Consider the following 72,089-nt stretch of genomic DNA (forward strand, 5'->3'; position numbering starts at 1 on the left):
TGCCCTCATCCTTCCAGCATACTGCGGGATCTCGTTTTCCACCTCCCACAAAGATGCCTCCACCCGTTAAGCAGACTGGAGGATCTAGTTTTCCATTTCCCACACAAATGCCTTCATCCTTCCAGCATACTGGAGGATCTAATTTTTTACGGCCCACATAGATGCCTCCATCATCCTTCTAGCAGACTAGAGCATCTAGTTCTTCACGGCCCAGACAGGCTGATCGCACCCCACATCCCACCATACATGTACATGCATGCGAGGATCATACAAAGTTGGATGATGATGACGATCTTGGTGGGGATGATGATGTGTTATATGAGAGCGATCTTCAAGGGGATGATGATCCGAGTCAGATTCATACCATTGATGGGAGATTTTTGATTTGGCGCGAAGGAAGCTCGTAAATTTCTTATTTATAAAGTTTTATTTTAGTATACATTTTCATTTTTAATATCACTTTATAATTAATGTTAATTCAATTATTGTTGTTTAGTTTCGGGCCGAGTAGGATTGCTGCCAATGTTATAAGTTATATAATTCAGCAGAATTATACACAATTTTGGAATACTTATGGAGAAGTTCCAGATAAAGACCAATGGTTTAAGAAATTTCAGGTATAGTTAATTTCTGTTGTAAGTATATGTTATTTAAAAGACTTTTCATTATAATTATCTAACTATTTATTTTAATTTCATACAACGTTGCAGGAAAAATGTTGTTGGGATCCACTGAACGCGAGGAAGATTAGAAAAAATTATATGGGCAGGACTTCCAGACGACTTTCTGACATGCTACGACGTGTTAGAGAGCGTTGGGAATTTTTGGGCGTCCGTGCCAAATGGATAGGCAAAGAAATGTTTGCAGATCTTCTTAAATATTGGGAAACTAATGAATTTAAGGCTAAATCTGAAAACGCAAAGAAGATGAGGGCATCAGAAAAAGGGGGTTGCCTTAATGCTGTTAGGAGTATTAGTATTGTTGAGCATGCTCGACGCATGGTAATTATTCCTACTTTTTAAATTTATATTTTAATTTATAATATATTTTATTAATTAAAGTTAATTTTATTATTTAGGCTAAGATTTTGGGGAGACAACCGTTAATGACTGAGCTGGTTACAAAAACTCGGTCAAAGAAATCGAGGGGTTTTATTGACGAGCGTACAACAAAAGCTATGGTAAGTTATTTAATTTATGTTGTTTATATTTTTTTATTTATTGGCAACTTTATGATGTGATTTTCACTTGGCAAGTGAGATTTATATATTTTTAATTTATTGGAAACTTTGTGACGTGATTTTCACTTGGCATCTGAGAACTTGTGACATAAAAATCACGTGGCAACTGACAACTTGTGGTGTGAGAATCACGTAGCTATTATTTTTTTTATATTTATTTGATTTAGTTTAACTTGATTTTTTTTATTGTATGTGTAGGGGGATTATTAGGTTTTGCTTGCAGAATTTCTGACACATAATCCTCAATATACTCCGCCTCCAGGAAAGTCGGTTCATCCATATGTGGATTTTTATATTTGAAGTCTAGTCAATGGGGGAAAGGGACCTAACGGGTGTTTTTTTGGTGGTGGAAATTTGGCGGGCTCCTTGAGAAGTGGGGATAGAAATCTATATCAAAGAGCTGTGGACGGGGAAGGAGGATCACGTCAAACAAATTTGACACCGATGTCATACCCCTAATTTTACCCTAAGTTTTTTTATCTAATTCATTTTTGCATTAGCATCGATCAATTCATCTGCATCCAGAATAAATTTCGACTTCACATATCACATTTCAAGCTAGTATGAAATTCACAATTAATTTCTCACTATTTCAATTAATAATCATTTTAATCACATTCGTTGCACATTTTTCATCTTGAATTCATTTTATCATTTTTTGCATATTTTATTTACTTATTCATAAATTAAACTGCATTTTTTCTTTAAAATTCTATTGTTAGATTGACTTAATGATTAAATTATGATTTAATTATTATCTTCAATTTAAGTTTAGAGTTAAAAGAAAATCACATAAAATAAGTTCAATACATTTTTTTTGCATCAATAGAACATTAGTAAGATCCAAGTTTTTTATTACAACATCTTTTTATGAGGCCCATCCATTAAATAAGACAACATGGCCTGTAACACCCTTCTAAACCCCCGCGGAAAATATAATAAAAATTCAGAGTAAACATGAAATACAAGGGTATCACAATTTCTTTAATATAAAATATCTTAGTCAATTGTCATGCCACACAGGAAACCATTTAATATAAAACACAATTCATGTTCAACACAGCGGATCACAACTCATGACATTGCATATTCATCATCTATGCAAGTCGCTACAATACAATTATAAAACAACAAAACCAACAAGATAATTCGTCTCTAAACTAGCGTTTCCCAGTGTTACAATCAGAGCATGACACGACACGACTACGGACTAGCCTATGAGCTATCCTCACCCATTCTGATGCCGCTACTCCTTAATCTGTAATCATCAAAGTAAGGGTGAGTTTCATTCGAATTAATAAGCATTATGCAGTCATAAGCAATAAAATCTCATAGTAATTATCATCCACTCAATCATACATATAATCGGAATTATTACAACAAACAAGCATCAATTCAACAACATTGGCCATCGGCCCACAACTCATCAATTTCATCAATGATCAAGTTATATTAACAACATCACCTTAATACATCAATCATGTAAACACACCAAGGCATAACACTGGATCTCATCCAATCATGTTATAACCAATGCATATGATTCAACTGACACTATGCATGTGGTACCAAAATTCGTGAATCATATCACAGGACTTCTCTCTTTGATACTGCCCTCTAGTCGCTCACACCCCACATGGGCACACGACTACTGCCTCATCGCTCACACCCCACATGGGCACACGATGACTTCCCGCTAATCTCCGCACAATGGGAATTAGCCTTCCAATGCAAATGATTTATGAATAATGCACACATGACACATACTTACATCTTCATACATCATCATCATTCCGATGCTTAACATCGCTTATCACCTCTTACCAATAAGGTCACAACAAGTATGTACATGTATAAGCATCATTCAATCATTCACATACATACACCACATCATCACAATAACATACACCTCATAGTAATGTTAATTGCCACCATAACCAACATATTAATATTAACAACATATTAATATTCACAATCATCAATCATCACCATCATCATACATCGTTACATCTATCATCATTACACACCATGTAATAAATTGATAAAACAACTCAACAACATAATCACAAAACATGTATTCATTTACGACATGTTATAAACCAACATCACCCAATGAATATCATAATCCCATCACCAATACAAAACATGTATCAATAATCATATATAAATAAGCACATATACACATACTATATTCCAATTCATCAACAATCAAATCGAATTAAAATAAAGTCGGCCACTGTCCATTTTATCACTTTATCAAATAAAGCATCTCATTAGCTTCGCAACGCCCAAAACGGCACATAAATCGGATACTCGGATCAAAAGTTATGGGTTTTCAAAGATAAAACATTTTCAGGAAGAATGCTGCAGAACCCGGGTTGTCCCTACGTGGGAACCGGTTCCTGGCTGCATCCAAAATCACGTCTCTGATTTTTACTATGGGGAACCGGGTTGTCCCTACATGGGAACCGGTTCCCAGCTGCCCAGAATCCATATTTCTCTGTTTTTACAAGGGGGAACCGGTTCGTCCCATATGGGAACCGGTTCCTACGTACCTGTACAGCCAAATTCACCATTTTGACAGCATTTACCATATCCCATTCCCCCAATTTCAGGTACATACGAACATAGCACACAAATACCATCAATTTGCACATCATCACATAATTCAGACAAGTTTTATACAAGTATTAACAGCATATAACATGAGTATTAATAAAACCATGTAATTCACACAATTTCATCAAAACCTAACAAAATTCCCAAACCCGACACGTACGATTGAACTAGACCACAATCCTAATCAATCATACTACCTACAATCACATAAGGAATACTAACCCAAAGAATCCCCCCTTACCTCAGAGTCGAATCTTCGAAGTTCTTCTCCCCCTTTGGCTCTTCTCACTTTCACGTGTTCTTCTTTTCCTCAGACTCTGTCACTAGTGCTTCCACTTCCTCTTTTCCCAATTCCTTTATTTTATGAAAAATAAAATAAAATATTATAATGGGCTTGCTTAGTTAACACCCCCTTACTGCTAACCACCACTCTAGGCCCAATGCCAATATTTCATCATTTTCCAAATAATTCCAAATAAAAATACTAAAATTCCAATTATTTAATTTAAATCCAAATTAAATTAATAAACTGAAATTATGGGGTGTTACAACTCTCCCCCACTAACAGAGTTTTCGTCCTCGAAAACATACTTCAAGTAAAAGTCCCAGATAAGAGTACTTCATTTGACTCTCCCATTCTCCGTTAACACCTTCTTGGTCGAGTCTCAAAATTCATCTGACGCACCAACACAAGCATACCTCATGCCTTCAATCTCAGTTCTTACGTTGCATTTGACCATCCCCAGGTGTACCACTCGCTATAACTCAAACGGTTAACAACAATGAAACTTCGAGGTGCGATCCATACGATACGCTCAATAACTGAATAATACAATTACACAATCCATGGTATGATCACAACTGATCAACACTGTAGTAATAGATTCCATTTACCCACGTACCAACCTTAGGTACACTCTTCCAATTGAGCGATAAAGTAATACTTACACTTACTCAGAGCAAATTCCTGGGTTACTACATATATTAAAACATTCCCACTATCGGAACAAGCACATATCAGTAGTTATAATTACATTGCTCATCATCCTCAATATACCATTTCTTACAAGATAGCTCAACTGAGTCCCACTCTCCACTGAGAATCAAATTAACTTCGTCCTTCGCAGAGTATAATTCCTCATTATATTCATAAATTTACATAACACCTTCCAACAGCACAAGATTATTATCGCATCATGTAGTATCAACTCTTCGTCTTAACTTCTCCGAATATATACTCGTTAACTACGTACAACCATAATAACATACTCATCATCTCGGCAATTATTCAAAAGGGGTTCTAATCCTTTGGCACGACATCCTTACGTCCACGAGATTCTAAACCCAACATATAGATAAACACATATTCTCCATGTAGAATTCTGACATATTAATTCCTCACTTCTCACGAGTAGCACTCATAACACCACTCTACATCATACTTTCGCTGTACGACTACGACTATTCGTCTTAAGTCACCGTCCAATACTTTGCACCCTTCATATTCACTTTCTCATAAGTTCCCACAATATGGTGAGTGGTTATTCTCGCATCTCAGCATTCATCACATCTTATACCATTAAGGTAACAAGCAATCTTATACCATCTATATGATTCCACCTATTATCAACAAGAGATTAAGGGTGATCAAGTCCTCAATTTGTCAATAGATAGCCGACAATCATATTTAAGCATAAACTGTCGTTACTACATAATAGTGTCTTTTCCGAGTTCGCACCCAAACTCATTAACATTGTCTTAGTCTAATAATTCTCTATGGTGTCCTTCTTCTAGAATATTCCTTTTCAGCTCGGTAACATCTGGAACACAACTGCAACTTCTAGACCTCATTACACCATCCTCGTCAATTCAGAATTCATTGCCTTTACCTTTGTAATTCAAGGTCGACTTATCGATCAACTCAACATCAGCTTTCTGACTTTCTCTAATCTCGTCTAGAATACCATTAGTCAGTCTCAGCATACCCAATCCAACATTAGTAGGAACACCTTCACATACCAAACTTAATTCTCTGAATTGTTCAATTAAATCCAACTCTTTCACCATCAGCATCGACATTTTTAGAGGCAACCTCGAACCATACAAATAATGTCACTGCAACATCAAAACAAAACCATGGCTGCCAATTCTAAATCATGAGTCAGATAATTCCTTTCATGCGCTTTCAATCGTCCCGACGCATAAGTTACTACTTACTGGTTTTTTCATCAATACACCATCCAAACCCATCAACGACGCATCACAATATACTACAAACAATTTCAAGTCCTTTTTCACCTTCTCTACTACTCCACTCATCACTCAAATCCATTGGTACTTAAATCATCTTTATCAGCTTATTCATCCACATCACATTCTATTCAACCTTATTTCAAACAATCGCGGTAGTAAGCATTCCTATTCAACACTTGTTCATGCTTCTTTAACCGACATCATCATATCTCCTCATAGGACCAGTCTATGGTATTTATAACTCTTCCTCAATGTAGAACATAATCTCTCCTCTTCGTGGGTTCAAACGGTACATTAATCCGACACTCAGAGCTCAAGACATGAATTTTCTAATTGTTATCCAAAAATGCAACACCGACGCCATGCTGCGACACTCTATAGGATATCTCCAGAACTCCTCAATTGGAACACCTATTCCTAAAATTGCTTCACAACAAGCCTTCTCATTATTCTTTCAATTCGTTCAACTCTGACGCTGTAGTCTCGTGCGGTACCAACGAACAAGTCTAGTCCTAAGGACAAGTGTAACCGTAACTTCACCTCTTTCTAACATCATCCTGACACAATTAAATATGCTACAGCTGCTGAAACCATTTTTATAGCAAAGTTCATCTCTTTAGCTTTCCGACGCTTCAAACGGAACTCAAATCGGATGTCCAGAACTCCAGTTATGAATTTTTGAAATTTCATAACGATTCAGCAATCTTCCTGCGATTTGCTTACGGAAATTCTGCTCCAAAACTCATTCTTTTCAAATCAATCTCATTATTAACATCATCTTATCACATCTCTTCCCTTCCAAACTTCTTATAACTTAAACAACACTTTTCCTCGCTGAAGTTCGATTTCTGCAACATCCTGAAACCAAATTTATGTACGCCATCATCAACCTTCTTATCATATTCATCTCTTTGCATTACTCGCACTTCGAAACTTTCTCAACAACATCGATAACCTCTACTATCATCTCAATTACTTACTAGTAATTCTACGACAAGGTCTACGACAATACTTCCTTTAATCACTGCTTCAACGGCGACCTTTCACATAGGGCTACTCACATCACAACATCACAAATCATCAGTAGCACTTGAAGCATCACAACTTCGAAATTCCATTTATCAGAATTAACCATTATCTACTCCGAGACACTCCGACTGAATAACAACCACAGTCTTCAGCCCATGTCACCTTCACTTCAGAAAACAATAACTCCACACTCTTGTACTGTTGCCCTACGCATCACTCTAACATCTTGCATCTGAGACATATCCGAGAAGCATGACTTCTCCCCCACTAGTTTCAATCCCACTTCTGCAGGCAAACAGTCAAAACGCACTGAGTACCGACAGTGTTTCACACACATGTCGCATACCGAAAGGAAAAATTAACAACAAGACTCTGGTCACAACGACCGACTATGCTCTGATACCACTATTGTAACACCCTTCTAAACCCCCGCGGAAAATATAATAAAAATTCAGAGTAAACATGAAATACAAGGGTATCACAATTTCTTTAATATAAAATATCTTAGTCAATTGTCATGCCACACAGGAAACCATTTAATATAAAACACAATTCATGTTCAACACAGCGGATCACAACTCATGACATTGCATATTCATCGTCTATGCAAGTCGCTACAATACAATTATAAAACAACAAAACCAACAAGATAATTCGTCTCTAAACTAGCGTTTCCCAGTGTTACAATCAGAGCATGACACGACACGACTACGGACTAGCCTATGAGCTATCCTCACCCATTCTGATGCCGCTACTCCTTAATCTGTAATCATCAAAGTAAGGGTGAGTTTCATTCGAATTAATAAGCATTATGCAGTCATAAGCAATAAAATCTCATAGTAATTATCATCCACTCAATCATACATATAATCGGAATTATTACAACAAACAAGCATCAATTCAACAACATTGGCCATCGGCCCACAACTCATCAATTTCATCAATGATCAAGTTATATTAACAACATCACCTTAATACATCAATCATGTAAACACACCAAGGCATAACACTGGATCTCATCCAATCATGTTATAACCAATGCATATGATTCAACTGACACTATGCATGTGGTACCAAAATTCGTGAATCATATCACAGGACTTCTCTCTTTGATACTGCCCTCTAGTCGCTCACACCCCACATGGGCACACGACTACTGCCTCATCGCTCACACCCCACATGGGCACACGATGACTTCCCGCTAATCTCCGCACAATGGGAATTAGCCTTCCAATGCAAATGATTTATGAATAATGCACACATGACACATACTTACATCTTCATACATCATCATCATTCCGATGCTTAACATCGCTTATCACCTCTTACCAATAAGGTCACAACAAGTATGTACATGTATAAGCATCATTCAATCATTCACATACATACACCACATCATCACAATAACATACACCTCATAGTAATGTTAATTGCCACCATAACCAACATATTAATATTAACAACATATTAATATTCACAATCATCAATCATCACCATCATCATACATCGTTACATCTATCATCATTACACACCATGTAATAAATTGATAAAACAACTCAACAACATAATCACAAAACATGTATTCATTTACGACATGTTATAAACCAACATCACCCAATGAATATCATAATCCCATCACCAATACAAAACATGTATCAATAATCATATATAAATAAGCACATATACACATACTATATTCCAATTCATCAACAATCAAATCGAATTAAAATAAAGTCGGCCACTGCCCATTTTATCACTTTATCAAATAAAGCATCTCATTAGCTTCGCAACGCCCAAAACGGCACATAAATCGGATACTCGGATCGAAAGTTATGGGTTTTCAAAGATAAAACATTTTCAGGAAGAATGCTGCAGAACCCGGGTTGTCCCTACGTGGGAACCGGTTCCTGGCTGCATCCAAAATCACGTCTCTGATTTTTACTATGGGGAACCGGGTTGTCCCTACATGGGAACCGGTTCCCAGCTGCCCAGAATCCATATTTCTCTGTTTTTACAAGGGGGAACCGGTTCGTCCCATATGGGAACCGGTTCCTACGTACCTGTACAGCCAAATTCACCATTTTGACAGCATTTACCTTATCCCATTCCCCCAATTTCAGGTACATACGAACATAGCACACAAATACCATCAATTTGCACATCATCACATAATTCAGACAAGTTTTATACAAGTATTAACAGCATATAACATGAGTATTAACAGAACCATGTAATTCACACAATTTCATCAAAACCTAACAAAATTCCCAAACCCGACACGTACGATTGAACTAGACCACAATCCTAATCAATCATACTACCTACAATCACATAAGGAATACTAACCCAAAGAATTCCCCCTTACCTCAGAGTCGAATCTTCGAAGTTCTTCTCCCCCTTTGGCTCTTCTCACTTTCACGTGTTCTTCTTTTCCTCAGACTCTGTCACTAGTGCTTCCACTTCCTCTTTTCCCAATTCCTTTATTTTATGAAAAATAAAATAAAATATTATAATGGGTTTGCTTAGTTAACACCCCCTTACTGCTAACCACCACTCTAGGCCCAATGCCAATATTTCATCATTTTCCAAATAATTCCAAATAAAAATACTAAAATTCCAATTATTTAATTTAAATCCAAATTAAATTAATAAACTGAAATTATGGGGTGTTACATGGCCCATTTCAAAAAAAGACTAACTAAATGGGTCCCATCGAGTACGATGGAGGTAAGGGGTGTTAATACCTTCCCCTTGCCTAACCGACTCCCGAACCCAAATTTGGTTGCGATGACCATCTTTGTCCATTTCATTTCCTTTGTGGGTTTTATCAATATTTTCCTATTCCCATTGGAATAAATAAAATTCGGTGGCGACTCTGTTTGTTACCATTTCGTGGCGATCATTTTTTTGACCCGCGACAGCTGGCGACTCTGCTAGGGATTTCTAAGAGAGTCCACCCTAGTTTATTTTTCCTTGTATTATTGTTAAGCTTTTATTTACTTGCTTCTTTATTGCTTTTATTATATTATTGTTTGATTTCTTATCATCGTGGTTGGAATCATTCTGTTATTGGCACTTTATGGACAAAGCTCTACACCCGAGCTCAAGAAACACATAAGATAAGATGGTGGTTTAGTATTAAACTTGATTGACGTAGTGTCAAGTGTGAGGTACTAATACCCCGCCTAGAGTAGGTCCTTTGAGATGATGTCTTTAGTTAAGTAAGTTATTTACTTGAGCGATGATGTTTTCAACTTGGATCGCTGACTCTAGGGACCTTTAGAAAAACCTTAAACCATGACTTTTTAGGAAATGGTGGTTTCACACTCAACTTGGGTAACGTAACTATTATTGTGGGTATGTGCGAAAACCACACTCAGAATAGGCCTCATTTGAAAACGCGGTTGAATGGGAAGTTATTTGCTAGATGATCAAGTTTTCAAAAGGAGCTCGTAACTCTGAGAACCGTGTCTAGAACCTCGTAAAAAAAACCTTAAAAGTATCCCGTGGTGAGCCACTGTGTGCCAAAGCAATTTGAATCTTTCCGTATCCAGTTGATTGGAAATCCATTACTTGTGAATCATACATGATATGATATGGCATTCATTTTTGCATTAAAAACAAACAAAAAAATCATCATGCATTTGCATTCATTAAACATGCATTCTCATTTCCATAATTCAGTACTCATACTTTTCTTCCTCAAATGGTTGGCAAAGCAAGTTAATTACCCGACACTCTATCGGACTCGAAGCATGTCTTAGAAGACATTGAGTGAGCATTTTTTCTTGTCATAACAAAAAATACAATTGATACATAAAAGCCAAAAATGTATATGCTCATAATTAAGTGTGAAAACATAAGTGGTCACATCCATCTAGACAACAACAAATATAATACTCCTAGGTCACGAGATGATAGTATATTTAAATTAACTAGATATATGGCCCGTGCGTTGCACGGATTTGATTAGAATTTTTACCTTAATATTTTTCAAATCAAAAAATATATTTAATTAATTATAGTTAATTATAATCTTATATTTGAATATGTTTTAAAATTGTATTAAAAATAAATAAAATTTTAACATTATGAAAATACTTAATGACTTATATATATATATATATATATATATATATATATGTATATATATATATATATATATATATATATATATGTATATATATATATATATGTATATATATATATATATATGTATATATATATATATATATATACATATATATATATATATATACATATATATATATATATATACATATATATATATATATATACATATATATATATATATACATACATATATATATATATATATATACATATATATATATATATATATATACATATATATATATATATATATATATATATATATATATATATATATATATATATATATATATATATATAAATTCAATTATGTTTTCTAAATTTGAAAGATAAGTCACAGTTACGTGAATAATTATATAACTTAAAAGGATATATATAGAGATAGTTAATAATTATTATCATATTAGTAATAATAATAATAATAATAATAATAATATAAAATAAAATAAAATAGAAATTATACCTATTATTCATATAAAAAGACGTTATTATTAAAATGATGCATAACAAAAATAAACTGTTTTTTATTATAATACTTAAAAGAAGAGAGAGAAAACTATAAACATAAAAATAAATTTCTTCCTGATGAATAGGAGTTGTGAATCAGAAGATTGGTATTGGTGGAGGCGAGCTTTGACATAAAATCTACAATTTAATTTAACTTCACGAAGGATGTGGATAACATCAGTGTTTTTAAATAAGATATCTTTGATATTCTGGATGACTCATAGTTCTGCTCAAAGGAAAGTGTTAATGATACCGCTAAAACCATTAATAATAATACATGAAGAAACAATTGAGGGAGTTCGAATGAAAAGTGAAAAGGACTGAGTTCCAATGAAAAGTGAATACGATTGAAAAATAAATCTTTGAATCGTGGTTATAAAGACTTAGTGGTTATGAAAAAATAGAAAATTGAAGGGATACCATAAAAAATAATAATGTACGAAATTTAAGAATATTTTAATGAAATTTAAGAGTGTTTTGTAACAATTTTTTTTAAGAGTGTTTTAATGAAATTTAGTGTAAGAACCGTTACTTTTTACATAATAAAAATTATATATATATATATATATATATATATATATATATATATATATATATATATATATATATATATATAGGGGACGACTCAAGTGAGAACACTTGGTTATTATGAGAAATGAGAACAATGAATCACGACCATTAAATTTTGATTTTGTTGATTTTAATGGATTGGATTGGTTTCTCTTTCTATAATCCTTAGTATTTATTTTAAATCAATATAGAAAGAGAAATCAATCCTGTCCATTAAAATCAGCAAAATCAAAATTTAATGGTCGTGATTCATTGTTCTCATTTCTCATAATAACCAAGTGTTCTCACTTGAGTCGTCCCCTATATATATATATATATATATATATATATATATATATATATATATATATATATATATATATATATATATATATATATATATATATATATGAGGGCATATCATATGAGAATGACATATTTATATGAGAATGTGAGAATGAATCTGAACCATTGGATTTTAAAATAAATGGTGGAGATTATGGGTGAATCTTTTTTTTCTCTCTCCTACTTCATTTATTTCAAGATACAGGAGAGAGAAAAAAAAGATTCACTCATAATCTCCACCATTTATTTTAAAATCCAATGGTTCATATTCATTCTCACATTCTCATATAAGAAAGACATTCTCATATGATATGCCCTCTATATGTATATATATATATATATATATATATATATATATATATATATATATATATATATATATATAGGATTAAACTAAAAGAATTTTTTCTTATATTTTCAATGTTATTACAATATTTTATTCTTTATATGCTATTAAATGTATTTTTTTAGTATATAATATAAAAATATTAATAGACTATTAAGTTGTAAAGTGTGAAAATTAAAGAGTTTATAATGAATATTTAATGTAATAATTGTTTCTTTTTAATGATTTTTTAATAGTGTTAGGAAATGAAGATTCATTTAATTAATTTTTAGTACACTAAAATAGAAATTAAAAAGTGTTTTACGGAATTTTTAATCTTAAATTTTCTATTATTTTTATTGTGTAACACTCAAAATCAATTTATTATAAATTTATAAATAATAAATAATTATATTCTAAAATTATATATTAAATTTAGATATTTAAAAACTTTATTTTTATTTTATTAGATATCCTTAATAATATGAATAGGAATGTAAACATTTTTATAAATTTATTTTTTTAATTTATTAGTTATAAATTTTTATTAATTTAAAAGTTACAAATTTAACTTAACTGTTACAAATATTTTCAAATAATTAATTTATCCCAAATTTATTATATCAATATTTATTTAAAGAATAATCTTAAATTAAATTTTTAAAATCAATTTATAAATTAAAATTTAACATTAATATAATGGGTAAATACATTATCATAGTTAGAAAGTAGATGAAATAGTAGTTAAAAGGATGTTTATATAAAAAAGAAAATACTAAAAACATCTAATATTAAAGTAATAGACAAAGTTACCAAAATTAATAGTTTTAATAAATAAATAAATAAATAAAAAAAATACTTTAATAAATGAAATATATTTAGGTTTCTTATACGTGTAAAATTATAGGCAAATACAATTTATCTTATAAATTTATTAGATATTTTATATCTGACAAAAAAAGTATTAGTAATCTCACGCTTTAAATATTTTTTTACTTTTTATTTTCATTGAAATTAATATTAAATTTAACTGGATTGCAATAATAAATAAATAATTATAATTTACATAAATCATACTATTTTTTATAGTGAGTGCTAGATATTATATTATTATTATTATTTTATTTTATTATTATGATTAGCTAAATATTAAATTATTATTATTATTATTATTATTATTATTATTATTGTTGTTATATTATATTATTAATACAATATTATTAAGTTGTGGTAGTATTATTATTAATAATAGTAGTGGTTGAAGATTATATTCATATTATTATTATTATTATTATTATTATTATTATTATTATTATGATATTAGTTAGATATTATATTATTATTAATAGTGATCGTTTAGTTTTATTATTATAATTATAATTATTTTATTATTTATTTTAAGGCTAAATTACAATTTTAGTCCTCCTGTTTTGGTATTTTCACGATTTTGGTAGTAATGGTTAAATATTATATTATTATTATTATTCTTAAAATTATTAATATTACTATGAAATTAGTTAGATATTATATTATTATTATTATTAGTGATGGTTTAGTTTTATTATTATAAATATAATTATTTCATTATTTATTTTAATTATTTTAATATGGAGTTTGTATAATTAGGATTTCTATTTAGAATTATTAACAAAATAATGACATGTGACAAATATTGTTATTAAGATGACATATGGCTAGGGTTGTCATCATGACTTCTTTACATTTATATTAAGTAGATTACTATGAAATTAGTTAGATATTATATTATTATTATTATTAGTGATGGTTTAGTTTTATTATTATAAATATAATTATTTCATTATTTATTTTAATTATTTTAATATGGAGTTTGTATAATTAGGATTTCTATTTAAAATTATTAACAAAATAATGACATGTGGCAAATATTGTTATTAAGATGACATGTGGCTAGGGTTGCCATCATGACTTCTTTACATTTATATTAAGTAGATATAAAAATTGTTATTATCATTAGAGAATTTTTTTTAGACCTTATAGAAACAATCTTCAGCGAAAAACCAAAAACACTCTTATTTAAGAAATGCATAATTTTTTGAGAATTTCTTTCTTCATCTTTCTATTGGACTGACCCTCAGCAAAAACCCTTAATAACCCCTACTTCGAAAATCCATTTCTAAAATATTTATTTTCAAATTTTTCTAGAATTTGGAAATGCATTTCCGAAATCCCATTTTTTAGGATTTCGAAAGTACACTTCCTAAAAAACGCAGAAGTTTTGAAGTATATAACTATTTTGAAATGGTGGTTTAAAATTAAGATCTTCAAAAATTTATACTATTTATTAGTTAATAAAGACAAATATATCGATTTTAATTATAGCGAATAACCATTTCAAATTTTGGACAGCTCAAATAAAACATCTTATAAATAGAATAAGTACATTCTTTTTAGAATAAAAAAAATATTTTAATAATTTTGAGAAATTTGTTATATTGAATTAATAAGTACATTTCATTTGATACTTTGTTTCTTTATTCTTTTGAATCTATCAACTATTATTATTTTTAGCATATTAAAAAAATATAAATTTTGATTCCTCTAAATTATTTGCTACTATTTTAATTTAATTTTTTTTGCACAGTTTTACGTGGCGCTTGTGTATTTCAAATAAGTTTTTATGACATTTCATCCATACAAATTTAAATTATTAGTTTAATAATTTTTCTATTTATTTTTTAAATTTTATTAATTTATTTATAAATTTGAGTTAAGTTTTAATTCTTAAATTTAAAATTTTAATTGTATTTCTTTATAAATTTTATTACTTTTAGATATTTTATAATTAACATAATAAATTTTAATTAAAGTTAAAATTATATTTTTTAATTAATTATTAAGCTATTTATATTTATAATTTAGCTATTTTATAATTAACGTAATAAATTCTAGATAATCTCAATAATTTAGATAAATAGTTACGATTCTATAAATAATTTATTTAATAATTCAACTATTTACTTTTTAAATAGTTAATAATAGTTAAAAAATAAATTATTAAATATTAAAGTTATAAATAATTAAATTAGTAAAATAATAATATTGTAAAGTTTTATCAATGGTATATAAAATACTCATGGTACTTGTATATTCAGTTTATTAAAATATATATAATTTTTTTGATTAATTTATATGTTTTGATGATTATTTAATGACATATCTTTGATAAAATCTATATTAAAAAAAATAAAAATTAAAAAATAAACAATTAAATTAAGAGAATAATAATATTTTAAAGTTTTATCAAAATGAAAAGAATTAATATTTGAAAAGAAAAGATTGAATAATTATTTTTACTAATTTAAAGTTTTATGTATAAAATTATAGTACTCAAATGAAAAGTTAGTAATTGGTAGACATAAATATAATTGAATACAACAATTTATTTTTTTAAGCAACACTTAATCTAATCTTGGAAATTAATAAATTAATTTTATCAAGCAATTATATAATCAATTAATTTTAATCTAATCTTGGTAATTATATATTTTAATTAATACAAATGAATTATATTATTAATACAATTGATTCACCTTGATTTTTGTTTTTTATCAGACAATATTTCGGAACTGTACTTCTGAAATATTTCCGATGGTGAATTCGAAAGTGCATTTCGAATTCACATTTTTTATTGGAAAAATGGTGTTTTCGGAAATGTATCTTCGAAAACACTTTTTTTTCATAAAAATAAAGTATTTTCGGAAGTGCACTTCCCAAATCAATTTTTTTTTTCAAAAAAAATTGATTTCGAAAATACATTTCTGAAATATAGGGGCATTTTGGAATGACCAAGAAGGTTGGGTGGTTTATAAAGAAATTTCAAATTTTTTTTCAAATTTTTTTTAGAAATAAAAAATGCATTTCTGAAAAACATTAAATAAAATATTTTCGGAGATATATTTCTGAAAACACTCATTTTTAAAAGTTTCGGAGTATAATTCTACAAAAATTACTTTCAGACTTTTCTAACCTCCTAGATAGTCAATAATAAATGCTTTTTATTTTCATTAAAAGTGGGTTTAGTATTATTATTATTATTAATTAACGAGTAATAAAACTAGCATTAATTGATGAGTAATAAAACAGTTGATTATTTTTACTTCACTGAGTTGATTATTTTTATTTCATCGTGGTCCCTTCCGTTATTTTTTCTTTCACGATCAATTATCACCGAGTTATCTATTCCACCGAGTTGTCTATTCAAAGCGTGCAAAAAAATACAATTGATAAAAAAAAAAAGAAGCCAAAAATGTAGGAGGGACCACGATGAAATAACAACAAATATAATACTCTGGCAAGAAGTAATGGAAGGGACCACGATGAAACAACCATTAGACAATGGAAGTGACCATGATGACACACCCATTTAGATAACAACAAATATAATACTCTGGCAAGAAGTAATGGAAGGGACCACGATGAAACAACCATTAGATGTCAACAACAAATATAGCAGGGACCACGATGACACATGGTTACTGATAGAGTGATTTTTGTAGATCTTAGCATGAAAGTTTTTAATCAATTATCACTAACTTGTCTATTCAAAGCGTGGATCACGTGTGTATTATAATATTATTATTTTCTCTATTCAAAGCGTGGCTCACGTGTGTATTATAGGAGTATTATTTTCTTTTGTCATAGAAAAAATACAATTATACAAAAAAGCTCATAAGTGTGAAAACATAAGTGGTCGCACAGACAAGAGATGATACTACAAAAAGTAATTTCCGAAGTTTTTTTTTTTTTAAATTTTTTTAAAAATTCGGACATATACTTTCAAAAATATTAAATAAAATGTTTTCGGAGATTTATTTCTAAAAATATTCATTTTTAAAGGTTTCGGTAATATACTTCCGAAGAATTGCTTCTAGACTTTTCTAGTCAATAATAAATGCCTTTTATTTTCATTAAAAATGGGGTTAGATAACAACAAATATAATACTCTGACATCAAAAATTAAAGCTTTCATTTTAATTACTTTGTTACAAATTTGATTATGTGAGATCACAGTAGTTAAATTATTTTAATTACTTTGTTACAAATTTGATTATTTGTTTTTTTACTTTACATAAATAATTAGTCAGAGATCCGTGCTCCCGCACAGGTGAATTTTTTCTTGTGCAATATTTTTTGAACGATATGAATAATATGATTAAAAGGAACTATGAGCAATTTGCATAATCAAAATGTAAAGAAAAAAATAACATGAGTGGAGAAAAAAATGAAAATTTAGTGAATGCAAATTAAATTTAAAAAAAAAATACAAATTTGAAATATTTTATTTAATTGAAAAATAAATTATAATTATATAGATTTAATTGTATTAAATAATCATATAAAAAGGAATAAAAGAATCATGAGATGGAGATAAAATAATATTTAAAAATAAAAATTTTGTCGATTAAATTAAAATAAATATTGTTTGATCTAAACTCATGAAATTTTTTATATATTAAAATAAAAAAATGTATAATACTATCATGCATACGTTTATACTATATTGCTATCACTATACTATACTATATACTTGTTGCTATCACTATACTATATACTATATTATACTATATGTTAATAGTATATAAACCGATATATTTTATGTTTATATTCATGATAAATTTATTTGATATCCTATAAAATATTTAAATTCATATAAATTTAAAATGAGTTATTTAATTGTAAAATGAATAATGATCATATATACGATAAATTGAATAAAACAGCCATACAAAAAGAAGAAAAAACATGAAACTTTTTTATATTTTAAAATAAAGATTATTTCTATTAAACAATGACAAATTTTGAATAAAATAAAATAAATATTTTTCGGATAGTGACCCGTGAATTAAAGCATGTTTATTATCGTATTAATGTGTGAAATCTCTCCATATTATCCATCAACCATCAATAGCAAAAAATGAAATAATGTCCGTTTAAAAAAGTCATTTTATAAATAAGTTAAGAATTATTTCATACAAATTATAATTTGAGATTTTTTAGACAATTAAATGATTTGGAAGCTATAAAATTATGCAGAACTTAAACTCTATTATCTTTTATATCTTAATATTATAATCCTTTCACAGAACTTTAATCAGAATCTATTTTCAGTCTATAATCACATAATGGTTTTTAATATAATCACATAATTTTTATAAAGAATCTTTTCTTTATTAAGTATACTTAAAGAGTGTCCTGCAGACACTCGTTAGCAATACCTAAAAAAATACAAATCAGACGAGCACTTTTCTCAAAAAAAAACTAGAACATGTAGCTTTTACAAAACCATACTTAATTAAAATATAAAGTAATCCTACTGTAAGGAAAAATCTTAAATAGCCAAGAACTAAAATTATAGTCTGCTTCTTGCCTTAAACATGATGCAAATTAAGAGAGACGCAAATATGATTTGCTTATTTTTTTAAGAACTAATGCAAGCTTGTATTTTTTCCAATGTTTTTCCTTTGGTTTCTGAGACTACTTTTGCAACAAATAAAATGGTTAAGAGGGAACATCCAACATACAAAAATATAGTACCTGTCTCCAAAACAATGCAATTATTATTTAAATCTGATAATTGACACAAGAAAATTGAAGGTATAAGAAACTACACAGGCTCCTAGCAAGACTACCAAAACCACCAAACAACCAGTAATTCCCTTCACATTTATAGGAAACACCTGCAATATCAAAATTTGTTTTTCAATGGAAAATGTTAGTATTATCTTTGGTGCAGATCGAGTCATCAATCTCCTTATTTCTTCGGTTGTTATTTCTTATCCCAGGTTAAGAAGTGTAGCTAAACCATTATGAATATTGTGTCAACACTATAAGAAAAGTGTGCTATAGCCACATGAATTTGCGACGTGATTATCACGTGGCAAAAAAAGTGAGTTGCGACGTGATAATCACATCACTATAAGTTTTTAATATTAAAAAATTAAAATCAACGTTGGCATATGGGGTGTCAGAAATATTATTTTAAAAAAACATTTGCGACGCAACCAATAAATTAAAATAAAATAAAAGCAAACCTGTAACGTTCTCTAGGTTGTCAGATTTTGTTTTTCAAATAACATTTTGCGACGTGATTATCACGTCGCAATCAATAAATTAAAACAAAATAAAATAAAAACATGTAACGTTCAAAGGGGAGAATTTCAAATTTTCAATATTTGTTTTGCGGCATGTATATCACGTAGCAAATATTTTTCTATATCACGCCAAACAAATTAAACTCACTTAATGAAGTGATGTGTGCAGTTGACTGACACATTTATATTCGTTAGCATTTTGCGACGTGATTTTCATTTCGCTAATTTGCAATGTGAAAATCACGTCGCTACATTTATTATATCTTTTCACGTTTCGTTCCATTTTCCAGAAACAATTTTCATATTTCTTCCTCTCTCAAGTTGCTCTCTCCTCCCTCTTCAACCCACCGTCTCTTCCTCTCTCAAATTTCTCTTCTATTTTCATACAATCTTCATTCAATTAAAGGTATGTAATCTTCAATCTTCACTTGTTCTTGTTAATTTTTTTTTTTATTTTTCGTTAAGAATATATTACATTTTTTATTTTGATTTAATATGTGTAGGTGAAACTCAAGAATTTAAGATTTTGATTCAACTACAAGATCTCAATAAATATTGTTCAAGTTCATTCAGATTTTTTTTTCAATTTTATTTATCTAATTTTTCAGATTTTTTGATGTGATTTTGTTATAGATTTGATATATAATTTAGATTTTTATATGTGATTATTAATTTATCTAAATAAAATCATATATAGATTTAATAAAAACAAATTTTATGTTATAATTTTTAATATATATATATATATATATATTGTTAGAATGTTAAAAACGGAAATATTATATATAATATGTATCATTGTTAGAATGTATATATTGTTAGAATGTTAGAATGTATATATTGTTAGAATGTTATATAAGAAACTACACAGGCTCCTAGTCAGACTACCAAAACCACCAAACAACCAGTAATTCCCTTCACATTTATAGGAAACACCTGCAATATCAAAAATTGATTTTTAATGGAAAATGTTAGTATTATCCTTGGCGCAGATCGAGTCATCAATCTCCTTATTTCTTCGGTTGTTATTTCTTATCTCAGGTTAAGAAGTGTAGCTAAACCATTATGAATATTGTGTCAACACTACAAGAAAAGTGTGTTATAGCCACGTGAATTTGCGACGTGATTATCACGTGGCAAAAAAAGTGAGTTGCGACGTGATAATCACATCAGTATAAGTTTTTAATATTAAAAAATTAAAATCAACGTTGGCACATGGGGTCAGAAATATTATTTAAAAAACATTTGCGACGCAACCAATAAATTAAAATAAAATAAAAGCAAACCTGTAACGTTCTCTAGGTTGTCAGATTTTGTTTTTCAAATAACATTTTGTGAAGTGATTATCACGTCGCAATCAATAAATTAAAACAAAATAAAATAAAAACATGTAGCGTTCAAAGGGGAGAATTTCAAATTGTCAATATTTGTTTTGCGGCGTGTATATCACGTCGCAAATATTTTTGTATATCATGCCAAACATATTAGACTCACTTAATGAAGTGATGTGTGCAGTTGACTGACACATTTATATTCGTTAGCATTTTGCGACGTGATTTTCATTTCGCTAATTTGCAACGTGAAAATCACGTTGCTACATTTATTATATCTTTTCACGTTTCGTTCCATTTTCCATAAACCATTTTCATATTTCTTCCTCTCTCAAGTTGCTCTCTCCTCCCTCTTCAACCCACCATCTCTTTCTCTCTCAAATTTCTCTTCTATTTTTATACAATCTACATCCAATTAAAGGTATGTAATCTTCCATCTTCACTTGTTCTTGTTAATTTTTTTTAATTTTTCGTTAAGAATATATTACATTTTGATTTTGATTTAATATAAGAAGGTGAAACTCAGGAATTAATGATTTTGATTCAACTACAACATCTCAATAAATATTGTTCAAGTTCATTCAGATTTTTTTTCAATTTTATTTATCTAATTTTTCAGATTTTTTGATGTGATTATGTTATAGATTTGATATATAATTTAGATTTTTATATGTGATTATTAATTTATCTAATTAAAAACATATATGGATTTAATAAAAACAGCTTTTATGTTATAATATATATATATATATATATATATATATATATATATATATATATATATATATATATATATATATATATATATATATATATATATATATATATATATATATATATATATATATATATATATATATATATATATATATATATATATATATATATATATATATATATATATATATATATATATTTTGCTAGAATGTTAAAAACGAAAAATATTATATATAATATCTATCATTGTTAGAATGTAATATGTATCATTGTTAATATATATTGTTAGAATGAAAATATTATATATAATATTGTTAGAATGTTAATTTCTAATATGTATCATTGTTATTTTCAATTTATAGAATATATATTATAAAAACAGAATATATTATATAGTAGATTGAACTTGTGTTAATTTTTTTTGAACTAGTGTTAATTTTAAATTTAAGAACAAAATAGTGTGAAGTATTTTAAAAAAAAAGTTATTATATGTTTATTATATTTTATGGTAAAATAAAATATATATTAAAATTAGAATATATTATATATGTATATATAAAATAAAACAAAATAGTATATACTTACATTTTATAGTCTTTAAAAAAATAATATGTTATTTAAGAACAAAATAGTGTGAAGTAGTATTTTTTAAACATAACATGTTAAAAAAAATTATTATATGTTTATTATATTTTTATGGTAAAACAAAAAGAATATGTTTAATAGTTAAAACAAAAACAAAATCTTATATGTTTATGTTTAATAAAAACTGTTTTAACATATATATAATTTTTTTTAAATAATAGTTAATAAATTTTTTTTATAAATAATTAAAAACTGTTTAATAAAAGCTGTTTTATAATAATATTTAACAAAAATATTTTATATTAATAAAAAAAGCTTTTTTTATTAAAGATGAATATAATAGTTATGTCGAAAAAATATTATTAATTTATAAAATAAAATTATAAATTAAATATTATTAAAAAATGAAATATGTACTTTCTTAATTGAAAAATTTGTTTTTTTTAAACAAAATATATATTAAAGTGAGATTTATATTATATATGTATATATAAAATAAAACAAAATAGTATACACTTATATTTTATAGTCTTTAAAAAAATAATATGTTATTTAAGAACAAAATAGTGTGAAGTAGTATTTTTTAAAAAATGAAGTAGTATTTTTTCTTCCGAACAAAATAGGGACCAATAGTTCGGAAGAAAAATTTTGAAGGGACGATTTCTTGAAGGAAAAGTTTGGAGGGACTAAAAACGAAATTTGAAATATTTAAAGGGACGAAAAAGTTCATTAACCCTATTTTTTAAACATAACATGTTAAAAAAGAATTATTATATGTTTATTATATTTTTATGGTAAAACAAAAAGAATATGTTTAATAGTTAAAACAAAATCTTATATGTTTATGTTTAATAGTTTATATAGTATTTTTTTAATTGTTAGAACTACAACAATATGTTTAAGAATATTATTAAGTTGATTCATTAATATTTTTAAGTTTCTAATTAAAAAGGTATTGATTATATAAATTTACATCATGGAATATTATCGGTATTATCATAGTTGGATGTACGATAGATTATATCCAGGAAGATGTGCACTTAAACTCAATTTTATATAAGGAGTTAATGGGTTTATCGCGTGGACGTTTGCTCATGAATGTTGTCGAAGAGAAGGAGGAGTTAGGTGTCCTTGTCTTAAATGTGGATGTAGACATATAATTAGTGACCCAGAGGAAGTAGTACGTCATCTGCATAGAAGGGGTTTCATTGAAAATTATTGGGTTTGGACGTATAATGGTGAAAAACTGTCGAGTAACGTACCAGAGATTAGCAACACGCATGCCTCATGTAGTCGACCGCCTATGGAACCGCCTATGGAATATGAGGAAAAATTTAATCTGATCGGTCACATGGTTGAGGATGCTTTTGGTGTGAACGTGACCTATGATCAACCTGAAGATTTTGACGGGGAAGAGTTACCGAATGAGGAAGCGCGAAAATTTTATCAGTTGTTGAATGAGATGAATATGTTGTTGTTTGAGGGGTTGTCAGACTCAAAGTTATCAATGTGTGTGAGATTATTGGCTGCCAAGTCTAATTGGAATGTTCCTGATCAGTGTTTGGAGCACTTCGCAAAAATGATGTTGGACTCAACTGCTACAAAAGACAACTTTGCTACGAGTTTCTATGATGCAAAGAAGTTGGTGTCGAGGATGGTTTTAAGAGTAAGAAATATTGATTGTTGCATTAATGGTTGCATGTTGTTTTATGACAATGAGTTTGGTACTCAAGATGGATCGTTGGAGGAATGCAAGTTTTGTTAGAGTCCAAGATATCAAGTTCACAGTAGAGCCATTAACAGTAAGCAAGAACGTGTAGCAGTAAAGTTTATGTTCTATCTTCTAATAATACTAAGGTTAAAAAGAATGTTTGCTTTAATGCATAGTGCAAGTCAAATGACATGGCATCATACAAACAGAACAAATTCATGCACTATGTGACATCCATCTGATGGCCAAGCATGGAAGTACTTTGATGGTGTGCATCCCGATTTTGCCGAAGAACCTAGAAATGTCAGGCTTGGATTATGCTCTAATGGTTTTGCTCCATATGTCCAAGCATCGGGAACTATGTATTCTAGTTGGCCAGTTATTGTAACCCCTTACAACCTCCCTCCTGAGATGTGCATGACAAAACCATACATGTTTTGACGTGTGTCATTCCAGGACCGCCGAATCCAAAAGCCGGAATTGATGTGTACTTACAACCTTTAATTGATGATTTGAAGAGGTTGTGGAATGGGTAATGGACATATGATATATCCCGTAAACAAAACTTTATTATGCAAGTTGCCTTGATGTGGACCATTAACGACTTTCCAGCATATGGAATGTTGTATGGTTGGGGTACTCATGGCAGAATGGGTTGTCCGCATTGCATGGGATACACCAAGGCGTTTACGTTGGAGAAAGGGGTAAAAGCTCGTGGTTTGATCCTTTGACCATTGGCAGTACTCGGCCTTTTATGCTGTTATTCTCCTCTCAGTGTCCTTCTATGTCGTTCCCATCTGAGAGTCTGTATTTTATTAGCCCATCTAGGTCACCACCTGGTTATCCATTCCAGCAGACACAAATGCCCTCATCCTTCCAGCATACTGCGGGATCTCGTTTTCCACCTCCCACAAAGATGCCTCCATCCGTCAAGCAGACTGGAGGATCTAGTTTTCCATTTCCCACACAAATGCCTTCATCCTTCCAGCATACTGGAGGATCTAATTTTTTACGGCCCACATAGATGCCTCCATCATCCTTCTAGCAGACTAGAGCATCTAGTTCTTCACGGCCCAGACAGGCTGATCGCACCCCACATCCCACCATACATGTACATGCATGCGAGGATCATACAAAGTTGGATGATGATGACGATCTTGGTGGGGATGATGATGTGTTATATGAGAGCGATCTTCAAGGGGATGATGATCCGAGTCAGATTCATACCATTGATGGGAGATTTTTGATTTGGCGCGAAGGAAGCTCGTAAATTTCTTATTTATAAAGTTTTATTTTAGTATACATTTTCATTTTTAATATCACTTTATAATTAATGTTAATTCAATTATTGTTGTTTAGTTTCGGGCCGAGTAGGATTGCTGCCAATGTTATAAGTTATATAATTCAGCAGAATTATACACAATTTTGGAATACTTATGGAGAAGTTCCAGATAAAGACCAATGGTTTAAGAAATTTCAGGTATAGTTAATTTCTGTTGTAAGTATATGTTATTTAAAAGACTTTTCATTATAATTATCTAACTATTTATTTTAATTTCATACAACGTTGCAGGAAAAATGTTGTTGGGATCCACTGAACGCGAGGAAGATTAGAAAAAATTATATGGGCAGGACTTCCAGACGACTTTCTGACATGCTACGACGTGTTAGAGAGCGTTGGGAATTTTTGGGCGTCCGTGCCAAATGGATAGGCAAAGAAATGTTTGCAGATCTTCTTAAATATTGGGAAACTAATGAATTTAAGGCTAAATCTGAAAACGCAAAGAAGATGAGGGCATCAGAAAAAGGGGGTTGCCTTAATGCTGTTAGGAGTATTAGTATTGTTGAGCATGCTCGACGCATGGTAATTATTCCTACTTTTTAAATTTATATTTTAATTTATAATATATTTTATTAATTAAAGTTAATTTTATTATTTAGGCTAAGATTTTGGGGAGACAACCGTTAATGACTGAGCTGGTTACAAAAACTCGGTCAAAGAAATCGAGGGGTTTTATTGACGAGCGTACAACAAAAGCTATGGTAAGTTATTTAATTTATGTTGTTTATATTTTTTTATTTATTGGCAACTTTATGATGTGATTTTCACTTGGCAAGTGAGATTTATATATTTTTAATTTATTGGAAACTTTGTGACGTGATTTTCACTTGGCATCTGAGAACTTGTGACATAAAAATCACGTGGCAACTGACAACTTGTGGTGTGAGAATCACGTAGCTATTATTTTTTTTATATTTATTTGATTTAGTTTAACTTGATTTTTTTTATTGTATGTGTAGGGGGATTATTAGGTTTTGCTTGCAGAATTTCTGACACATAATCCTCAATATACTCCGCCTCCAGGAAAGTCGGTTCATCCATATGTGGATTTTTATATTTGAAGTCTAGTCAATGGGGGAAAGGGACCTAACGGGTGTTTTTTTGGTGGTGGAAATTTGGCGGGCTCCTTGAGAAGTGGGGATAGAAATCTATATCAAAGAGCTGTGGACGGGGAAGGAGGATCACGTCAAACAAATTTGACACCGATGTCATACCCCTAATTTTACCCTAAGTTTTTTATCTAATTCATTTTTGCATTAGCATCGATCAATTCATCTGCATCCAGAATAAATTTCGACTTCACATATCACATTTCAAGCTAGTATGAAATTCACAATTAATTTCTCACTATTTCAATTAATAATCATTTTAATCACATTCGTTGCACATTTTTCATCTTGAATTCATTTTATCATTTTTTGCATATTTTATTTACTTATTCATAAATTAAACTGCATTTTTTCTTTAAAATTCTATTGTTAGATTGACTTAATGATTAAATTATGATTTAATTATTATCTTCAATTTAAGTTTAGAGTTAAAAGAAAATCACATAAAATAAGTTCAATACATTTTTTTTGCATCAATAGAACATTAGTAAGATCCAAGTTTTTTATTACAACATCTTTTTATGAGGCCCATCCATTAAATAAGACAACATGGCCCATTTCAAAAAAAGACTAACTAAATGGGTCCCATCGAGTACGATGGAGGTAAGGGGTGTTAATACCTTCCCCTTGCCTAACCGACTCCCGAACCCAAATTTGGTTGCGATGACCATCTTTGTCAATTTCATTTCATTTGTGGGTTTTATCAATATTTTCCTATTCCCATGGGAATAAATAAAATTCGATGGCGACTCTGTTTGTTACCATTTCGTGGCGATCATTTTTTTGACCCGCGACAGCTGGCGACTCTGCTAGGGATTTCTAAGAGAGTCCACCCTAGTTTATTTTTCCTTGTATTATTGTTAAGCTTTTATTTACTTGCTTCTTTATTGCTTTTATTATATTATTGTTTGATTTCTTATCATCGTGGTTGGAATCATTCTGTTATTGGCACTTTATGGACAAAGCTCTACACCCGAGCTCAAGAAACACATAAGATAAGATGGTGGTTTAGTATTAAACTTGATTGACGTAGTGTCAAGTGTGAGGTACTAATACCCCGCCTAGAGTAGGTCCTTTGAGATGATGTCTTTAGTTAAGTAAGTTATTTACTTGAGCGATGATGTTTTCAACTTGGATCGCTGACTCTAGGGACCTTTAGAAAAACCTTAAACCATGACTTTTTAGGAAATGGTGGTTTCACACTCAACTTGGGTAACGTAACTATTATTGTGGGTATGTGCGAAAACCACACTCAGAATAGGCCTAATTTGAAAACGCGGTTGAATGGGAAGTTATTTGCTAGATGATCAAGTTTTCAAAAGGAGCTCGTAACTCTGAGAACCGTGTCTAGAACCTCGTAAAAAAAAACCTTAAAAGTATCCCGTGGTGAGCCACTGTGTGCCAAAGCAATTTGAATCTTTCCGTATCCAGTTGATTGGAAATCCATTACTTGTGAATCATACATGATATGATATGGCATTCATTTTTGCATTAAAAACAAACAAAAAAAATCATCATGCATTTGCATTCATTAAACATGCATTCTCATTTCCATAATTCAGTACTAATACTTTTCTTCCTCAAACGGTTGGCAAAGCAAGTTAATTACCCGACACTCTATCGGACTCGAAGCATGTCTTAGAAGACATTGAGTGAGCTCCAAAGAGATAAGAAATAAATTCAGAAGATCCGTGGTCAATATCATGGAAATGCTCCAAGCGTTAATAACCAAGAAGGGTCAACCTCGACACACTATGTGGTTCACAACCCCATGCCCTCAAGATTGCCAAGACACTGAGAACATGCCTAAAGCCATCTATCAGACGAGAAAGTTCGTCCTTGTTGGTATTGTGCTATATTGCATTTGAATTTTTCATCCTTAATCCTAATTTTAATGAAATGAGCATTGCATTTATTTTGAATCAATCATAACATGTTCTTTTGTTTTATTTCCGTATCATTTACACAAATTCAAAAAATACAAAAAAAAATTGTGCTCTTCCACTTCACTTTCTTTATCAGCTTTTTGTCTAAGCAATATTTGAGGGAGGATGGCAATAAACGAAATACCCAATTTGCATCTGTATGCTTTCAAATAAAACTTTGTTGATGATGTACATGCATTTTTTCAAATCCCCAGACACTAGAGATATAAGGATGATAATCCCTAGTCAACTCCTTCGAGCCTTAGAAGTAGGTGTTTTATTTCTACACGCAATTGAAACCCTTAATCAAAACCTGGGGCAAGGTAGTTGTTCAGTTAAAATGACTAATACGTATGATTTCCAAGAGAATCATTTCATGGGAACCATTCCCGACCAAAGGTTCAACCGCATCTTCATACACGATGTCGAAGTAGTAGTGAACATCCAAAGCTTACAACAGTTGTTTCCCTTGGAACATCAATATGGTAGTCATACTCCTCTCTAACAATTGTCACACAAGTTGTTCCAAAAAGAATCAAAGAAAAGCCCGCTAAGTCAAAACCTAAAAAGGAGACCCAGGCAAAAAAAATTAGGGATACAAAAGTCAAAATAAAAGAGATCAAAAGATCATTGTTACAAGAAAAGAAAAAACAAACTTGTGTGACTTTCAAATAAGAATAAAGTGATTGCCACCTTAGAACTCATTGGTTATGAAACATCATCTGCAAACCCTCTTGGAAGTCGAATAATTAAAGAAGTTAACTGAACTTAGGACTGGAGTATATCATGAAGAATGGGTGGGTTAAAATCCAAATTTGAGCCTATATCCTTTGTTTCTTAAACCGTGAACCTGACCACGTTACAACCTTCGAAAGTCCTAATTGAAGCAAGGTTTCTTTTGAAAGCATACTAAAGCAAGGTTGCATTAACCTCACTCCTGAATATTTGCTAATCATTTGTTTCGATACCACGCTATCACATCATCCTTCATATCTTGAATTTCAAACTTTCATCCTCATCAGGATTTATTCAACGTATACCACGATTTCATTTCAATAAATGATTGTTTTCAAAACTTGCGTGCACGTCGCATTAAAATTACCATTTCAATAAATGATTGTTTTTGTAACACCCCATACATAACTGACTAGTATATTATGCATGAAACGTTAAAATTGATACTGAATACATACAAAAGCTACAGTTATAGAAAGATCCATACAAAATACAACACGAAATCCTACTAAGAAGCATAATACATGAGTCTTCAATGGATCTTGCACAGCGGAATGTCAAAACCAACGAGGTCTTCGAGCCAACATCACTTCCAAGTCTTCAGTCGAAACCTGCTACTGATCAAACGCTACTAAACTGCACCTGAAAAAAATATAATTGGAATGGGGTGAGATTACTAAATCTCAGTGAGTCCTCCTATCCTATGGGTCCACTCGGTTCTACAGGGTACATGCATCAAAACCGAATCCACCATTGATTCGGGGTTCATCCTCACGTCCGGTACAAGTATCAACAAGCAAGCGACTCATCCACCTTTGGACTTGTCTTAAACAATCACACAAATATAACAACAAGTGTGCACAACCCGCATCCATAATCGGGGAATCCAGAAGTACGTTAATACCACCATACTAAGCACTAACATACCCTCGGTGGGTTCACCCACGCCTAATGTCAAGAGACTTGCACAAGCACCCTGCAAGAATAGTTAAACGAGTCCACACAAGCCTAAACGGCCGTGATCATGACCTGGCCTATTTGGCGTCATTATCCCGTTAACTATCCGAACGCACGTAGTGTTAACAGCAAGTGCAACACGCCATCTCGACGCGTGAGCCCATCCGGGTAGGAACCTAATGATGTAGCCTACGTGGCATCATTAGAGATGGTTTAACTGTCATGCCTAGACTTACGTAGTCGCATAACGCCATCATACCGAGCACGCCAGTGTGTGAACACCAAGTGAGTAAAAGCCTCGGGACCCTCACAAGCACACTGCAACGGTAGTTCAGGTATGTGCCACTAGGATCCAAGATCAGGGCAGTCCCACGGACAACTCCAGGACCCATGGTCCGAATCGTAACTTAGTACCGGGTCTACTTCGATTCAGCACACACACAAGCAAACGCTAATTCACAAGCATACAGCCCCGATTGTTTAACCGAAACAACGGGCGTCAACAGGATTTTCATGCATAAAACATAATGACATAACAATCTCAATTATGTATATCACATCATAATAAGCAATAAACAAACTATGCCATGCTTAACATAAGAATTATTATTCGATTGGTAAAGACATACGTTCCATACTAATTCATTGATTCACTAAGTGGGGTTCCACTATTATTAAATCAAACATTCTGGTTTGGGGACCTATTTAATTAGAAAGTACACGTCGCTAGCTTTCCAACGATATAAAGTTTGCCTAATTCCGATACCCGAGCCGAAAGTTATGAATTTTCGAATGTTGCTGATTTTTGCACTTTTGCCCAGCGTAACGGGTTACGCCAAAACCGTAACCGGTTACGGGCACGAAAAACAGCCCAGAATTGCATTTTCAGCAGCGTAACCGGTTACACCATAGCCCGTAACCGGTTACACTGAACCAGAACCACTTTTCTGCATTTTTGGAGCTCTAAAACCAGTCCCAACATCCTATAGTTGATCCCATATACTTGTATAACAATCCAAACGAAATTATAACACATAAACACATTTAGAAACATTATCATGCAAGGATTAAAGCAAGTCAAACATAATTAGCATCAATTAATACTCTAAAGCATTCTAAGTATCATTGATCATACATTTTATCTCAAACCCTAAACCCCAATTGTTCCCAACATGCAAAACCCCAAAGCTTCTATCTAAGGACTCACCTTGGATTTAATGGAGCTTTGTATGATGATCATGCTGCAATGGAGCTCCTAACTTGACCAAAACTTCAACCCCAAACTCATCAAACCCGTATCCACTATTTAACACACAATCAGCATGGAGCTTCCAACTTCAAACTCGTTTTTCTCCACAAATAAACAAGCTATTAGTACAAAATAATATACCAAATCGAAGAGAATTCCGTGTAGAATCCAAATCTTCGAGAATCACCTGAATCGGAGTTGTGAGCAGAGAGTTATGGCACTTTTAGTGAAGGCTGTCCATGGAATACGAAAATGGGACTTGAGTTATGAGTTCTTCTTTTCTTCTTGGCTCTAATCTCTTTATTATCCAAAAGAAATGATTCTACAATAAGGACACATATTCCTTCATTCCAAACAAGTCTTTATGGCTCATGCATAATGTTAATTGTCCCAATTGCCCTCCAACTAAGTGAGATTTACCACTATGCCATTTGGTTAGGTTCTAACTAATCCACTAACTTCTTATGGTCACACTTGGTATATGTATATTACTACTCATCCAAATGGAATAAGACTAATGTACCCTTTAATTTATCATTTTACCAATTAATGATAATTACCGTTGTCGGAGAGTCGGGTATTACATTCTCCTCCCCTTAAATTGAATTCGTCCTCGAATTCTTTCTGATCACCACGGAAACAACGTGTCCAAAACCATACCAACCAGGGGATGAAATGTTCCTTACACTCCTTGTACGAATAGCCTTACGACTCTGCTTGAGCGTAGCTCCACCAGAGGAAATACAATCTGCCAACACTTGCATTCCACTATGCATAATTAGAACCTTAACTCTCAAGCAACACGTCTATCCAGATACTTCGTCTTGACATATCTGGGGAAAGATCCTTCCAGGGTCCTTGACCTTCACTGCTCTACACTGAATCTCCAAAACTTCAAAAGCACTAATAATCCACTCAGCTCTTGAATTACTTCCCGTTGAGGATTATTGCCACAACGCCACTTATGCGATAACACTCCAAATAATTCTCCACTCGAGTCCATACAATGTCATTAGGTGATCTCCAAATTCCTCGGTCTTAACCTCTGGTTCCCAAAGTCTTAGGATGATTGTTCCAAATTTATCTTTACTTATACAACTGTCACCGTAAACCGCGATGGTGTAATCGTCTTGCAACCATAGCCTTGACATTCGACAACTTCAAACAAGATTCTACTGATAAGACGCGAAATTCAACAACTGACCTGTAACCATTGCACCAGTCTTCCAGTACAATCATAGTACACAAGGCATAACCACAAAGAACTTGCGCCAACTGAATGTCCTCTCTAGCCTTCAGCATTTCGACAGTCTGATACTCAGTCCAACCTTTGTGACTCGCAAGCTAAACTGATGACCTACGAACACCGGACCGCATGCCATCCACAAAAATGTATTCCCAAGCTGATCCATTGTCAATACCTCTCGAGTTATGGTGATCCTTGTGAAGCTAAAACGAACAAAACGCTGCTTCGACAATTCCCCTTAGGAAGATACTTTCATCCCAACATGAAATCCTACAAATAGTCCGTTCGTCCCTACCCCAGACTTATCTGATTCTTTCTTGTCCCGTTGCGCTACTCTGATTCCAACAATTCACACACACCTTGAAATCCTCTGAGTCACATTATATCCATAATTCACTTAGCTTCCACACAATAATTCCTTGTCCACAGTTGTCCAATTACAACACGTGCCAGAATTCTATATACATCCATCATCGACTACTACTCTTTGAAGTTGCGTACTCTCCAGAATCAAGCTTCTCCTTACTCTGGCATTCCATATAGTTCATCTACCACAATTTAGGTACACGTTTCATCCTCAGGACATTGAAACCCAAACACTCACTGACTTAGAGGTTCTTCCCTGTCACTGATTTCCACAACGTACAATTACTATGTTTTTCCATTCCAACAAATCTTTGTTGCTCAACCGGTATGTCGAACCCTTCACGACATACTGCAGTTCATGATAACTCTGGCAATTTTATACAACTTCTACCCAACCATACACCTTCATTCTCTTAGCGTAGTATCACCTCTGATAATTCGTGTGACTTACTGATATAACGATCCTCCCATAGCCACACTCCATTCACACAGTCATCTAACGTATGTTCCACCTCTGAATCAGATACTGAACTGACTTCCGCAGCGGCTGCATCCTTCATTGCAGTGCTTCCAACGGTCTGAGCGTAGCCACAATGCAAGAAATTGCACTTTGCACTTCGAACATCTCTTTATAAACTCCTTAGCAGTTCTCAAACCAAAATGTCCATGCTTTACCAAGATTAACACTTTTCCATTCAGAGTATCTAGCAATACCTTACCAGACACATCACACGTTGGGTTGATCCACGATACAACTTGCATATTCCATCACCGGTCGCCAATGGTACATGATAGCCACTCACCATGCTGACCAGGATATCATGACCGCACATGAGTCCCACCCTAGACACCCATGCAAAATTGCCAACTTAGTACCCCATGAAACGAGAACGTCCCCAAGGTACAATCTGATACTAACCCACGTGATCACGATCACTTAGAGTCTCCATAAGCATAGTATCGGGTCTTGATCCATCTCACTATCGCCTGTCTAGTTATTCCTCTACTATCGAGCGCGACGTATGGATCCTCATCCCACATACCTTATGAGAGTCTAGATCTGTGTCTCACGAGTGCCAATTCAGAATTCTACCTTGAGCTTCAGGTCACCTTTGTCCCACACATGTCGGAAAAAGGATTACTCACGCATCTTGTGCACGATAGCGATCCTGTGGCATCATACCCATCTGGTAGTACCAACATGGTGGTCCAACTCCGAGGCCATGTATCTAGGTAACCTACCTCAGTGGCGTATAATGATCTCCACGCGTATCCTAAAGTCACAACCGACAAGTGTCTGAACAGACCTCAAATAGGTTCATCGTTCCTCAAGTCCTTCGAATCACACCCCTCAGGATGCTAAAACCTGAGAGTGCCACACACCAAGGTTTACTTACTCAGAAAGCCAAAAATTCCAAGCACGAATATTTGAAGTTCAACTTCGGATTACCATGTAGTGCGCGTACCCACTCGTCCCACGCATGCATGAGATTCCAAGGATAATTCAGTCCAGATAGGAATACTATGGTTTCTAACATCTGACTCAACAACGATCATCCTACTTACGTTCCAGATAGATCTTAGTTCTTACTCGCCTGAACGCCCAACGCCAAGCGTAGTTCTATGGCTTCACTCGGGGTCAGACGAACAACAACTAACAAGAACTTAGGTTATTGCATTTCACGCTTCTACATCATTTCATATTCCATCTAGCGTAGTTCTAGAACTAAATATAAAATGATAAGAATAGAAATACATATCCTCTTCCATCGACAAGGTATTCAAGCTTCGCCAATCTTAAGTTACCACACTCGTACATCCCACCGACATCTACTAGGTATCTACTCTCGCTCAGGGTACTTCAAGTTGGATCAGGATCTAATACTTCGTCCATCCAATTACTGTCCATACCAGTGCAATCCGAAAGGTCTAACTCTTCTGTCCGCATTTCCAAAGGTCATTCTGTCCTATCAGCTCATCCGTCATACTTAACACCGACAGCATCATCAGCACTGAATCCTACTAATTCACAGCTCAACACCTTCGGAGAATCTCACTTACAAGGCTCCTACTCAATCCTATTTGGATTTCCCTTGCTATCACCAAGACTTAGAGAAAGTTCACTTCGTCCAATCAAAATCCTGGGGGTTCTAGCTGTCTTCATCCACACCTTGAAAGTTCGGGTATCACTACTTCACGTCGAACGCTCTCTTTAAGCTTGACGATTCCAATATCCCTTCTACTTACATCGTCCAATAAATCCAACTCCCATATAAAATTCACCACCCAACCGATCCTTTCTACTTAGGTTCACGACACTTACGGGTTTACGAGTCCTCGTGGCGGCTCTGCCATAATTTTACTGTCTCACACTCAGTCGATGAGTTGATCAAGTTCAACAACTGAATGAGATATTAGTAAAATCAGGCTGGCAACACACACTTGAGAGAAGGAAAGGAATTGCTAGTGATGTCTCATGGCTCGGCCGAGAATCAACCAGGCTCTGATACCAACTGTAACACCCCATACATAACTGACTAGTATATTATGCATGAAACGTTAAAATTGATACTGAATACATACAAAAGCTACAGTTATAGAAAGATCCATACAAAATACAACACGAAATCCTACTAAGAAGCATAATACATGAGTCTTCAATGGATCTTGCACAGCGGAATGTCAAAACCAACGAGGTCTTCGAGCCAACATCACTTCCAAGTCTTCAGTCGAAACCTGCTACTGATCAAACGCTACTAAACTGCACCTGAAAAAAATATAATTGGAATGGGGTGAGATTACTAAATCTCAGTGAGTCCTCCTATCCTATGGGTCCACTCGGTTCTACAGGGTACATGCATCAAAACCGAATCCACCATTGATTCGGGGTTCATCCTCACGTCCGGTACAAGTATCAACAAGCAAGCGACTCATCCACCTTTGGACTTGTCTTAAACAATCACACAAATATAACAACAAGTGTGCACAACCCGCATCCATAATCGGGGAATCCAGAAGTACGTTAATACCACCATACTAAGCACTAACATACCCTCGGTGGGTTCACCCACGCCTAATGTCAAGAGACTTGCACAAGCACCCTGCAAGAATAGTTAAACGAGTCCACACAAGCCTAAACGGCCGTGATCATGACCTGGCCTATTTGGCGTCATTATCCCGTTAACTATCCGAACGCACGTAGTGTTAACAGCAAGTGCAACACGCCATCTCGACGCGTGAGCCCATCCGGGTAGGAACCTAATGATGTAGCCTACGTGGCATCATTAGAGATGGTTTAACTGTCATGCCTAGACTTACGTAGTCGCATAACGCCATCATACCGAGCACGCCAGTGTGTGAACACCAAGTGAGTAAAAGCCTCGGGACCCTCACAAGCACACTGCAACGGTAGTTCAGGTATGTGCCACTAGGATCCAAGATCAGGGCAGTCCCACGGACAACTCCAGGACCCATGGTCCGAATCGTAACTTAGTACCGGGTCTACTTCGATTCAGCACACACACAAGCAAACGCTAATTCACAAGCATACAGCCCCGATTGTTTAACCGAAACAACGGGCGTCAACAGGATTTTCATGCATAAAACATAATGACATAACAATCTCAATTATGTATATCACATCATAATAAGCAATAAACAAACTATGCCATGCTTAACATAAGAATTATTATTCGATTGGTAAAGACATACGTTCCATACTAATTCATTGATTCACTAAGTGGGGTTCCACTATTATTAAATCAAACATTCTGGTTTGGGGACCTATTTAATTAGAAAGTACACGTCGCTAGCTTTCCAACGATATAAAGTTTGCCTAATTCCGATACCCGAGCCGAAAGTTATGAATTTTCGAATGTTGCTGATTTTTGCACTTTTGCCCAGCGTAACGGGTTACGCCAAAACCGTAACCGGTTACGGGCACGAAAAACAGCCCAGAATTGCATTTTCAGCAGCGTAACCGGTTACACCATAGCCCGTAACCGGTTACACTGAACCAGAACCACTTTTCTGCATTTTTGGAGCTCTAAAACCAGTCCCAACATCCTATAGTTGATCCCATATACTTGTATAACAATCCAAACGAAATTATAACACATAAACACATTTAGAAACATTATCATGCAAGGATTAAAGCAAGTCAAACATAATTAGCATCAATTAATACTCTAAAGCATTCTAAGTATCATTGATCATACATTTTATCTCAAACCCTAAACCCCAATTGTTCCCAACATGCAAAACCCCAAAGCTTCTATCTAAGGACTCACCTTGGATTTAATGGAGCTTTGTATGATGATCATGCTGCAATGGAGCTCCTAACTTGACCAAAACTTCAACCCCAAACTCATCAAACCCGTATCCACTATTTAACACACAATCAGCATGGAGCTTCCAACTTCAAACTCGTTTTTCTCCACAAATAAACAAGCTATTAGTACAAAATAATATACCAAATCGAAGAGAATTCCGTGTAGAATCCAAATCTTCGAGAATCACCTGAATCGGAGTTGTGAGCAGAGAGTTATGGCACTTTTAGTGAAGGCTGTCCATGGAATACGAAAATGGGACTTGAGTTATGAGTTCTTCTTTTCTTCTTGGCTCTAATCTCTTTATTATCCAAAAGAAATGATTCTACAATAAGGACACATATTCCTTCATTCCAAACAAGTCTTTATGGCTCATGCATAATGTTAATTGTCCCAATTGCCCTCCAACTAAGTGAGATTTACCACTATGCCATTTGGTTAGGTTCTAACTAATCCACTAACTTCTTATGGTCACACTTGGTATATGTATATTACTACTCATCCAAATGGAATAAGACTAATGTACCCTTTAATTTATCATTTTACCAATTAATGATAATTACCGTTGTCGGAGAGTCGGGTATTACAGTTTTCAAAACTTGCGTGCACGTCGCATCAATGAGAGTCCTCATGGAAACTAAGTTATCAGAGGCTGAATGGTGTCAAAACAGATACGATCAGTTGAACTTAATCGAAGAAAAACGTATGACTGCTCTATGCCATGGACAGTTATACCAAGCAAGGATGAAACAAGCTTTCAACAAAAAGGTTCGACCCCGTGAATTTCGAGAAGGCGACCTCGTGCTTAAAAAGATCTTGTCTTTTCAACCAGATTCTAGGGGCAAATGGTCTCCTAATTACGAAGGCCCGTATGTTGTCAAAAGAACATTTTCTGGCGGCGCCATGATTCTTACAACCATGGATGGTGATGAAATCCCACATCCTGTGAATGCTGATGCAGTCAAGAAATACTTTGTCTAAAAAAGAACAAAAGAACAGCTCGGTAAGTCGAAAACCCACAAAGGGCGACTTAGGCAAAAATGAGCGTCTCGGTGGACTGAAAACCCGAAAGGGCGGTCCAGGCAAAAATTAGAGACAATAAACAGAAAAAAATCATCCTGGTAGATTGAAAACCTGAAAGGGCAATCTAGGCAAAAATTAGGGATTTATGACAAAGTAACTGCATCAGTCCATACTTCGTCACCTGAAGGGTCTTTTTCATCAAAGGATCTTCAAACAAATCATCACCAATCTGAAGCGACAAGCACAGTTGGAACTCAAAGTTGTTTAGGGGGGATAGTGGTTATTGCTTTCAATGTAGCCTTTTCCGCATAATTACCATTTCCAACTTTTGTAAATACTCCATGGAATCACGCCTTTAGCTGATTACCATCCTATTAAATAAATTTGAGCCTTGTGCCCATTTGTTTGCAATCTTTAATTTCTTTCAGCTTGCAAAATGACGCTTTAATTGTGTTATTCACTTTTGAAAAAAAAAAAGAAAAAAAATAAGTTTTAAATGAATTTACTTCACTTTTCTTTTTCAAAATAAAAGCGAAATTTTCCTTTGAGTTGTGAACAACGGAAGGAACATCAGCAGTCGTCTCCATAGGATGAACAAAAGGATTCTCCCTGAAAAATTGTTGAGACAACGGTATTCTTGTCCCAGAAAAGAATTCTTGAAGCAATTATCCCTCGAGGTAAAGAAGCTCTTTTATCCCCAGTGAAGAGGATCTGTTATTCCCAGTAACGAAGATTTTCTATCTCCAGTGAAAAGGTTCTTCCATCTCAATAAGGAAAAATGCTTATCTTCCCCAGAGAAGTTTAAAGCACGCAACACCATTCATCACCTGTGTTATCTACACCGTGTTGAAGAACATTTGCCAAGTATCTGGTTGTATTGCGACGTCGGTCCTTCTCCAGTATATACTTCATTGTCTGTCAGTATTGTCAGTATGCATGCTACATTCATGACATTCATCATTCATACATATTTGCATCATTTATGCATTCTTGCATTTTTCAATAATCGCTTGTTCAGGATATATCTATTCCCAAAAAAAAAAAAAAAAGAAAAAAAAAAAAGAAGAAAAAGAGAAGAAACAAAAATGGGCGTGTCATCTCTCCAGTAGGTCGTCACCCATAAGCAAAAAGAACATATTCTTTCTCCAGTTCCCCACTGAGATCATTCCTCGTGGAAGAAGGTTGCTTTAGTTTCTCCTCTCAAAACAAAGGAGAAAATACCCAGTTGAGTTCATTCCTCATGGGTACAAAGTCTTGTTTGACTGTCTCTTTCCAATTCATTCTTGGTTAGAACCTTGTCTTTACCAGAGATTCAAATTCCGATTCCTCAAATAGAGTCGTGAAAAAAACAGACAATAAGCAATAGCCTCATCATCCGAGCAGCTTATGTCTCTTCCAAAAGACTTTTCCTCTCTAGGAAATCAATCATGAAGACCATTTGACAAATCAGGGCCTTATTACTGTTCACAAGGCTGAATATCCAGTAATTCCCCTATCAAAGTCTCCAGGATTATTTTTATCACTTGGCTGATAATTGATCATGTCTTCAAAACCACTATCACAAGGCTGGTAGTCGGTAATCTTTTGTTCTGGTTATATTATTAACATGTCTATCACAAGGCTGATAGTCGGTAATATTAACCGAACCTTTGAAACTCCTTTTACCATGTCAAGTCTATCACCATGCTGATAGTCGGTAATGCAGTTTCATACCTTCACCTTCGCATTATTAAACAAGTCTATCCCCATGCAGATAGTCGGTAATGTCGATAGGTAAGCTTTTCTTACAAAGCTATCATTCCCCGGTGAAGCATACACTTGCTTTCCCGAAAAGAAAAAAAACGGATTCTCTTCCTAAAACGGATTGGGACATCCTTCCCGATCTCTTTTCCCCAGTGGAGTCAGTTCTTGATATCCCCTCGGTAAATATATCCTTGCGTCATTCGCAATTTTGGTATCTTAGGTCCAAAATTCGCGTCTTCTGATATTTAAGTCTCTTCCACCCTATCAAAATGAAGATTTTCAATCTTCATGTCTCAGGTTGAAGAAACTTAAATAGGGGCATCTGTCATACCCCAATTTTTGACCTAAGATACCACCTCATATCATTGCATATGCATCATTTGCATCTCTAACAAATTGCATAGCTTGTGTTTGCTACTGGTGACTCAGCAGGGTTTAATCAAGAAATCATCAGTACAAGTAACAATCAATTAGGGTATTGTTCTCCCTTCATCTCAAATGAATCATCTTCATCAACAATCAACATTTGGTCCTCAGAGATTCATTTCAACAAGCTCAAAGGCTCTGAACCAACCAGATCAGGGTTTTGACTAAAGATAGCATACTCCTGACTTTTGCTCAGGATTTGACCTAATAGCTTGGGACATGACCTCAAGACCCCAAGTACATCATTTTGACCTAATCCATTGGCTCAAGACATCTCCTACACAAGGATTGATCAACAGTGAAATTTCAAATCATCAGATTAGGGTTTTGAACTATCAGGGACCAAAATCAGGGATCACATTTGGGAAACCCTAAAAATCCCCAGGGAGTCAATCAAAGGTTTCAATCATCTTCAAATAATCCCTATGACAATATCCAATGGAAATTACATCTCAATTCAAGATCCACAGTCATCAATTTCATCTGGTCGACAATTAGGGTTTTTGACCTAATTCACTGAATAACTGACTTTTTAATCAGGACATGGTGTCACAACTCAAACCATGGCTCAATATCCTCTAATGCTTCAATATGATCCATTCATACCATTCATATGGTGAGGATAGCCTGTTTCATTTGAAATCTCCAGAAACGCGATTCGTCTGAAAAAGTCAACTCAACAAGATCACCATTGACTTTTGGGGAATTTTGGTCAACCATGACTTTTGAAGTTTTGAATCATCAATATATGATATATGAAGTCATTTGATCAAGAAAAATCAAGAAAATCAATCAAGAATCAAAAAGTCAAAAGTTTGACTTTTCATACTTAGAAAAATTTCTAAGTGTTTTTCATGGTTTTTTCCAAACTTTGAAAGGGAATTTCCAATAAACAACTTTGACACATATAAATTTTTTCCATAAGATCAACCATTTAAGAGATATGGAGCTTCAAAGTTGGCATCTTTGGAAAATTTCACTTGAAACTTCATTTTTCTCAAAGTTCATGGATCTTTTTCACCCATTTCCTTAAGGGTATTGAAGAAACTTTCAACTAGGGTTTTGAAGTGTGTAACATGAGCTTTCCAAAATGTCCAAGAGCATGAAAAAATATGGAGTGTAGCCATGGTTTTGAATTTTGACATTAGTGAACTTTTCACTTGAAATTACATGCCATTTTCACTAAGTTATGAACCAATTTGCCAAATGATCCAAGTAATGATGCATAGAAGCAATAATTGAATGATATTTTCTGATTTGAGATCAGAATGGAAGAGGATAAGAAGCTTGAGAAATAACCATGGTTAAGTCACTTTTAACCATTTGCATTTAATGTGAAAGATTCCTTTTTATCTCTTAAGCCAAATCATCATTCTTGATCAACTTGCAAGAGCTTTGTATTCAGAAACTTTGGCCTATAAATAGAGGTCCTTACCTCATTCAAAAACACACCAAAACCTCACAATTATAGGTTTTCTCTCTTCTTTCTTGAATTGCAAGTTTCATAGTTTTCAAAGAGGTAGAAAACTCAACCTCCAAATCCTTGAAGCTATGGCCAAAGTGATGATTCTAGCAAACCATAAACACCATATGGGATGTGTTTGAATCACTCATACACCCAAAAACACCTCAAAACTCAAAATCACTACCTCACTTCCATATTTGCATATATTGAACCTTATCATGCCAAAATCCATACCAAGCTATATCTGTCCAAACTAACACTTCCAACACCTCATATATATCACATATGAACTATCCCAACACTCATCATCAATCAAAAACTTCAGAATCACCAAGCTCGATTCATACTTGAAGCAACTGCAGATCGGGTTCCACCAACTGATCCAGATGTTTTCAATCCACTCCAAGCATCCAGACACCTTCCATATGGTCCATTGAAGCTATCCAGATCATCAAACAACTTCTGTAACACCTCTATTGCAGAATTCGAATCCCAGCTTGGCCGTTTTTGAAGGTAAGTGCTATGAACTTCAAACTCATACATACATGCATCATAAATGAAAAATTGAGTTGCTATATTGTTTCTGCACTATCACTGATCAATAGCCCTCAATCAATTTCACAATTCATCAATTATACACAATTTCAGATTGAATCATAAGATTAGGGTTCTTCGTGTTCATCAGAAAACCAATGATCTTAGAGTGAAAATAAATGCAATTAAATGATACCATTGTGTTCCTCGTCCAAAACCGAGCAAGATAGACTATCTACTTGATCAAAACAATCCAGTTTCAAAGATTTTCAAAAATCAGTTGAAGGTGTGTTCTTGGCGCCATTTTTGTTTCAGAAATTTCAAATCCAAGTTTTAAAATATAATCAGTTTGATGCGTGTTATTAACAAGCCACAAGCGTGGCTCAGTTGGTTGTGTGTTTTGGCTGGTGAGAGAGAGGGCGTGGGTTCAAACCCTGGCAGGACCAAAAGCTTATTTTTTGCCACTTTTCTCATTCATTTTCTTAACAACTTCACTTAATTAATTAACATAGCAAATTAACTCATTTTAACTTCATTTTTTGCATACTCTTTGTTTAATATACATATTTTATGAATACCAAAAAAAATCATCAAAAAAGATTTATTTAATACATTTTTAAATAGGTTTAAAATGACATGTTTTAAGTGTTTTTTTTTTAATACTTTAAAATATTATTTTTCATTTGATTTTCAAACTTAATCACTTGTAAATATTTTTTGAAGTAAACCCTAATCATCTAAGTGTTAATTAAGTATAATCTTTTTGCTCATCTTGATTAAATTAACTTCTTTCAAAATTCAAATCGTTTTGAGACGAGCGATCGCGATTCTTTTTCAAAACGATAAAACATTTCTTTTTGATTTCAAAAGAAAACTTTTGATTAAATCTTTGTAATTGATCAATTGATTTTCAAAACGAAGTGGGGCCTCTCGAATATTGGAGAGTGTAAGTCCCATTTCTTTTCTTTTTGTACAGTTTGTTTTTTTCTCAAAACTATAAAACTTCAAAACAAAATCTTTTCAAAACAGTTTTCAAATCATTTTCAAAACAACAAAACTCCAAAGAAACTAAACTTTTCAAATATACCACGGGCCTCCACGTAGGTATAAGTCCCAAGCCCCTTTTGTACATACCCATTCCAGTACATGAAATTAGGTATTTCATTGTACGCCTTTTGTACATATCTCAATCAATGTGTTTTTTTAACCTTTGAATAACAAACCAAAAATGAAGGTTTTCTTTAAATCTTCCCAAAAATACCATGGGCCTCCACATAGGTATAAGTCCCGAGCCCTTGTAAATACCTGTTTACATAGCTTTGAATAAACTCAAGTGGACCTCTCCCCGAGTATGAGTCCCGAGCCCTGTGTATACAAATGGATCATGCTTACAGGTATATTTCCTTCATAAACTCCATTATATACACACACTTTGTAACTGTTCATATTTGTTCATGTACTTGTGCATATTTGTTCGTACTTGTTCATATGTGTGTTTGTGTTATATATACTTGTTCAACTTACTACAACACTAGGTTCCCCATAGCCTCCTATTGGGCTTCGTGCAAAGAATCTCCCCTAGTTTAGGTTAGGACATAGAGTATGGTTTCCTGGTGAAATCGCTCTAAGAGCTCAAACCAACTATACCATGCCTCCCCTTGGGCTTTGTACAAACGAGTGACCCTCCCATAGCCTCCTCTTGGGCTTACAATGCAAGGACCCTGGATTGTCCCTCCCATAGCCTCCTCTTGGGCTTACAATGCAAGGACCCTCGGATAGCCTCCTCTTGGGCTTCGTACAAGGACCCACGGGCTTCTTATAAGCATCCCCAATATCCAAATCAAAATACCCTAGGAGATTAGACATTTTTCATCTCTATGATAGGAGTATCTCTTCTATATCATCACAAACAATCAATCAATCAAACTTTTTGCCACAAGGCTGGCTAATCAATCAAACTTCTTTTTGCCACAAGGCTGGCTAATCAATCAAACTGTTTTACCACCGTACTGGATGATTAATCAAAGTTTTTGTCACAAGGCTGACTTCATTGAAACTTTTGCCACAAGGCTGGCTGATTAATCAAAGTTTTTGTCACAAGGCTGACTTCATTGAAACTTTTGCCACAAGGCTGGTTAAACAACAAAAACATCTTTATCATTCTAAGCACCCTAAGTGGCATGGCCCCGGGCTTATAATGAAAAGATTTTCAAACAAAATCAAACAGATGTATGTGATGATATAGATTAGATACATCTAGCATTTAGACGACATTTGTCTATTTTCCTTTGCTTCCACTAGCATAAGTGGGAACTACGATTGCTCTGACTTTCTCAACATCCCTTTGAGAATACGTAGGCACAAGGTCGTATCCTTGGCGAGCAAAAACTTCTCTCTCAAACCACTCAAACCTTAGCACCCGTAGACCCCGAGCTACAGATGCTCTGATTCCCTCTAAGGGATATGTATGCAGAGGATCGCGATGATCTTTGCGAGCATAATCAAACAAACACCTTAGGTCCCATCTCTTTCTCACAAGAACCTCCACCACAACAAGAATGGAATAAACAAAACAAAGAAACCTATAGAGTACTATAGATACGTTGGGTGCTAATACCTTCCCTTCGTATAACCAACCCTCTTACCCAAGATCTCTCCCCACTTTTAAGGTTATTGCAGCTCTTTTCCTTTTCCTTTTTTGGAAACAATAAAAAGTTTGGTCGAAACAAAGAAAAATCATTTTTTTGAGCACTCGAGCCCAAAGAAGGCATCAAGTGTCTCATCCACAAAAAAAAGAGGAACAAAACGATTTTTCGCCCGCGACACTGGTCATGATACGAATAGCTGCTGGACATTGAGGAACAAAATCCAAGATATGATCGATGCTGGAGAAGTTGAGTTTGATCCTCCTGAGACTCCTAATGTAACTGCTAATAATGTGGATGGCTAGAAGGATAAACTTTTAATCATTAGTTTTACTTTCATTTGCAAATTTCTATTCTGTTTGTTAAAACATTCAAATTATGATAGACATTATCTATTTTAATAATCATCATCAGTGCATTGCATATGTTTGTCTTGAATAATTTATTTCGCTATCACTCATTTTAAAATTATGTCTTTACTTTGCATATGTTTTATGATACTCAACTCTTGGCTAAGCTGTATGCCTTTTGAGGGAGGATGACGAAAATGATACCGCAACCTCATACATTATGCTTTTGAACGGACTATGTTGACGATGTACAGGCATTGTTTCAATTCCTAAACAGTGGAGATATAAGGATGTTAATCCCTCGTCAACCCCTTTGAGCCTAAGAAGTAAAAGTTTCTCTCTTGTACTAATTAAAACCCTTGATCATAACCTGGGGCAGGGTAGTTCTCAATTAATTTGGTTGTGCATTCTATTTTTAAGAGAATCATTCAGTACATTTTTCAACAAAGGATTCAATCACAAGCATTCATCCGCACACATCAAAGAAATGTTGGAGATGTCAGTCAAAAGCCAATGATGGTTCATCAATCATTAAGCAAGGCAGTCAATATCTTTCAAAAAAAATGAAAAACATATATACAAAGAAAAGGCTGCTAAGTCAAAAATCAAAAAGATGACTTAGGCAAAAATCAAGGCATCCCGCTGACTGTAAGCTCAAAATAGACAGTTCAGGCAAAAGTTAGGGATATCAAAAGATGAATAAAGAGAAGTCAATAAATTCCAGAACAACACAATGTTGTGACTACCAAAAGGAAGATGTGACTGCCATCTCAAAAAAGTTCTCTTTGCTGGTGAACCATCATCATTACCAAAAGGTGCAAATCCAAAAGTCTCTTGGAACCTGAATGCATAAGTTGAATTAACTGACCTTAGGATTGAAGATCATCACGAAGAGGGGTGGGTACAATCAAATTTTGAGCCATTATCCTTTGTTTCTTAAACCATGAACCAAGTCACGTTACAACCTTTGAAAGTCCTAATTGAAGCATGGTTAGTTCGAAAACATACTGTCACCAAAAAGGTATCCTGACTCCTTAAGGTTTACCAAAAATGCTGAGTTGATATTTTTTTTCAAACATCATGTTGTTACAAATATCATTTTTTTACAAATATCATGTTTTTACAAATATCACGCTTTTACATCTCCTGCTTTAACGTTTTTCAAAAACCTCAAGACAAACGTATGCATTGCATCTCATGAGTTCATTATTAAACATATTCTGCTACATAAATTCAAATGTTAGCATCAGAATGAATTTGCACAAGATATGACTAATGACTCAAAGTTATCCCGGCCAAGAAAGATTACTCCAAGAAGCAATGTCTCATACGTATACAAGGTGTAATACGGTGAACTGACTTTTTTATCGATCGAAATGTCGCGGTTAAGCATGAGTCGCCACCGTCTTTTATTTTATCCAAACAAATTCAGAAAGGCAAAAAGAAACAGAAAAAAAACCTTTTAAAGAAAATCTGAGTTCGGGGGGGTAATTTATGCAAAGGGAAGGTGTAAGGCACCCTTTGCATCCATGGTTTTCCATGGGCTCTTAATTGCTTTGCTTGCTCGTTTGTTTTTTAGAAAAAAGTATATGGAAGAAAAAAGTGGACTTTAGCTCGTAAATGAGCGTAGCCAGTTTTCGAAGAATTGTGAGAAAGAATATTAAAGATGAGCATTGCAAGGCAATTAGGGGCAATTACCTTAAACTCAGATGATAGGTCTCTTTTTAGCCTTTCAGAATGAAAGGGTCTATCCTTGCCATGAGAGGGCAGGAAGCCTTTCGTTTGGAGGTTGAAGGGTCGTCGAAGCATCCTTTGCCATAAGACTGTCCCATGCCATAGAAGGGCAGGTAATCTAAGGCAAGGATCAGAATAAGCCTTTCGTAGGCAACCAGAAGATACCTCAGCCTTTTTTCCGTAGGCAACTTCCGAGGGTCGAGGTCATTTGTGTATCGAAGGCAGCATCATTTAGGGTCGTGATCTTTTTATCGAGGCAACATGGCTGAGGTATCCTCATATTCGAGGGACATGGCTTATTCTGCACAAAATACAAGGCAACAAGGCAACAGGCAACAAGGCAACAGGCAACAGAGAGGTTTACCCAAAAGCGTGTGTGTGTGCACCAATCACGTGATTATATTCAAGTATATTATCTTATAAAATTATCTAAATTTATTTAAGGCTTGCACTCCCTAAGATTACTAACCACAACAATTAATATTAACAATAAAATACGGGGAAGGGGAAATTGAAACCAGCGGAGGAAAGGGGAGATGAAACCAGCGGAATAATAATATTATAGGTCTAACACAAGTAATAATTAAGATCAAGGTTTAGGGTTACCGATACTCGAGGCTTTGGCAATTGGCAAACCCTGAAAAGGTGGAAACATGGCAAGCAAACATAGAGTGAGTGTATTATCAGTTCAGGGTTAATTAGGGTTAACCCTAATAAAAATAAGAGATAAAGAAATTAAGAATAGATAAATAAAAGGGTACTTAGCTTTTGCATTTTGATTTGATCTGACATGGTTGACAGTCGGAGGAAGCCTCAAGGTTAACCCTGAAAGTGGCAAGGCAAAGGCAGAAAAATAGATGGAATGAATGTATGCACAGTTCAAAATATAAGGGCAAACCCTAAAATCAAAAGGAACACAAAATAGACTTTAAATTAAATTGAATACTTAGCTTCGATTGGAAGGTTGATGGGCAAGGGCTCGCCTCGAGCCTTAAGCATTGAACCTGATCATCAGAGAGTTCACAAAAAATATAAGTGTAGGAGGAGTTCTATTGACGAGAAAATTAAACCCTAATCACATAAAAAACTAATAACAATAATAATAAAAGAAGGGTTTAGAACTTAGCTTCGTTCTTTTGATGTGGCGCGTAGTCAGAAGGCACCTGAAAAGACAACCCTGAAAAGGCACAGAAAAAGAAATATATCAGTGCATGGAATGATCTTCGTAAACCCTGATGAGGGCACAAGTTAACCATGGTTAATAAAATAATAAACTAATTGAAATAATACCAAAGTTAACGGAGAAAAATCGAGAGTTCGAATCAATATATCAATTAAATAATTATTGGATGTAATCCTAATTATTCAATGGATAAAACAGTTTATTTGAAAATAATATTGATTTTTAAATAATAATAATAATTATGAATGAAGTTTGAGAAAATTCGAACTTTCGATAAAATAAATAATTATAATTATATTGTAAAAAACAAATTATTAAGATAAACAAGTAAAAATAATGAAACAAAGGAATTGTAATAATAAAAGGAAAAGGAAATAAACAAAAGTATATGTTATAATAAAAAAAACAAAATTAGAAAACTCAGCTTTCGATTCAGTGTGGCGAGATCTTGGGGTGCACCATAGGCGTGCGTTTTTGTGGCCTTTAGATCTGGTTTGATAGAGATCCAATGGTGATAGCCTGGGGGTACGTCGTAGGCATGTTTTGGTGGTGCTCGCCGGATACATAGTTGAAAACTTAAAAAAATAAATAATGCTGAGAGTGGGAATCGAACCCACTCTCCCTCATACGTAATGACCTTATGAGCCAGCATCCGCCACTCAGCCATAACCTGTTCGCTGCAAATACCACGCGCGAATAAGAATCTATATGAAACGTGAATAATTAAAAACAGAACCTGCGCGCCATCCCTCATCATCTTCCTCGTTATATTCTGCGAACAGAACCTTTTAGCCACGGTTTTGGTCCGTTGCCACATCCCTGCAAAATCAAACCTTGATAAAGACGGACAATAAATCAAAATTGAAACATGGTCTGACTCGAAATCACCCCCTGAGCGTAGTGGTGACGCTAATTTGGTCTAATTCCTCCTGGATATAGAATTCCCCAAAATCAATCTCTAAACCCTAGCCATGGTGAATCTCGAATCCTGCATCAAAACTCGAACTAAATCATTCAAAAGGCTCAGAAACATGTTTATGAACACTTGTATACACTCGAATACGAGTTATGATGCGTTTAGGAACGAATTCAGATTCAAAAAATAATTTGACGTAAACGTGAGCATATGAACGCGTTTCAGACTGCTTTGGCTGATGATGAAGATTAATTCTTGTTCAGAAAGCGCGGAGGATTCAATTAGGATGCTTCGTTTGATCTGGATCGAACCGCAACCTTGCCTGCAGCTTTTACGCATTCCATGGCTTTTTCGTATCTCTCGGTTTCTTGAGGCCGAGTCTCTTTTGCGGCCAAAAAAAAAATCCTCCCTGCCTTTAGGGGTCCTTCCGTATATATATTGAATCAATTAGGTTACAAGAATTGAATCTTTCCCTTTTTCTTTAAGTCACACGATTCTCTCTTTCACCATATCATGTTTTTTTTTGTTTTTTTAGAAAGATTCCACATCTCCTTATGACTTAATCCAATTTTCTCATTTTTAATGTTTTATTAAATATTTAAATGAATAAAAAAATTCAAGTAAACATTAATAAAATCACAAAAAATAAAATGAAGGATGCAAAGGCCCCTTCTTGGGTCATGGACATATTTAAAATCCAAATAGTAGGCCCATTAGTCATTAATCAAGATTAACTCAAATTGACCTCCATTCATTTTCTCAAAATCACTCATCTTGTGCAAGCCATAACTCTCTCACTTTTTCTTGTATGGAAGTGTTCTTGAGCTTTTTGTATAGGAGAGTGTGTTTATGAGCTTTTGCCTATGGACTTGAAGCTTGAATAAGAGAAATAATGTGGGCAAATTTTGGGGTATGACAGCTGCCCCTGTTCAATTATCTTAAACCTGAAGATGTAGAGTGGTTTGTGTGTCAGTCGGTATCTGAAGGTGGAAGATGATTGAACACTAGAATACCAAGAAATTTGCCCTATTTGCAGTAGGGACTTTTGTCGGAGATGGGCTTGTAGATGCCATCTGATAGTTGTTAGAGTATAGATTGTTACGCAATTTCTGCTTTTGCTGTCTTCCCTCTTTTGAATGTTGAGGAACCGTCAAAGGTATCGACTCAAATCTGTGTTGGGTTATTTAAGGAACCGTCAAAGGTGTCGACTTAAATTCGAAGCATATTGTTGAGGCACCGTCAAAGGTATCGACTCAGATATGCGGATAGATTGTATAAGGAACCGTCAAAGGTGTCGACTTATATCTGAAGTATGTCGTTAAGGAACCGTCAAAGGTGTCGACTTAACTCTTGATGTGGGCTGTTAAGGAAGCGTCAAAGGTATCGACTTAACTCTGAAGCATATCATTGAGGCACCGTCAAAGGTATCGACTCAGATATGTAGATAGATTGTATAAGGAACCGTCAAAGGTATCGACTTATATCTGAAGTGTGTGGTTAAGGAACCGTCAAAGGTGTCGACTTAACTCTTGATATATTAAGGAACCGTCAAAGGTATCGACTTAATACTTGAAAATAGATTGTTTAAGGAACCGTCAGAGGTGTCGACTTAACTCTTGTAAATGGAGATAGTGGTATCCTGAAAAGTAGAGGTTAGTTTTCTTATGTCATGATGCATGTGTTATGTAATGAGTCTCTCAAAATAAATGAGAAATTTTGTATGTCATGCATGAATTTATTATGAAGTTATGTATGCAATGCATGAATATGTTTGTGTCATATGGTATGTGATTATGATCCATGTTGTTTTAGTCGAAAAAAATAAATCTCCATGTCTTCGTGATTTTGATATCTGATTTCGTCTTGAAGATGCTCAGCTGGGGATTTATGGTTTCTGCTTGGGGATGATCAGTAGTTTGATGTACCCTGATTTAGGGATATTAATAAATCATGTTGGAGAAGAGCAAAGTGTCGGAGAACAGGTGGTATTGAAGATGTAAACTCTGTAGGGGAGCCATGTCTTTGTCGGGCCGAGTATGTTTGAAGATATCTTCTAGAGGATTGCTCTGTGGGGATATGATTTTGTGAAATCGGAATTGCGGGAAGGCATGGATGCCTTGAATATTTCCCCCGGTATTATAGTGACTACCATTCCTGGATTTGATTAGGACATGCCACTGAGTTTTTGATAAAGATGTAAAACTAGACTTGCATAGATTTGCCCCTGCTAGTAGGAACTTTGGAAAGATTCGCCTTGCGAGGGCTTTATGAGATGTACACTATGGGCGATATGCCCCCATTAATCATAGGCTCAAGACAGTGTCCCATGTTGATTGGGGACTAGCTTTAGATATACTTGGATGTATGCCCCTGATTGTTCGAGCATCCATGAGAGATTCTCGGAATCTTGACTTGATTGCCCCAGATTGATCGGGAAATAGTTTGAAGTCCACTTGGGATGAATGCCTTTGACTTTTGGCATTTTGAGAGATTCTTCGAATCTTGACTTGATTGCCCCAGATTGATTGGGCAAAACATGTCATGCCCCTTGTATACGTAAGAGACATGGCTTCTTGGAGTGATTTTGTTTGTCGGGATAACTTTCAGTCATTAGCCATACCCTATGCAAATTTATTCTGATGCTAACATTTGAAATTACGTAGCAGAATATGTTTAATAATGAATTCATGAGATGCAATGCATACGTTTGTCTTGAGTTTTAAAAAAACATTAAAACAAGAGATGTAAAAGCGTGATATTTGTAAAACATGCTATTTTTTTGTAGAAGCGAAATATCCACTCAGCATTTTAGTAAACCTTAAGGAGTCGGGATACCTTTTTGGTGACAGTATGCTTTCGAACTAACCATGCTTCAGTTAGGACCTTCAAGGGTTGTAACGTGGCTTGGTTCACGGTTTTAAGAAACAAAAGATAAAGGCTCAAAGTTTATTTATACCCATCCCCTTCTTCGTGATGTTCTTCATTCCTAAGCTCAGTTGGTTCGACTTATGCATTCAAGTTCTAAGAGACTTTTGGATTTGCGCCTTTGATAATGTTGATGGTTCGCAAACAAAGAGAACTCTTGAGATGGCAGTCACTTCTTCCTTTTGGTAGTCACAACTTTGAGTTGTTCAAGAATTTATTGACTTCTCTCTTTTTTTCTTCATCTTTTTGATATCCCTAACTTTTTCCTGAACTGTCTATTTTGAGCTTACAGTCAGCGGGATGCCTTGATTTTTGCCTAAGTCACCTTTTTGATTTTTGACTTAGCAGGCTTTTCTTTGTATATATGTTTTTTTCATTTTTTTTTCCTTTTGAAAGATATTGACTGCGTTGCTTAATGATTGATGAACCATCATTGTCTTTTGATTGACATCTCCAACACTTCTTTGATGTGTATGGTTGAACGTTTATGATTGAACCCTTTGTTGAAAGGTGTACTGAATGATTCTCTTAAAATAGAATGCACAGCCAAATTAACTGAGAACTACCCTGCCCCAGGTTATGATCAAGGGTTTTAATTAGTACAAGAAAGAAAACTTCTACTTCTTAGGCTCAAAGGGGTTAACGAGGGATTAACATCCTTATATCTCCACTGTTTAGGAATTGAAACAATGCCTGTACATCGTCAGCATAGTCTGTTCAAAAGCATACTATATGAGGTTGCGGTATCGTTCTCGTCATCCTCCTTTAAAAGGCTTACAGCTTAGCAGGAGTTGAGTATCACAAAACATATGCAGAGTAACGACATAATTTAAAATGAGTGATAGCGAAATAATTTATTCAAGACAAACATATGCAATGCACTGATGATGATTATTAAATAGATAATGTCTATCATGAGTCAAATGTTTAAACAAACAGAAACGAGACTTGCAAACGAGAGTAAGTCTAATGATCCAAAAGCTCGTCCGTCTTGACGTCAATCAGTATTGTCATGACTAAGCATAAGAGCAGTGATCACCACAGGAGTTTTCAGGAGATTTGAATTTTATTTCTCCATCATTGATCAGATCTTGAGTCTTATTCTTTAATGTCCAGCAATTTGTTTGTGTAATGTCTAGGAATGTTGGAATGGTACGCGCACCTCACATTAAGTTTATAGTCAGGGGTGGAGGTGTTAGCATTCTTAGGAGGGTCACTCAGAGTAATCAATTCGATATTCAATGGATGTTATAATGCTCGAGCCAATGACATATTGATCTCGGTGAATTGACGCTTAGGTACGTCTGGCTTTCTTCGTTGTTGTGGGACTTGGTGTAGAGATTCAGAGTGTCCGGGGTTCGAGCTTCCGGAATGTGTATCTGATTGAGAAGACCGGAACGGGTCATTCATTAGACCATATCTGTAGAGGAGTGTCAGAACGAGTCATATATTAGACCATATCTGAGGAGGAATATCAGAACGAGCCATACATTAGACTATATCTGTTGAGGAATAGCAGAACGAGTCGTACGTTAGACCATATCTGTTGGAATGTCAGAACGAGTCATACATTGGACTATATCTGTTGAAGGATAGCAGAACGAGTCGTACGTTAGACCATATCTGTTGGAATGTCAGAACGAGTCATACATGGGACTATATCTGTTGAAGGATATCAGAACGAGTTATTCATTAAACCATATCTGAAGGGGAATGTCAGAACGAGTCATACATTAGACCATATCTGATGAATAATGCCAGAACGAGTCATACATTAGACCATATCTGACTGAAGATACCAGAACGGGTCATACATTGGACCATATCTGATAGGGAATACCGGAACGGGTCGCACATTAGACCATATCTAATAGAGAATGCTTGCTTGTTAGAGTCGATGAGTTATTTGACGAAGTTTTGGAATGTAAAAGGGCTGGTCAGAATGAATCTCCAGCTCGATTATATCTGAGAGGAATGATTGTCGAGGCGGAACCTGAAAACAAAGTTAGAAATGTGCGATGTCATGAATGAAAATGCAGTGTTTTCAAGGATCTTTAGGAGTTAAGTTAGCAACATTGGAAAGTGATTTGGTCGCATATTTGTTTGAAGAATTCTGACTCTTGTCTACGAACATCCTTCTTTGAGAATCAAGCTCACCATATCGAGTGGGTCATCGCCTCTGATTTGGGATACTTCTAAATTTGAAGATACCAGAGGAAAGTAAATCCTCTTGCCCCTTGCTAGGTACTGAGTCTTTGAATTGGAAGGTGTGTGACAAGAGGAAAATAAATCCTCTTGCCCCTTGATTAGAAAATTAGTCCTTGACAGGAGTCCCTGAAATTGTGCGCCCTAAATCCCTAAGATCCTTGAAAGGGTTGGTTAAATCATGTTATGCTTATAATGTCATGATGTCATGATGTTATGATGTTATGATGTCATGCAGATGCAAATGCATTAAGTAAAGCATAAAGTCAAATTGACGAGATATCCTACAGGAAAATAAAAGGTTAAAGCGTAAGGTAGTAAGGACGAAACGTCCTACAAGCGAATCCTGCAAGGAAATAGGAGGGTTAGTAGCAAACTCAACCAAATCACATAAGTCACACAAGTCACACAATTTCCTTAGGCTTGGCTTGCATGGAGTCTGATCAGGTGTCCTTCCCAAGGGTATTTCTATGGATAAGGAGATTTCAGCAATGGGTTCTACAAGTTATTCAGAATTGTCAGCCCTTCTAAAGCACCCTCGGACATGATGCATTCGCACCATGCAATGATACTTTGAGAAAGAACCTATCTGAATTGTAGTATCGGGTAGCGACTAGTTCTCAACATTTGTCAAGAGTAGACCCCCCACTACGTTCCTAAAGGCCAGGATGGGTTAAAGGGTAACTAAAGGTCCTTGAGCTCCGACGCACCCACAGACACATACATAGACCCCCCTCATTTGAGAAAGGTGTGCATATGCTATGGAGTCCTAACTCAAGCGTGAACTTCATATTGACTCATCTCCCACATATGTGAAAGAGGTCTCCATGACTATGCCACTCCTAATCTTAAGTGTTCTTGAATCCGGGAATAGGATTCGTCCTTCAGTTAATTCCCAAAACAGCCCTGAAAAATAAAGCAAGCAAAGCAAACAATAGAATACAATTAAGTGATCCTAAACTTTTAAGGTAACCCCTCTTTTATCGAAAAATCCCCAGCAGAGTCGCCAGTTCTGTAATACGGTGAACTGACTTTTTTATCGATCGAAATGTCGCGGTTAAGCATGAGTCGCCACCGCCTTTTATTTTATCCAAACAAATTCAGAAAGGCAAAAAGAAACAGAAAAAAAACCTTTTAAAGAAAATCTGAGTTCGGGGGGGTAATTTATGCAAAGGGAAGGTGTAAGGCACCCTTTGCATCCATGGTTTTCCATGGGCTCTTAATTGCTTTGCTTGCTCGTTTGTTTTTTAGAAAAAAGTATATGGAAGAAAAAAGTGGACTTTAGCTCGTAAATGAGCGTAGCCAGTTTTTGAAGAATTGTGAGAAAGAATATTAAAGATGAGCATTGCAAGGCAATTAGGGGCAATTACCTTAAACTCAGATGATAGGTCTCTTTTTAGCCTTTCAGAATGAAAGGGTCTATCCTTGCCATGAGAGGGCAGGAAGCCTTTCGTTTGGAGGTTGAAGGGTCGTCGAAGCATCCTTTGCCATAAGACTGTCCCATGCCATAGAAGGGCAGGTAATCTAAGGCAAGGATCAGAATAAGCCTTTCGTAGGCAACCAGAAGATACCTCAGCCTTTTTTCCGTAGGCAACTTCCGAGGGTCGAGGTCATTTGTGTATCGAAGGCAGCATCATTTAGGGTCGTGATCTTTTTATCGAGGCAACATGGCTGAGGTATCCTCATATTCGAGGGACATGGCTTATTCTGCACAAAATACAAGGCAACAAGGCAACAAGGCAACAGGCAACAAGGCAACAGGCAACAGAGAGGTTTACCCAAAAGCGTGTGTGTGTGCACCAATCACGTGATTATATTCAAGTATATTATCTTATAAAATTATCTAAATTTATTTAAGGCTTGCACTCCCTAAGATTACTAACCACAACAGTTAATATTAACAATAAAATACGGGGAAGGGGAAATTGAAACCAGCGGAGGAAAGGGGAGATGAAACCAGCGGAATAATAATATTATAGGTCTAACACAAGTAATAATTAAGATCAAGGTTTAGGGTTACCGATACTCGAGGCTTTGGCAATTGGCAAACCCTGAAAAGGTGGAAACATGGCAAGCAAACATAGAGTGAGTGTATTATCAGTTCAGGGTTAATTAGGGTTAACCCTAATAAAAATAAGAGATAAAGAAATTAAGAATAGATAAATAAAAGGGTACTTAGCTTTTGCATTTTGATTTGATCTGACATGGTTGACAGTCGGAGGAAGCCTCAAGGTTAACCCTGAAAGTGGCAAGGCAAAGGCAGAAAAATAGATGGAATGAATGTATGCACAGTTCAAAATATAAGGGCAAACCCTAAAATCAAAAGGAACACAAAATAGACTTTAAATTAAATTGAATACTTAGCTTCGATTGGAAGGTTGATGGGCAAGGGCTCGCCTCGAGCCTTAAGCATTGAACCTGATCATCAGAGAGTTCACAAAAAATATAAGTGTAGGAGGAGTTCTATTGACGAGAAAATTAAACCCTAATCACATAAAAAACTAATAACAATAATAATAAAAGAAGGGTTTAGAACTTAGCTTCGTTCTTTTGATGTGGCGCGTAGTCAGAAGGCACCTGAAAAGACAACCCTGAAAAGGCACAGAAAAAGAAATATATCAGTGCATGGAATGATCTTCGTAAACCCTGATGAGGGCACAAGTTAACCATGGTTAATAAAATAATAAACTAATTGAAATAATACCAAAGTTAACGGAGAAAAATCGAGAGTTCGAATCAATATATCAATTAAATAATTATTGGATGTAATCCTAATTATTCAATGGATAAAACAGTTTATTTGAAAATAATATTGATTTTTAAATAATAATAATAATTATGAATGAAGTTTGAGAAAATTCGAACTTTCGATAAAATAAATAATTATAATTATATTGTAAAAAACAAATTATTAAGATAAACAAGTAAAAATAATGAAACAAAGGAATTGTAATAATAAAAGGAAAAGGAAATAAACAAAAGTATATGTTATAATAAAAAAAACAAAATTAGAAAACTCAGCTTTCGATTCAGTGTGGCGAGATCTTGGGGTGCACCATAGGCGTGCGTTTTTGTGGCCTTTAGATCTGGTTTGATAGAGATCCAATGGTGATAGCCTGGGGGTACGTCGTAGGCATGTTTTGGTGGTGCTCGCCGGATACATAGTTGAAAACTTGAAAAAATAAATAATGCTGAGAGTGGGAATCGAACCCACTCTCCCTCATACGTAATGACCTTATGAGCCAGCATCCGCCACTCAGCCATAACCTGTTCGCTGCAAATACCACGCGCGAATAAGAATCTATATGAAACGTGAATAATTAAAAACAGAACCTGCGCGCCATCCCTCATCATCTTCCTTGTTATATTCTGCGAACAGAACCTTTTAGCCACGGTTTTGGTCCGTTGCCACATCCCTGCAAAATCAAACCTTGATAAAGACGGACAATAAATCAAAATTGAAACATGGTCTGACTCGAAATCACCCCCTGAGCGTAGTGGTGACGCTAATTTGGTCTAATTCCTCCTGGATATAGAATTCCCCAAAATCAATCTCTAAACCCTAGCCATGGTGAATCTCGAATCCTGCATCAAAACTCGAATTAAATCATTCAAAAGGCTCAGAAACATGTTTATGAACACTTGTATACACTCGAATACGAGTTATGATGCGTTTAGGAACGAATTCAGATTCAAAAAATAATTTGACGTAAACGTGAGCATATGAACGCGTTTCAGACTGCTTTGGCCGATGATGAAGATTAATTCCTGTTCAGAAAGCGCGGAGGATTCAATTAGGATGCTTCGTTTGATCTGGATCGAACCGCAACCTTGCCTGCAGCTTTTACGCATTCCATGGCTTTTTCGTATCTCTCGGTTTCTTGAGGCCGAGTCTCTTTTGCGGCCAAAAAAAAATCCTCCCTGCCTTTAGGGGTCCTTCCGTATATATATTGAATCAATTAGGTTACAAGAATTGAATCTTTCCCTTTTTCTTTAAGTCACACGATTCTCTCTTTCACCATATCATGTTTTTTTTTGTTTTTTTAGAAAGATTCCACATCTCCTTATGACTTAATCCAATTTTCTCATTTTTAATGTTTTATTAAATATTTAAATGAATAAAAAAATTCAAGTAAACATTAATAAAATCACAAAAAATAAAATGAAGGATGCAAAGGCCCCTTCTTGGGTCATGGACATATTTAAAATCCAAATAGTAGGCCCATTAGTCATTAATCAAGATTAACTCAAATTGACCTCCATTCATTTTCTCAAAATCACTCATCTTGTGCAAGCCATAACTCTCTCACTTTTTCTTGTATGGAAGTGTTCTTGAGCTTTTTGTATAGGAGAGTGTGTTTATGAGCTTTTGCCTATGGACTTGAAGCTTGAATAAGAGAAATAATGTGGGCAAATTTTGGGGTATGACAGCTGCCCCTGTTCAATTATCTTAAACCTGAAGATGTAGAGTGGTTTGTGTGTCAGTCGGTATCTGAAGGTGGAAGATGATTGAACACTAGAATACCAAGAAATTTGCCCTATTTGCAGTAGGGACTTTTGTCGGAGATGGGCTTGTAGATGCCATCTGATAGTTGTTAGAGTATAGATTGTTACGCAATTTCTGCTTTTGCTGTCTTCCCTCTTTTGAATGTTGAGGAACCGTCAAAGGTATCGACTCAAATCTGTGTTGGGTTATTTAAGGAACCGTCAAAGGTGTCGACTTAAATTCGAAGCATATTGTTGAGGCACCGTCAAAGGTATCGACTCAGATATGCGGATAGATTGTATAAGGAACCGTCAAAGGTGTCGACTTATATCTGAAGTATGTCGTTAAGGAACCGTCAAAGGTGTCGACTTATCTCCCAAGTGGGTTTCAAACTATTTCCCGATCAATTTGGGGCAATCAAGTCAAGATTCCGAGAATCTCTCAAGGATGCCAAAACAATTAGGGGCGTCATCCTAAGTTTATGATTACTAGGGGCATGTCGCTCATAGTAAAGTCCTCGCGAGGCGAATCTTTCCAAAGTTCCTACTAATTGGGGCAAATCCATGCAAGTCCAGTTTTACATCTTTACCAAATACTCAGTGGCGTGTTCTAGTCAATCCAGGAATGGTAGTACTATAATACTGGGGGCAATGTTCAAGGCATCCATGCCTTCCCGTAATTCCGATTTCACAAGATCATATCCCCACAGAGCAATCCTCAGGAATATATCTTCAAACATGCTCGTCCCGACAAAGACATGGCTCCCCAATAGAGTTTATATCTTCAACATCACCGGTTCCCCGACACCTTGCTCTTCTCCAACGTGGGTTACTAATATCTTTTCTCCCCAATCAGGGTACATCAAGTTACTGGTCATCCCCAAGCAGAATCATAAATCCCCAATTGAGCATCTTCAAAAACAAGATCAAATATCAAAATCACAACGATACAGAGATTTATTTTCTCAATCAAGGACAAATCATATTCTGACATCATAAATCATAAACATGTTCATACATTGCATACATGACCTCATATGCAAATTTCTCATTTATTTTGAGAAACTCAAAATACATGCATCATAACATCGCATAAAGACTAACTCTACTTTTTCAGGACACAAGAACAAGCAGATAAACAATATCTATGATCTAATTCAGTTACTACGAACGGTACTGACACGATCATCTCTCCAAGACCTAACTCGGCCACCACGAATGGTGCTGACAAAAGAAAGAACCATACTTAATCATGACACTCCATTCAGAAAAATCACGACAACTGAGTCACGATAAAAGAATCACGACAACTGAGTCACGATAAAGGAATCACGACAACTGAGTCACGATAAAGGAATCACGACAACTGAGTCACGATAAAGGAATCACGACAACTGAGTCACGATAATGGAATCACGACAACTAAGTCACGACAATGGAATCACGACAACTGAGTCACCATAATGGAATCACGATAACTAAGTCACGATAATGGAATCACGACAACTGAGTCACCATAATGGAATCACGACATTGAAGTCACGAAAAATGAAGTCACGACAATGAAGTCATGACAATGGAGACGCGACAATTGAGTCACATATCTAATCCCGGTATTCAGTTCAGAAACAATCAGGGCAATGGAGTCACGACGATGAAGTCGCGACAATCGAGTCACGACAATACAACAATAGAGTCACTACAATCAATTCACTTCATACTCCCAACACCTGGATGGCATCTTTAAGCCCATCTCCAATAAACCTTTTTCTCTCGAGGCCTGGATGGCATCTTTAAGCCCGTCTCCGACAAAAGTCCCTACTTCAGCGAGGGCAAATTTCTAGGCATTATAGTGTTCAATCCTCTTCTACCTTCAGATTTCGACTGGCGTACAAACCAATCTACATCTTCAGGTTTAAGAAAATTGAACAGGGGCAGCTGTCATACCCCAAAATTTGCCCATACTATTTCTCTTATACAAGTTCAAATCAATATCTAAAAACTCCTAGACACATTCTCCCATGCAAGGCTCATAAATTAGGGTTTGACTTATTAAAAGGAAAACCAATGAATCAATGGCTCCAAGGCATCTCATATGGCTTAATATATCTCATATCATTTCCATGACAAGTATAGTGTCTCGTCTCAAAGGATTCGTAACTCATTTGTTCAGAAAGACATTAGTCGACTAGGTGAACCTAAAAGTCAACTGTGGTCAAAGTAAAGTCAAAACTCCTGATTTTTTGCCAAGATCCTCATATTGAAGTATCATTCACCATTTGATCAAGAATTTATCATGGTTCATCAAGGAAAGATCAGAAATCAACAAATCAAAAAATTTCAAAATTAGGGTTTCGTATAGGAAAAGTCAACTGAAATTTTACCAGCCATAACTTTCACATGGAAAATCCAAAATTTTCCATCCAAAGCTCATTTTGAAGGAAATTTGATTCTCTACAACTTTGTCTCTCACATGCCAAGTCTAAAAATGCTTCATTTGAGAGATATGGACCAAAACATTACAGGTCCTTTTCAAAAGTCAACAAAAAGTCATTTTTTTCAAAAGGACACACAAGGGGCATGGAAAATCATTTTGATAGGAGACCAAAGACACTGGTTAGAGGACTCTCTAAGGTTTCTAAAAGTCCTAGAGCACTCCCATACCTCAAAAATTGAGAGAGATATGACTTGTCAAAGTTGGATAACTTTTGAAAGAAAAATGTGAAGAAAAGGGTTTCAAAATGAATCTTATTGCAAAAGGACCCAATCTTTTTTGATTCAATCTTGCTCACCCAGTGATCAAAAAGTTCCAAGCACAAAGCCATGAATCATAGATTTAATATTTAATTTTTATTGAATTTAATTCATTAAAAAGTAATATAAAACAAAAAATATGGAAAATATTGAAAGGATTTGATTTGTATTTGATTCTAATCAATTTCAATCATCAAATTACTCCATAATTGATTTAAAATTCGTGCATAGGCTAATTGTTTTGGAAGATATTGAATTTGGACCAAAATTATAAGCTTTTAACAAATTTTTCAAATCAAATCTTCAAGATCTTCAATCAAAGATTTACTATGATTTTATCAAGTTCTATTGCCCTAATTTCACCTCTATAAGTATGTGAACAAGGCCAGACGCAAAGTTTTCACGTTTTTGCAGCCAAGAGAACCACATTCAAACTCATAAAAAACCAAGAACAATTCAAGATCAATTCTGGTGTTAGAGGAGATTTCAAGAAGGTTTAAGGATCCTAAATCATTCTCTGAGGATTCCTGAAGCTCTCCAGATCGTTACCTTCAACCCACGCGTCCGAATTCACGAGTGGTTAGCCACGGTTTGTTCATATTTTTCTTATCTCGATTGCACTTATTCGTGAATCATATACAAATTTTAATCATATATGTGTGTTCATATTAGTGATTGCAAGCTTTCTGCATAATTAATTGGATTTTGGTTACAATTTGAGAAATCCACCATGATTAGGGTTTAAGGTATCGATTTAGGAGTTATGTTTCTGGGCGTGAATTGACTGTGATAAGGATACTATTAGGCTCGGGACATCAAGCTTGATTGATTCATGGTTTCTGTTTGTGTTATCATGGCTTGTATGAGTTTTTTTAAGATGACAGGTGCTATAGCTATGGAGGTTTTGCCGTAGGTAAAAGGTCCTGCCTAAGACGACGAAAGAGCGAGGAAGAGGACCTCGTGGCTTCTGCTGATTGGAGCAATTTGAATCAGGGGTCCAGCGTGCGCGTTTCAGGCTATAGTCATACGTTTTCTCTTATTTTGTTTAGTGCCCAATGCTTTAACAACGAATAGAGATTGCCCCAGCGGAAAAGCGCGCGCGTCCAAAGTACTACCATACGCAAGGACTAGGGTTCGAGCCTGGTTTCTTGCAAAGGGTTTTGTTTATTTTCTTCTTGTAACTTTGTAGATCAGGTGCGTGTGACCAGTGGATACCTACCGTGCATCGTCAACCACCACTGTTAGATCCTATTCCCATCAGATCCAACGTCCTAGAAATACTGATACACCATGGGGTCTCATGATCAAGCCACACACAATTCTAAGCTAAGTTTTTTAAACTTTTTATTTATTTATTATTATATAAATTGTTTATATATATATATATATATATATATATATATATATATATATATATATATATATATATATATATATATACTTGTTTTCTTTTTTCTCTTTTATGATAAAACTAGTTTTTATAAAAAATGTTTTCACCAATAATAATATTTATTTTATTTTAATTTATTTAATATCTTTAATAAAATCGAATTTATTTTATTTTAATTCATAAAAATTCATAAAAAATACCTTCATGTCCAGTTTTATTTTCTCTTCTCGATTTAATTAATTAGGTCGCGAGACCAATAATTAATTAATTAAATCGCTCTTGTTAATTTTATTCAATTCATACCCTAATCAGGGTTCACGAGAATCAACCATACACTGAAATATTTGTCTGTATTCTTTTCAGGGTTTATCATCAGACATCTTCCGACTACGCACCTATCAAGAGCCGAAGCTAAGTATTATTTTATTTTAAAGTTTATTTTGTTTCCTTTTGATTTTAGGGTTTACCCTTTATTTATTTTTTTGAACTGTGCATACATTCACTCCATCTATTTTTCTGCCTTTGCCATTTTTCAGGGTTAACCCCGAGACTTCCCGCCAACCATATCAGATTAAATTCAAAGCTAAGTGCTTGTTTATTTATTTATTTATTTATTTTTAATTTCTTTATCTTTTATTTTTTAGGGTTAGCCTTGTTTGCCTCCGAATCGATTATGCACTCACCCTGTTTTTGCTTGCCATTTTTCCCACCTTTTCAGGGTTTGTCAATTGCCAAAGCATCGAGTATCGGTAACCCTAAACCCTAATCTCGATTATATTATTACTTGTTTCAAACCCATTTATTTTATCCCGCTGGTTTCAATTCCCCTCTCCTCCGCTGGTTGCAATTTCCCTTCCCCATTATTACAGTTTATATTAAACTGCGTGGTTAGTAATTCTAGGGAGTGCAACTTATTAACTGAATTAGCATCATGTAAATTTACAAGATAACATAACTGAACATAATCATGTGATTGGTGCACACACGCACACTTTTGGGTAAACCTCTCTGTTGCATGTTGCCTGTTGCCTTGTTGCCTTGTGTTTCTTTGCAGAATAGCCAGTCCCTCGAATACGAGGATACCTCAGCCATGTTGCCTCGATTAAGATCATGGTCTCTAATGATGCTGCCTTCGATATACATGATCTCGACCCTCATAAGTTGCCTTCGAAAAGGCTGAGGTATCCTCTGGCTGCCTACGAAAAAGGCTATTCTGATCCTTCCCTTAGACTACATGCCTCTCTATGGCATGGGTCAGTCTTATGGCGAACGATAATGCGATGACCCGTTTACGTCCAAACGAAAGGCTTCCTGCCCTCTCATGGCATGGATAGACCCTTAAATCCTGAAAGGCTAAAAGAAACCTATCATCTAAGTTTAAGGTAATTGCCCCTAATTGCTTTGCCTTGCTCTAAACTTTTTATATTCTTTCTCACAATCCTTCAAAAGGGCTACGCTCATTTACGAGCTAAAGTCCCTATTCCTTTTTCTTCTACAAAAAACGAGCAAAGCAATTAAGAGCCCATGGAAAACCATGGATGCAAAGGGTGCCTTACACCTTCCCTTTGCATAATTACCCCCCGAACCCGTTTTCTTTTAAAAAGGTTTTTCCTGTTTCTTTTAGCCTTTCTGACTTGTTTGGATAAAATAAAAGTCGGTGGCGACTCTTGCTTAACCGCGACCTTTCGATATAAAAGTCAATTCACCGTATTACAGGGTGAAACTTGAAAGTTTGTATATGACCAAATCGCTGGTAATTCGACTCTATATGAAGCAAGCTTTGTATTTATTCAAGATGATTGAAGACAAAGTGTTGGCTGAGCAGTTGAATATGTTCAACAAGCTGACTCTTGATCTTGAAAATATTGATGTGAAGATCGATGATGAAGATCAAACGCTGTTACTATTGTGTTCTTTGCCTCGATCACATGCTCACTTCAAAGAAACTCTCTTGTATGGGAGGGAGTCCCTGACGTTTGAAGAAGTTCAATTAGCCTTGTATTATAAGGACTTAAATGAACGAAAGGAGCATAAACCTTTGACTATTGGTGAAGGTTTGGCCATTAAAGGAAAATTCTTGCGAAAGGATGGTAAGTTCGACAAGAAGAAGGGCAAAAGCCAGTCGAAGTCTTATAGTGGCAAAGCATCTAGTATTTGATGATATCATTATAAGAAGGAGGGTCACACGAGAAAGGTGTTAACTGAACGCCTGAAAGATCATGGAGGCAAGGATAATGGCAATGCAGCCATTGTTTAAGATAATTTTGAATCATATGATGTTCTTGTGGTTTCAAGTAGTGACTTAAGAAGAGAGTGGATTATGGATTCAGGTTGCACTTGGCACATGACTCCAAACAAAGACTTGTTCGAGGAATTATGTGATCAAGATGATGGATCAGTATTGCTGGGAAACAACAAGGATTGCAAGATTGCAGGTATTGGATCTGTAATATTTAAGTTCCATGATGAGTCAATAAGGTTGTTGACTGAAGTCAGGTATGTTCCTGATTTGAAGAGAAATCTGCTTTCTCTTGGTGAATTCGACAAGAAAGGATATGTTTTCCAAGGAGAGAAATGTATTCTAAGAGTCATGAAGGGGTCGAGGAAGTATTGAGAGGCGTGAAGAAACAAGGCTTCTATACCCTTGAGGATGAAGTTGTAAGTGGTTCGACAAATGTTGCATCCACGAAACCATTGTCGAAGAAAGAAATCTGGCACATGAGATTGGGCCATGTCAGTGAAAAGGGTCTGGTCGAATTAGGGAAACAAAATTTGCTTGGTGGAGACAAAGTCGAAAAGCTGAAGTTTTGTGAACCTTGTGTACTTGGAAAATCTTGCAGAGTGAAGTTCAACAAAGGCAAACAAAGAACACATGGATCCCTTAATTACATCCATGCTGATCTTTGGGGATCTGCAAGGTGTACATCACATTCTGGAGCGAGGTATTTCCTATCCATAGTAGATGATTATTCCAGGAAGTTATGGGTATTCATCCAGAAGACTAAGGATGAAATTTTTGAGAATTTCAAAAGTTGGAAGACTATGGTCGAAAATCAGACTGGAAGGAAGGTCAAGAGGTTAAGAACCGATAATGGCCTTGAATTTTGCAAAGAGGCGTTTGACAGTTTTTGTGTTGCCTCTGGTATTGCAAGGCATAGAACTACTGCAGGTACTCCACAGCAAAATGGTTTGGCTGAAAGGTTTAATCAAACTATTTTAGAGAGAGTCAGATGCATGTTGACTAGTGTCGAATTAAAGAAGGTGTTTTGGGCTGAGGCTGTTTTGACATTAACATATTTGATAAACAAATGTCTTTCGATAGCGTTAGATATGAAGACACATGAAGAAGTTTGGTCGGGACATCCACCAGATCTCGACAAACTGAGAGTATTTGGCTGCGTAGCCTATGCTCATATTAGGCAAGACAAGGTCGAACCTAGAGCTCTAAAATGCATGTTCATGGGATACCCTGAAGGAGATAAAGCTTACATGGTGCCTAGAGCCAGGTCATAGGAGGTGTATCACTAGTCGAGATGTAGTTTTCAATGAAGCTGAAATGGCTTTTAAGAAAACTGATGATGTTGGTCAAAATGCAAAAACATCTGACGAAGAGCTGGAACAGGTAGAGATTTTTGTTGAGGTGGAGCATGTTGATGCTGAATTGTATACCCCTGATGAAGTCAAAGAAGAAGAAGAAGATGCTGAGGAAATTGAGGAAATTGTCGATGACTACCTATTGTCAAGAGATAGGTTGAGAAGAATCATCAAGCCACCTCAGAGACTTGGGTATGCAGATCTTATAGCTTATGCCTTAATCTCTATAAGTGAGGTTCTAGATGAAGAACCTAGAGACTACAAGGAAGTTATGAGGAGTCGAAATAAGACTGAATGACTGAAGGCCATGGATGATGAGATGAAATCTCTTCATGATAATCATACTTGGGAACTGATCAAGAAACCTGTTGGGGCAAGGTTAGTCAGCTGTAAATGGATTTTCAAAGTTAAGGAAGGAATTGGAGAAGTGACGTCCAAAAGATACAAGGCAAGGTTAGTTGCAAGGGGTTTCACTCAGAAAGAAGGTGTCGACTTCAATGATGTGTTTTCTCCTGTTGTGAAGCATATGTCCATTCGAATGTTGCTTGCCATGGTGGCACAGTTCGACTTTGAACTGGAACAAATGGATGTGAAGACTACGTTCTTGTATGGTGCTCTAGATGAAACGATCCTGATGAGGCAACCTGAAGGGCATATCGAAAAGGGAAAGGAAGATTTTGTGTGCAAGCTAAAGAGATCTGTATATGGACTGAAACAATCTCCTCGACAGTGGAATAGGAGATTCGGCAAGTTTATGGCACGTATAAGTTTCATTAGAAGTCAGTTCGACAACTGCGTTTACTTCAGATTTTGACCTGGTAATTCATTTGTTATTTTGTTGCTTTATGTGGATGATATTCTCATAGCAAGCAAAATGTTGAAGATGTGACGAGGGTGAAGGATGAACTCAATAAAGAGTTCGATATGAAGGATCTGGGAGTTGCTTCCAGGATTCTTGGAATTGACATTCGAAGAGATATAAAGAAGTCGAAGTTATGATTATCTCAAGAGGCATATCTACGAAAGATTATCGAAAAGTTTGGTATGTCGAATTTGAAGCCAGTTGTGACTCCAACAAACCCTCAATTCAAGCTGAGTATTGATCAGTGTCCCAGTACTGATGTCTAAAGAGCCTATATGAATAGCATCCCATATGCTAATATAGTTGGTTCTTTGATGTATGCTATGGTCTGTACTAGACCCGACATAGCATATGCAGTAAGTCTTGTAAGCAGGTACATGGTGAATCCTGCAAAGGCTCACTGGCAAGCATTGAAGTGGATTTTAAGGTACATAAATGGGTCTCTGAACAGAGTCCTAATTTATGGTGGAGCCTTGGGTGAAGATAGTAAAGCAGCAGTTGAAGGATATGTCGACTCTGATTATGCAGGTTGTATGTATTCTAGAGAGTCTATTTCTGGATATGTTTTCACCCTGTTTGGCACAACAATTAGTTGGAAAGAAACACTTCAGAAGGTTGTTGCTCTATCAACCACTGAAGCAGAGTATATTGCTCTAACTGAAGTTGTGAAAGAGGCATTGTTGCTTGAAGGTTTTGTTAAGGAGCTGAAACTTCAAGGTAAAGGTATCACTGTTAAATGTGATAGTCAAAGTGCAATACATCTGTCGAAGAACTCAGCCTATCATGAGCAAACTAAGCACATTGATGTGAGGTTGCATTTCGTCAAAGGAGTAATCGAGCGTGGAGAAGTCCAAGTGCTGAAGGTTTCGACTGAGGATAATGTTGCTGATATGATCACAAAGACATTGTCGAGTTGTAAGTTTTTCCACTGTATGCAGTTGATAAAGCTGCATGAAGAAAGCTAGTTTGTTCCCTTGACGTTGTAGAGTTAGGTCCAAGGTGAAGTTTTGTGAGATATTGGATCGAACTCTAGTATGGTCGAAGGGTAGCTTCTTGGTTCGACAGGATTAAGCATGAGGTCGAAGGTTGTTCACATGCTTGTGTCGAAGATGCTAGGGTTGTTAGCATGTTAAATTAGGTTTTAGTGTTTAAACCCTAATTTTTTAAGTTAACTTGTTTATTAAGTTGGCTTGTGTAATGGTCCTTGTGGAAAAAGCCCAGTAATTAGTATGTTAGGTTTTATTATAAATAGCATATATACTAGTCTCTCATCATTGCTAAGCTGCAAATCCTAATTTAGGGTGAGAGAGGTGATTTGTTATTCTTGTAAACTTATAATCTTGTTTTAAGAGAAAATAAAAGAATAACAGTTATAACCAATCCTTGTGTTCTTCTTCTTCCTTGTTCTTTATTATTTCTTTGCATTATACTTTGTTCTTGGCATCGAATTCACAACATATTAATCTTTACTAATATATCTTGAAGGTTCACATAGATCGAAGTTGATTTTGCTAACGCGTTAGTAAAGGTCATATCGATATATCTAAGCATATGTAGGTTACCCGATTCTAACTACTTTCTTAAAATCTGCTTCAAAGGCACAGACAATATACTTTTGAAATTTAAATTTGGGATTTCCTTGAGCATGCATCTATAATAAGAACATTAGTGATGCGAGGGTTCAAAACTTCAAATTGACTCCAATATGATAATATCAATGAACAGAAAGAAAAATTTAATCAACAATAATAAAATCAATTACCCTGATTAAACCATGTCGCAGAGTTGCATAATCTGCTTCAATTATAGATCTACAGAACTGCTTACAAAATGAAATCTGAAAAATGGAAAAGCAAGTGAATCCATTTTTATTCAATTTCCCATAAACACAACTCAAGAAATAACTAATATAATGCTAAAAATATCTCTCATTATATATTATTGGATTAAGAAGGCATAACTTTGCTAATTCTAAAAGAAAACATTGACGAAATGCAGAACATATACTCGGAATTCTCCTGATGTTCGATTGATAAATCTCCCTTTCAATGTATTGACATTCATAATGTTTTAGCCTATGCCAAATATCTGATCTTTAATCTTCATGGTTAGGAAACTTGGTGAATCTTCTACTGATTATTGTCCCTGCAATTTGCTTGGAGGATAGAAGTCCATTTGAAGATCACCAAGCTTGCTCTAAAATAGGCCTCTCTTACGCTTTTTTCTCAATGGCGGTAAAACCATATCATATTCTTAAATTGCTAAGTCAACTTAGTTCCTATAGAATCGAAATATTACTATAAGGGATGATTTTTATCGAGGGAAATGTACTGCATTGTTCAAAAGATGAACTAAACCGTCTTAATCCTTGGAACTAAAGCTATTCGTTTTCTTGGCTTCTCAGCTTGGTGGCGAGTCGATCAGTTATCTTGATAAACATGATAACGACATTTGTCTATTACTCCAATACGCTATCTCTCATATCAGTTTTATTAGGTAATTTGTTTATTATATTACAGGTCATTTGTTAGGGTTCAACTGGCGGATCAAAGAAAGAAAACGAGACATTTTTGAGTAAATTAACCGGATTTATACATCAGATAGTGAAAGAGTTAATGACACCTCCTACTTTTACAGCAGTGAGTTACTCTAATGAACATTGATCATTTTATAGATTGTGGATTAGTCCAAACAGGATGAGCGTCACCGCCACTACTACCTCTAACTCCTCCTTCATACATCATTGTAATCTGGATGACCTTTCTTGATTTGGTCTGTTACGACTTACGAGATCAAGTACAATTAATAAAAATAATTTATCAGTGCTCCTGAACATAATTTAGCATTAACGTAAATTGAAAGGAGTGTAATCCAAATTTGAAAAGCAAACTTGATTATATAAACTAAAAATTAAATTATATAGTACTACATAACTATAAGTGTTCATTTTAACTTTATGATTTCATACCCCTTCAATTTCAAAAAGATTGTCCAGTTTCTAATTGTTATTGGTGGATTTTTAATTTATGAACTTAATTATTGTGTGCATATTACATAATATTCAATGAAAACTTTATCAGAAGATAGCACTTTCAGCTTGTTTTAAAACTAACATCATAGTTTTGATTCAAATCAAAGTTATACATGTCAATTAATACTACAAAGTTCATTTATTTTAGACTTTTTTTTTGTTAATTAGCGATTAATTTTTTGTGTGTGGGTAACCCACACCTGCAAATTAAGCAGGATATAATCCTCTTCGAGGATTTGAACCAGTGACCTCTTTTATAGAAGGTCCAGGCAGATACTGCTGGACTAGATGACTGTCATTTATTTTACACTTAAAAATCAAAATATCCAATCTTGTAAACTACCACCTCATTATCAAATTGCAGCTCAGTGAAACAATTTACATCACCCAAAAGTATAAAAAAATACATGAATTGCAACATTAAAATGAGTACTGTAATATAATTATGCAAATAATAAACATTTAGGGTTCCTTCAAAATCGTATAAAATGGTTTGAGCTTAAAGATTCTCTATTTCGGTAGATCAAAAATTGTTTCTTCAAAGGCTTGGTGGGTGCTACAGCAGGAGCTGTTTCCGTAACACCCCCTTTTTACCCCATGCGAATATAATGCAAAGACGGCATAAAACAATAACAAAATAAATCAGAGTTTAAAAACAACGACCATCAGCGGTGCCAAAAGAGAGCGCTGCATTTTGAAACCAATATATCGCATAACAAGATATATTCGAGTATCACAATCAATGTCTTTATCTATCACTAATGCAATGCAAAGAGACTGACACAACGACTCGATGCAATGCATGCGGTACTATTCGTCATTTCAATTCCAATTACGTTTTGGAAGGTAGATCATTGCTTAAACCCCGTTGGGCATACCTCACACATGATCTACGACCATCAATGCAATAGCTAAACATTTTTCTATCTGAACATTGGGTTCATTTTGGTCTTTCTTACATTTGAAAGCCACACGTTTTTTATCCACAAAAAGGACTCTAAAAAACGTTTCATTACCAACGATGCAATAGCTAAACATTCTGCTATCTGAACACCGGGCTGATTCAATGCATATGTCATGGCAGCTCAT

The 72,089-nt window shown here is 34.6% G+C and overlaps 2 long non-coding RNA genes across 2 annotated transcripts; both read right to left on the reverse strand.

The window, feature by feature from the left end:
• Positions 1–30,108: 30,108 nt before the first annotated feature.
• LOC131639819 (uncharacterized) lies at positions 30,109–32,132 on the reverse strand. Its single transcript, XR_009295056.1, has 3 exons — positions 31,983–32,132; positions 31,754–31,897; positions 30,109–30,231 (listed from the first exon to the last, which is right to left on the reverse strand). It is a non-coding gene; the product is annotated as an uncharacterized LOC131639819 (long non-coding RNA).
• Positions 32,133–36,051: 3,919 nt separating this feature from the next.
• Positions 36,052–38,075, reverse strand: LOC131639818 (uncharacterized). The gene is made up of 3 exons (XR_009295055.1): positions 37,926–38,075; positions 37,697–37,840; positions 36,052–36,174 (listed from the first exon to the last, which is right to left on the reverse strand). It is a non-coding gene; the product is annotated as an uncharacterized LOC131639818 (long non-coding RNA).
• Between the last annotated feature and the right edge of the window lie 34,014 nt (positions 38,076–72,089).

Source organism: Vicia villosa, unplaced genomic scaffold (genome assembly GCF_029867415.1).
Source record: "Vicia villosa cultivar HV-30 ecotype Madison, WI unplaced genomic scaffold, Vvil1.0 ctg.002791F_1_1, whole genome shotgun sequence".
Taxonomy (NCBI): domain Eukaryota; kingdom Viridiplantae; phylum Streptophyta; class Magnoliopsida; order Fabales; family Fabaceae; genus Vicia; species Vicia villosa.